General features: G+C 39.9%; 1 protein-coding gene and 2 pseudogenes across 1 annotated transcript; 2 read left to right on the top strand and 1 right to left on the bottom strand.

Annotated features, from left to right (window-relative positions):
* Positions 1-13,509: 13,509 nt before the first annotated feature.
* On the top strand, positions 13,510-13,878 carry LOC102863258 (annotated as a pseudogene).
* A 9,727-nt stretch (positions 13,879-23,605) lies between these two features.
* On the bottom strand, positions 23,606-58,095 carry LOC102862845 (HEAT repeat-containing protein 6-like). Its single transcript, XM_006890893.1, is given in 21 exon segments — positions 23,606-23,947; positions 23,950-24,468; positions 24,546-24,750; positions 26,180-26,276; positions 28,195-28,319; positions 30,149-30,271; positions 32,619-32,753; positions 34,319-34,405; positions 34,853-34,975; positions 35,742-36,097; positions 37,764-37,863; positions 38,216-38,422; positions 44,001-44,178; positions 44,896-45,188; positions 47,925-48,062; positions 49,947-50,048; positions 52,097-52,211; positions 53,025-53,140; positions 53,387-53,527; positions 55,696-55,803; positions 57,877-58,095. Coding segments are annotated over 21 exon segments (3,594 nt in total). The 3' UTR covers positions 23,606-23,840.
* A 4,785-nt stretch (positions 58,096-62,880) lies between these two features.
* Positions 62,881-63,433, top strand: LOC102870007 (annotated as a pseudogene).
* The last annotated feature ends 8,656 nt before the right edge of the window (positions 63,434-72,089 follow it).

Here is a 72,089-nt window from a genome sequence, read left to right as displayed (position 1 = left end):
GTACCAATCCACCTTGATGAGAGTCTTCCTCTCTTTTGCTGACCTTCCACCTTTCCAAGCATGATACCCCTTATCCAAGGAATAGCTACTCCTAGCAACATGTCCCAAATATGAGAGACAAAACTTTGTCACCCTTGCTTCCAAGGAACCTTCTGATTGCACCTTTTCCAAGATACAACTGTTTGTCCTTTTGGAGTCTATGGGATATTCAGGACTCCTCTCCAGCATCACAACTTAAAGGCATCAATTATTCTTCTATCACACCCTCTAGTAGAAAGGAAATCATAAGGATAAGAGCTGAAATTAATAGGAAAGAAAACAGAAAAACAACTGAAACCTTCAAAAAGACCAGGAGCTGATTCTTCAAAAGGGTCAATAAAATATACAAACCATTAGCAAACTTAACAAAAGAAAAGAAAGAAAACAAACAAATAACTCAAATAAGAAATAAAAGAGGTAACATCACAACAGAACCAGCTGAAACTTTAAAATAACAGAATATTATGAAGAGCTGTATGCTAATAAATTCGAACACCTAGAGGAAATAGACAAATTCCTATAAATCCACACCGTACCCAAACTGACACAGACAGAAATAGAACATTTGAACAGATCTATCTATCACAAAGGAAGAAATTGAGTAGATCATAAAAAGATCCTGCCCAAAGCTGCTCCTCTTGCTTGGAGGGGGAAAAATAATAGTCCTGACCCAGAAAAAATATACTAAATATTCAGAGAGGAATTGTCACACATTCTACTTAAAATATTTTTCAAAAATAAAAAAGAAGGGATACTCTAAGAATCATTCTATGAAGCAAGCTTAACCCTAAATCCCAAATCAGGCAACAGAAGCAAAAGTCCTTATCAAAATACTGGCCAATCAAATTCAACAGTATATTTAAAAAATAATTCCTCACAACCAAGTGAGATTCATAACAGGCATGCAAAGAGGGTTCAACATAGGAAAAACTATCAACGTAACTCATCATATTAACAAAGCAAAGAACAAGATCTACATACTCCGTGGCTGTACTCTCTCCTCTTTCTTTTTCTCCACCATTGTTTTTCATGTGACCCTTCACTCTATCTTCTCATAAAACTTTCAGGATCAAGAAACAAAAGCCGAAACATCCCACTCCTTAGTGGATTAGAATGAAAACTAGCAATAAAGTCAGGTACAACTCCAAGAGGAAACATTAGAGAGGAGCAAGCTGAGTCTCTAAGGAGTTGCACACATGACAGCTGCACAGATAATGAACTTCTGTTCATTAGCATCAGACTATGTCAAGTTGACTGACATGATATCATATCAAGTTTAAAATTATGTCACAATCTGATCACTTTCATGGAATGCGTGTGGTTTTAATGCATTATGTTTTCAATAAATATATAAATCTATAGTGTAAAAAAAAGAACCCTATGCTCTTATCAATTGATATGGAAAAAGCCTTTGGCAAAATCCAACATGCTTTCCTGACTAAAGCACTCAACAAAATAGAAATACAGGGGGATTTCCTCAATACAGTGAAAAGTATATACACAAAACCAAGAGCAAATATCATTCTCAAGGGAGAGAGACTAAAGGCATTCCTTTTGTGAACAGGAATTAGGCCCTGTCACCACTTCTGTTCAGTACTATATTGGAAATACTTGCTAGGACAATAGGACAAGAAGACAAGGAAATATGAGACATCCGAATTGATAGAGGTATTAAAACCATCACTATATGCAGATAATATGATAGGGTACACATAAAACCCAAAAGACTGAACAAAAGACCTATTAGACCTAGTAGACCAATTTAGTAGAGTGGCAGGGTACAAGATCATACAAAAACAGTTGGAGTTTTCTACAGCAACAAAGAAAGCACAGAAATGGAAACTAGAAAAGCAATACAATTTATAATAGCCAACCACAAGATAAACACAAAAGATCTTTATAAGGAAAAGTACAGAATACAACCACAAGAAAGAATAAGAGACCTAACTAAATGGAAATATATTCCCTGTTTAAAAACAGGAAGATTCAATATTGTGAAAATGGTAGTCCTACCAAAAGCAATCTACATGTTCAAAACAATCCCAATACAGATACTAAACTCATTCTTCAAGGAGCTTAAAAAGGCATTCTATTAGGCATTTTATTAGGAAAGGAATGAGACCTCATCAAATAAGAAAAGGTCTTTTGAAAAAGAAAAATGAAGCAGGAGGCATCACAATCTCTGATCTCAAAATCTACTACACAGCTGTAATAGCCAAAACAGCATGGTATTGGTACAATGACAGAAAAATAGATTGAGAATAGAATAGAATCAAGAACCCAGAAACCAGCCCATCTATCTATGGTCAGCTGAAATTTGACAGGGAAACAAAACCTATTAAATGGGGAAATGACAATATCTTCAACAAACTGTGTTAGCCAAAATGGACATCTGCCTGCAGAAAACAAAACCAACACCAGCAGGGGGAGGGGGGAATAATCACGGGGCTGTACAGTCTGATGGGGGAGGGGAGGTGATGGAAATTGGAAGAATCTGGTCTGGAAAAGAATGTTTTTGAATTTTGTAAATAAACTAGTATAATAAAAACAAACAAACAGGGAGCTCTGGTGGCCTAGTGGCAAGAAGCTGTACTGCAATCCCAGAGGTACACGGTTCAAGTCCACCAGATGCTTTGCCAGAGAAGGAGGGACAATTTCCTCCTGTACCAGTCAGATCTGATTTGACGGTACATGCACAAAAAATAATAATAAAACAAAAATTAAAAAAAAATAAAAACAAACAAACCCCACCAATACCAGCATCTCACATCATACACAGAAGTCAACTCAAGATGGATCAGAGACCTAAAAATAAAACCCCAAACCATAAAGATCATAAAAGTCAAAATGGGAACAAAATTGGAAACACTTACGTGGCATAGCCATAAATATGCTTGCAAATATAACTAAAAATGCTGAGCTAGGAGAAGATAAAATCAACAAATAGGATCTTCTAAAAATCAAGTCCCTGTGTGCATCAAAAATTATTCCCATTAGGGTGAAATGAGAGTTCACAGATTGGGGGAAAAAAACCTTTGGCAATGCCATTTTAGACAAGGGTATCTATAACTAAAGTTTATAAAATACTACAAAAGCCTGTACAAGAAAAGGACTGATAAATCAATAACAAAATGTACAAAAGACATGAAAAAAACTGTTTCCAAAGGCAGACATTTGGATGGATGATTAACACACAAAAAAATGTTCAAAATCACTGGCAATTAGATGTAAATCAAAACAATAATAAGAAAACATTTCGCCTCAGTTGCAAAATTTAACAGCACAACAAGCAATAAATGTTGGAGAGGATTTAGAGAGACTGCAACTCTCATGTTCTGCTGGTAGGGCTATAAACTGGTACAACCACTGTGGAAGGCAATTTGGCATTCCCTATAAAAAACTGAACATAGAAATCTCATATGACCCAGTAATTCCACTGAAGGGAAGGTACCCCAAGGAAACCAGAGCTGAGACATAAACAGATATGTACACCTATGTTCATAGCTTATTATTCACAGTAGCAAGAAAAGTGGAACAACCTAAACACATATCAAAAAACTAATGAATAATTAAACTGTGGTTTATTTACACAATGGAATAATATACAGCACTAAAGAACAACAAAGTAGTTGTAAAGCGTGATGCAATATTAGAGAGTCTAGTGAGCACTGTTGTTCAAATGCCAGAGAGCATTATGTTGAATGAAATAACTCAATCACAAAAGGACAAATACCACATAAGACTACCACATAATACTACTGTGACAATAGGAGGGTAACTGAGCAGGTGGAAGAAGGGAAAGAACAGAAATGTAATAGGCAGACAAAGAACACTACCAGGACCAAGAAAAGGGAGAATCAGCCAGGGAAGAACTGAGTTAATACAGCTATTGTGATTAGCCAAGAAGAAATATAGATATCTATATATTTTAAATGGAAAGGAGAGAAGGAGGGTGGAAGGAGAAAGAAATCATGAGGAAGCGGAGATTAGTGGGAAGACTGGGGGGTGAAGAATTAGGTAAGGTTCAATGGAGACTTGATGAGATGGGTAGATTAAAGTAAAAGATTAGTAGCAATTAGGGAGCTCTGGAGGCCTAGTGGCATGAACCTGCACTGCAATCCCAGAGGTATGTGGTTCAAATCCACCAGATGCTCTGCTGGAGAAGGAGGGACAATCTCTTTCTGTATGAGTCAGAGTCTATTTAACGGTACACACACATCATCATCATCATCATCATCATCATCATCATCATCATCATCATCATCAAGATTAGTAGTAATTATATAAAACACCATGTACAGAAATAATTGTGTAAAACACATTGCACATGAACGAAACAATGTATATGAATAATTTCGTACAAGTGAGTGATGGTACAAATAAATAGTAATTTTTTAAAAAAGACAAAAGAAAGAGCTGGTTTTCCCTGGACCCACCCTAAAGTGGTGTTGTCATCAGATTCTGTTCTAACACAGGCTCCTGCTTAGAACTCTGCAGAGAGGACTTTGACTGTGAGGCAGGGGAGCGGTGTATCCACAGTGGGTGTAGCCACTTCTGTGATGTGTACTAAGGTAAGAACCATAAATTCTTCTCAGGTTTCTCAAACCTTGTCCAACCCAGGGAGTTTGCACACTGTCCCTAATGGAACTCCTCAGAAATGGGTGAAACAGAAGCCCACCAGTCTCCCCTGCAGTCTTTCCTTCTTTACACATCCTTCTCAAGAAAAGAACTGGTCCCTCACTGGATGGTGGTTTTCAAGACTTTAGAATAATTTCATATGCATAGTGGCAAGAAGGCACACGGTTTGAGGCGACCAGCTGCTCTGCAGGAAAAGGATGGGCGTCTCCTGCTGTGTGATTAACTGCCTCTGAAAACCCGCTGGAGGGTCAGCTAGGGGTCAGTTCCGACTCAACAGTATACAACAACAATAACAACAGTCAACCCTGGAGGATAATCAGACTATGAATATATAAAATCAAAAGGACAACATTTGCCCATGGATAAATACCAGAAGGCAAGATAGGATAGGAAAAAGAGCAAATAGAAATGGGGACCAGGGAGAAAGTGGAAAGCGTGCTGCTCCATTGTGAGAATTTCAATCAACATCATATAACAAAAAAAGTGTGTGAGTGACTGAATGGAAAACCAATTTTACCTTTAAACTTGCACTTAAAAAGCTCAGAAAGAAACCTGAGAGTCCTCTACTAAAAAATTACATGTTTAACATTTTCATGCTTATTTTAAACAAGTTTATCTTTTTAAATGAAGTAATCCACGAACCACAATGGCTAGCTTTTATATAAATATTGAAACAATGAGTCATGTGTGACTTATAACAACCCTATGTAAAACAGCCCTAAACCATGCTCTGTCCTGTGCCAGTCATCCAGTCACACTGAATCAATCCATCTCATCGAGGGTCTTCCTTTCTTGCTCCACCTGTCCTTCTCCAAGGACTGGTCCCTCCTTGAAACATGTCCAAAGTATGTCAGAAAAAGCTTCAGAATCTTTGCCTTTAAGGAACAGCCTGGTCTAACCCTCTCTAGGATGAACCTGTTTGTTCTCCTAGCAGTCCATGGTATATTCAATACTCTTCTCCAGCACCACAGCTCAAAGGCATAAATTCCCCTTCTATCATCCCTAGTTATTGTCCAGCTTTCTGATGCATAGCAAGTAACTGCAAAGACTATGGCCTGGATCAGGTGCACCTTAGTCTTCAGACTGACACTGTTGCTCTTCAGTACTTTAGAGAGGTCTTTGACAGTAGACTTTCCTAATGCAATTCATTTTTTAATTTCCTGGCTGCTGGTACCAAGAGTGTTGATTGTGGAGTCAAACAAACTAAAACTGTTAACAATCTCAATCTCTTCACCATCTATCATGAAGCTGCCTATCAGGCCAGTTGTGAGACTCTTTGTTTTCTTGATGTTGAGCTTCAATCCATATTGACCTTCTGCAGCAAGGGCTTCAGGTCCTCCTCAGTTTCAGCAAGCAGGGGTGTGTCATCTGCCTAACACAGTTTGGTGATGAGTATTCCTCCAATCCTGGTGCCACATTTCTCCTCATCCTTATACAGCCCAGACCCCCGGATAATCTGTTCTGCATATAGATCGAAAAGGTATGGAGATAGGACACATCCCTGGTGTCAAAACCTTCAGGGTAACTGTGAGATGGAATTACTTGAAGGCAATGAGTTTGCTGGCTATTTTTAAGTAATCAGAGCCCAAATAGCCAATGTTATATCATTTTCATATAATTATAATATATAAGTTGGGCCAAGAAATCTGAAGGACAACCACCTGGCCAACTCACTGGAAGAGATCTGTATTTGTTCTCATTCCAAAGAAAAGTGACCTGATGCAAGTAAGATTCTGCTGAAAATGATCCAAAAATGACTGGAACAGCACAACAACAGACAGCACAGGACAACAACAACATAGAGACCGTGACCCTGCAGGACAGAGGAGAGCTGCCCCGTAGAGTTTCTGAGGCTGTTAATCTTTAAGGAAGCAGAGTCTTTCATTCATCTTTCTCCTGCAGAATGGCTGATGATTTGAACTACTATTTTGGTTAGAAGTCAAATTCGTTAATCATTGAGACATCTAAACTCTAATTCATTGCTGTCAAGCTCTAACTGACTCACAGCTGACCCTCCAGCAGGTTTTCAGAGGCAGTAAGTCCTACAGGAGATTGCCCATTTTTCTCCCATGGAGGAGCTAGTGAATTCAAACTGTCTTTAGGCTGGTAGCACAACTCCTGTTAGGCCATCAGTTGTTCTTGTGTACCTTCAAGTCTGAGTTGACCCAAAGCTAACCCTCCAGCAGGTTTTCAAAGGCAGTTAATTGCATAAGAGGAGATTGTCCATCTTTTCCTGTGAAGCAGCTGGTGGATTTGAACCGTATACCTTTGGGATTGCAGGTTCCTAAAATAGCTAGCAAACAACTTTAAATATCAATAATCATATTGCTATACTATAATCTTCCACAGCCTTATAGAAACCCATCATATTTAGAAAACCACCATATTACATGTTTTATTTTATTTTATTATTTTGTGTGTGTGTACCATCAAATCTGATCTGACCAGTACAGGAGGAGGTTACTCCTCCTTCTCCACCAGATGCTCTGCTGGAGAAAACCACCATATAACATGTTTTACTCAGCAATCTCTATTAACATACATTTAACACATTTCTTTAGTCTTAACTTACACTACCCAAACCCTATATAACTATACTTATTATGACCTCCATGTAATAGACATGGAAATTGGGAATTGGGGAAATGAAGGAAGAATTCCATGTCAAGCTGCCAAGCTTAGGCACTGAAGCATAGAGGTTAGTAGCTCAGACCCTGAACTCAAGTCCACTGGTCTTCAAAATTAGCCCCACTACCCAGCTGTGCAGAGGAGCTAGTCAGTGCTGCAGATTCCTCATCTATATTATAGAACACACAGACATGGGGGGAAAAAAGAGGTTCAAAACCACTTGGCACAATTCCTGGCACATGTCACAACTATGATTGCATTGGGGACTAAATGAATGGGCATGGCTTTATTCATTTCCTAGAACTAAATTCTAATTAGTACAGTTACTAATCAAATGACATGCTCATTTTCAGGCCTTCAGTAACACACTGCCAGGCTGATTTACATAAACCCCTTTCCTGTAAACACTCTTTCAGGGACCTCACATGATGATTTCTTTATTTTCAGTAGTTACTAAATGAAAGGGGGGGGGAGCATGATAAAAACAAAAATTATTGTTTCCAAATTAAGCTGTATTAAACACAACATCAACACATATTTTTTTTTTCTTTCAAGAATCCAAATGTACTCAGAACACATTATTTATCCAATCTGCCCACAACCTTTGGGCTGTGTATGGCCTTCTAGCTGCTTGCACTTGCTGAATCCTAGAACTGTGAACTGTTGCTGTTGTGTAATGTCGAGTGGGTACCAACCCATAGCTGACCCTCCTGTGGGTTTTCAGATCCATAATCACATGAGAGAATATTGCCCATGCTTCTCCCATGGAGCAGCCGGTGAATTCGAACCATGTGCCTTTGGCATTACATTGCAGTTTCTTGCCACTAGGCCATCAGTGCTTCACAATTAGGAACTACTGCCTCTCAATCGTCTTTTGTGGTTCCAGGTCTCAGAAGCAACAGGTCTTTATATATACACATATCTGTACACGCAAACACACACATATAACACACGCATGCTCATATCTATTTTGTCTGTTTCTCAGATTATGAATTATGTGTTCATTGCATCCTAGAGTCCCTACCTTTGAAGATGTGGCTATTTGGAGTTCCTTGCCCAGGAAGATATGAAAATAGGGTTCCTGGGTGAAGTCTGTGAAGGCATGGTGGGGAAGAGAAGTCACTTCCTTTAATAAACAGCATCATTAAAATAACCCAGACGTCTGAGTCCTCTTTTAGTCAGGGGTGGTGAGGAGAAGAAGGATGAGTGGGGATGAGATAGATGCCATTTGCAACTTGCTGAGCACAAAGGGTATGTTAAATTCTCCACAAGCATAATCTAATTCACCCTCACAATGATCCTGTGACTGCTTATTGTGACCTCCACTTAATGTTGTTGTTATGTGCCGTCGAGTTGCTTGCAACTCATAGTAACCCTTTGTACAATAGCTCTAAACTCTGCTCTGTCCTGTGCCAATCTCACTGCCTCTGACACACCCATCCTGATTACCCCAGTCACTGAATCAATCCACCTCATAGAGGGCCTTCCCCTCCTGCGCTGTCCCTCCACCTTCCCAAGCATGATGTCCCTCTCCAAGGACTGGTCTCTCCTTACGACATGTCTAAAGTATGTTAGAGCCTCAGAATCTTTGCCTCCAAGGAGCCACCTGGTTTAACCCTTTCCAGGATGAACCTGTTTGTTTTGGTTTCCTAGCAGTCCATGATACCCTCAAAACTCTTCTCCAGCACCACAGCTCAAAGGCATCAATTCTCCTTCTATCCTCCTTGGTCATTGTCCAACTCTCTGATGCATAACAAGTGATAGCAAAGACCATGGCCTGTATCAGATGCACCTTAGTCTCCAGAGAAATACCATTGCTCTTCAGTACTTTGGAGAGTTCCCTAACAGCAGACTTTCCCATATCAATACACCTTTTCATTTCCTTTGTTTGACTCCACTTAATAGACAAGGAAATTGAGACTTGGGGAAATTAAAGAAGGGTCAGGGCCTGGATTATAATTCAGTGTTTATCTCCAAGGTTTTGGCACAATAGGAGTTCAAATCCCGAATCCAATTCCCCTGACCTTCAAACGTAGTCCCACCTCAAAGCTGTGTATGATGTGACTAAACTCTCTCTGCTTCTGCTTCCTTATCTGTATACTTCATGGAGATAGAAGAATAAAATGAGTTTCATTCATGCCAAGCACTTGGCATAATGCTTGGCACATTCAATAAATGTTAACCACAATCAAGAGATGAACTGATGACTGTTGTTAGTCCTAATGTGTACTTCTAGAACATCAAGGTTTAATCTGGATACCTCTCTTCTAGTTTACTTTATTACAATATTTGGTAGAGAAAAATCAAACCATTTCTGGACTACCTTCTTCACACTCACAGACCTTTGATTCAGCTGACCTGGGATTCCAGCCAGATTTTGACCAATTTACTGTCCATGTGGTTCTTCACAAACCGTTTCAACTCTTTGGTAACATTTCTTTACAAGTGAAAAGGAGAAAAACCATAGTATTTACCAGGGACCTTGGGTGGCCCAGTGTTAATAAGCTGCGCTGCAATATCAAAGACTCCCAGTTCGAATCCACCAGATGCTCAGCTGGAGAAGGAGAGGAAATCTCCTCCTGTGCCCACCGGATCCACGTCAATGGTCTACACCAAGAAAACAAACAAACAAATAAAAACCCCCAAATAATCATAGTTATCTACCTCATTTAGACACTAAGATTTCTAGAGCTTTACAGGTCACAGAACATTTTAACAAACATGTTATTTGATTTTTTTTCCACATCAATCTACAGAGGACAAAGAAGAGGCCCTCAGTAAAAAAACCATAAAGACCATTTATTTATTCAGTTAACAAAGAAATATTGTGGGGCACTCACCATGTTCTAGGAGCTGTGCTCACTATGGGGATACAAAGGAAGCAGAAATATGGGGGTCTGTGCCTCCACAGAGCTCACATTCTAGAACAGGACAAGAAGCAAACAGGTTAACTAACCACAGACTGTGAAGTTTTGAAGGGAATAAAGCTGTGATTATAGGCCAAGCTGACTTGCAGGATAATGCAGACTGGGATAAAAACGAAAAAATGACTTTTTACCTGTGTTCCAAAATATAAGAAAACTGAAATTCCACAATGAGTTGTCAGTTCATTTTACACAAAGTTTAAAAAGGAAGTAGCTGGGAATTGCTTGTTGTTGTGATTGTTGGGTGCCAGCTAGTTGACTACTATTCACAGCAACTCTATGAACAATAAACCTGAACTTGCCCAATCCTGGACCATCTTTGCCATCTCTAAGTGCTCAAGTCCACTGATACGGTCACTGTGTCAATCCATCCTGCTGTGGGTCTTTCTTTCTCCGATCCTCCCTCCACTCTTCCCAGCATGATATATTTTTGCAAAGACCGGCTGGTCCTTCTTGACAACATGCCAAAAGTATGTGAGATGAAGTTTTACCATCCTTGCCTCTAAGGAGCAGCCTGTACTTCCTCCAAGACATACTTGTTTGTTCTTTTGTCCAGTGGCAAGAAGCTGCACTGCAATCCTGAAGGCACATCGTCATTGGAGGCCACCAGCCGCTCTGTGGGAGAAGGATGGGCAGTCTCCTCCCTTACGTTTAACTGCCTCTGAAAACCCGCTGAAGGGTCAGCTATGGGTTCAGTCCCGACTCTATGGAACACAACAAAAACAGTACCCTTTAAGGCCCCACGCTTACTGTAAAAATGTTGAAATTTGACAGTAGGGAAGATAGATGGTATATTAAATTATTTCCTGTGAGAAAGTTTTCCTAAGCTATAAGTTTTCATAGTTTGAGATAACAGGAAAGGGTTGTATTAAGCTGAATAATGATCTCCAAAGACTTCCAGGTCATTATCTTTGGAACCTGTCAATGGAACTTTTTAATGGCAATCGGAATTTGAAGATGTGATTAAGGATCTTGAGATATTATCCTGAACTGTCCAGGTGACCCTTAAAAATAATTATAAGTGTCCTTTTAAGAGAGAAGCAGAGAAAGATTTCATAATAGAGGAAAAACAGGGAGAGAAAGAATCAACTTTCTTAAAGAATTTTTTTCAATTCTAGGTAGGCCTTAAAAGTAATCACAAGTGTCCTTACAAAAAAGAAGCAGAGGGAGATTTGACAACAGATTAGAAGAAGACAGTGTGAGGATGGAAGCAGAGGTGGTTTTTTCAGATAGTCCTGAGGATTAAGCAATCAATCATCCCTTACAATGATGGCCAATTCAATGGCATTTATTTGAATCAATTCTCCTTCTTTTTCCATTCATTCCCAAATAAAATCACACATCAAATTCATCCCAGTCTCTGCTTTACAAGAACTCAGGCTAAGACACCCACTCACTGGGGCTCAGTTTTTAATCTTCTCTGAGAAAATGCACAGACATGAATATATATAATACACAGACACACTGCTTCCCTGCCAAATGCCAAGTCAGGTACTCTCTCCTGTGTAATCAAGACTGTGGGGAGACCATACATGACAAAGTCCACCCTTCTCTTTGAGCTAAATGATGTTTTCAACTTACATATTGAAGAGATTTGGCTGCTATGCAATGCATTCGTGTTTTCTCAGAAGGAGATCATGTTTCTAGAAGGAGCTGAAATTGTAATTTTTCTGATGAGCATTCTAGTTTGTTCATACATTTAAAAATTCAAGTCCAGTTTAATATTGCTTTGCTGGCCTTGACTGCCCTGGACCAAGCTTTTTGAAACCCCTGGTTCAACGAGCACCCCTTCAGCTACTAATCGAGTTGCTGTTTACACTGCCCAGGGATAGATCATCCTTCCCCATCACAAGCCAGTCAATTCTGACTCACAGCAAATGCCCACTGAGCCTTCAGTGGGCTTCCAAGCCTATAACTCTTCAACAGAGCATCTGTCAAGGTTTCTCCTGAGGAACAACTGGTATTTTTTAACTATTTGCCAGTTAGCAGCTCTTACATCACATTTTGTCACTGTTGTTAGGTACTGTTGCACCAATTGTGACACATGTTTTTGTTGTTTCCAGGTCGAGTCATCTATGACTCATAGTGATCCCATTAAGAGATCTGAACCTTGCCCTATCCTGAGCATTCTCACCATCTCTAACATATTCACATTGTTCGAATCATTGGGTCAATCCATTTTGTTGAGGATCTTCCTCTTTTTCACCGACCCTCCATGTGGTTTTACCCCAAGGAGTGGATCCTCTTGACAACATGCCCTAGGTATACGAGACAACATAGTATCTTTGCCCCTAAAGAGGCAAATCTTGCTTATACTTCCTACAAGACAGAGTTATTTGGGGTTTTTTTGGCAGTCCATGGGGTATTCAGTACTCTTCTCCAACACCACAATACAGAGGCATCAATTCTTCTGTCATCCTATTCATTGCTCATATGCATAGGAAGCTATTGAAAAGACTGAGGCTTGATCAGGTGCATCTTAAGTCTCTTAAATGACACCATTACTCCTTAATATTTTGGAGACATCCTTGACAGAAGACTTTCCCAATGCAACACCTCTTTTGATTCCCTGACTGGTGGTACCAAGGGTGTTGACTGTGGATCCAAATAATATTAAATCATTTCAATATTTTCTCCTTCTATCATGATGTTTGGAAGGAGGAGTGGCATCCACTTTCATAATAGCTTGCCTCTGGAAACCCTATGAACCTGAAGAGAGGATGAAAGGCACCCAAGCGTCGAGGACTCTCCTTCATAGGGTCGCTATGAGTCCCCTGAGACTCGACAGCACTTAACAACATCATGACGTTGCCTATTGGCCTAGTGGTAAAGATCTTTGTTTTCTTGATGTTGAGATGTAATCCATATTGAAAGCTATGGTCTCTGATCTTCTACAATTGTTTTAAGTCTTCTTTACTTTCAGCAAGCAAGGTTGTGTGCTTTGCATAATGCAGGATGTATATGAGTCTTCCTCCAATCCTGGTACCATATCCTTCATAAAGTCCAGCTCCTGGAATGATTTGTTCAGCATACAGATTGAAAAGGTATGGAGAAAAGATATAGCCCCGATGCATGCCTTTCTTGATTTCATGTAGTATTCCCGTTCTCTTCAAACAACAGCTTGTCTAAATACAGCTTTGGTATAAATGCAATTAAGTGTTCTGGAATTGCCATTCTCTTCAATGTTAGTCACAGTTGATTATTATCCATGCAATCAAATGCTTCTGCAGTCAGTAAAACACAAATAGGGAGAAGACCAAGGGCACTCCTCTTGTACGCCATGCCTTTCATTGATGTGAAGAAAAGGCTGAACATTAACCTAGACGGATGGTTGACAATCCAAAGTGCAGAGGGCTGAACATTAACCTAGACGGATGGTTGACAATCCAAAGTGCAGAGCAGCCTTACAGGCTTTCAGCCCGATGCCATGCTTTTGAAAAAGAGTGGATAGAATGTGCCCATGGGATTGGTGGTATCCAGGCAGAAAAAGAATGCAAGATTGAGTATGATGATTTCAGAGAATGTTTGCTTCATCAGAAAACGATTAAACGGATGGCTGACATTCGGAAGCAGAGGGACAAGCTGATAAAAGGAAGGAAAGTACACACCTCCACCCCACCACTTGGGCAAGGGAGAGCCCCGGCCCTGAGCCGAGCACCTGCAGATCTTCACTGGAAAGATTCTTAAATGAAAACTTTGTGAAAGTGTCTAAAATAAAAATCTATTATTCCTTTCAAAAAAAAAAACACAACCAAAAAACCCCACAAATAGACACTTTCAACCAAGATCCATCTGACTTCAGCAATGACAACACTAGTGCCACAGCCAATTCGAAACACAGTTTATACTCTGGCAGTTATCTCTACATACTGTTCTAGTGATATTTAGATGACCTTCCGCAATATTAGCTCACATGTGATATTAACAAAATTGTTTGATAATTTTTACATTCTGTTGGGTCACTTTTCTTGGGAATGAGAACAAATATGGATATCTTCCAGTTAGTTGGCTAGGTAAATGTCTTCCAAATCTCCTGGTACAGACTGGTGAGCATGTCCCAGGATGCATCTGCTAGTTGCAACATGTCAGTTAGTATCCCATCAATTCCTGAGGCCTTATTTGTTGCCAATGCCTTCAACACAGATTGGACTTGTTCCTTCATCACCACTGGTTCTTGGTTGTATGATACTTTCTGAAATATTTCAGTGTCTACTCAATTCTTTTTGGTACAGTGACTTTGTGTATTTCCTCCCTCTTCTTATAATGCTTCCTGGATCGTTCAAGATTTTACCCATAGTTGTAACGTGAATTGTTTTCTGAATTTGTTTTCTAGTTCTTTCAGCTTACAAAATGCTGAAAAGCAGCCAAGATTTAAAAAAATGTTCTGAGTGAATTCTTCCTTATTTATTCTCTAATTCCAGCTCTCTGTACATTGTAATTTTTTGTCTTCTTGAGCTTCCCTTTGAAATTTTCTGTTCATCTCATTTATTTTGAAATCTTTTCCTTTTGTTTTGGTTTCATCATACTGGTGTACAATATTCATTCTTTTCTGACATCCAATTTGGTTTCTTCTTTCCCCTGTCTCTGTAATGACTTTTGTTTTCTTCAAAGATGATGTCTTTGATACCATCCCATAGCTCATCTGATCTTCAGTCCTTCATGTTCAAAGCCTCAAATCTTGAGATGGTTATTAAACTCAGGTAGGATACACTCAAGATCATATTTTGGTTCTTGCAGATTTGTTTTAATTTACTTCAGCTCCAATTTGAATTTACATATGAGTAGCTGATGGTTTGTTCCACAGCAGCACCTAGTCTGCTTATGTTGAGCTTTTCCAATGATTCTTTGCACAGAATGTAGTAAATCTGGTTTCTGTGCGGACCATCAGGTGAGGTCCACATGTAAAGTTGTCCTTTGTGTGGTTTTTTTGGGGTGTGTGTGTGTGTGTGTGGTTTTAAAAAAAGGTAATTGGGGACATGTGTGCCGGGGAGCTACTTGTTGATGCCACGCTTGAGCGGGGAGCTGCTGGCTGATGCCATGTACAAGCTGGAGAGCTGCTGATACATGCACCAGGGAGCAACATGTTGGGGAAAGCAGGAAAGCTGGAATCTGAGTGAGTGTGAGCCTGGAACTTCAGTCCCGTCGTTGCCAGCCCACACCCGGAACACTGGTCCCGAAGCTGCCAGCCTGTGCCCAGAATGCCCCTCCTGACACACACTGGGAGTGATGCTAGAACTTGAATGAGGTACTCTGTGTGTGTGTGTGTGTGTGTGTGTGTGTGTGTGTGCGTGCGTGTGTGACTGCTGTTTGGCTGGTTCGTGTGGGACCCCTTAGGCACAATCAGAAGGGAGTGAGAAAGCTGGAGCTCATTCTTGAAGGGATAACCAAGGCTTCCTGGTTTTCTAATCATGTCTCTGCACTCCACCTTGCATCTCCTCACAACCAGTTCACCAACTGCCTTTAGCCCAGAGCACCCTGGGCTACCCTAGCTGCAGCAGTTGTCTGACAGAGGAGGCTGCTTCCACAGGTTTTTTTCTCTATCCAACTGAGGGAAACCCAGGCAGGGTAGCTGCTCCACCCTCTTCTGGAGTGGTGACTTCAGATCAAGAACCTGCTATTGCCTCAACATGAAGAACTCTACCACAGCAATGACACATAGGAAGCAGGCTACTCACCCCCTACACAAGCCCAAAGCAAGATGTCATCCCAAAAAAGTGAAATAGTATCAATGGATTTCCTGAAGCCAGTAAGTTTGATGAAACTTTCTGACAAAGAATTGAAAAGAACAATGGTTGAGTATTTTCAATGGGTGGAAAAATAAACTTGAAGAATTACAGGACACCACAAGCAAAAACTAGGAGGAGCCTAAAAAAAAAAAAAATCTAAAACAATGCAGATAAAACAAATGAGGCATTAGAGGCTCTAAAAAAACCAAGAAACCACAATCTAAATATGAAGACCAATGTTTCAGATGCTGTCAACATGATGGAGTGTCACATCAAGAGATGGAACACAGAACCAGTGAAATAGATGATAGGGTTGTCACCACTGATCTGCTAGAACAAAAAGCAGAATCAAAAAGGAAGGAAAAAGAAGAAAACCTAAGAATAATGTGGGACACCATCAAGAGAAATAACATGCATATAATCAGAATCTCAGAACAGGAGGAAGCAAGTAAAGGCACCGAAAAAATTGTGGAAGAATTTCTAGAAGAAAATTTCCCAGGCATAAAGAAGAATGAGAGAATGCGTATTCAAGAAGCTGAAAGAACACCATATAGAATAGACCCCAAAAGCAACACACCAAGACATATCATAGTCAAATTTGCCAGATCAAAGATAAGAATTCTGAAAGCAGCAAGGGAGAAACAGAGTAACCTATAAGGAAGAACGAGTAAGATTAAGTGCTAGTTTCTCAGCAGAAACCATTTGAGCAAGAAGACATTGGATGGAACGGCACATATCAAACATTCAAAGAACACAACTGTCAACCAAGAATACTGTACCCAGCAAAACTGTCCATCAAATATGAAGGAGAGATCAAGATATTCCCATAAAAAAAACAGAACCTAAAGGAGTTAGTAAAAAAAAAAGACCAGCATTGCAGGAAACCCCGAGAGACGTCTATCTTACAGAGGTGCCACAGAAAGCAGGATGGGCCAAAGTAACTAACAACACCAGAAAGAATGCAACAAAATGATAGCAATAAAACCTTGCCTCTCAATAATCACACTGAATTTAAATGGGTTAAATGTACCACTGATGAGAAAAAGAGTAGCAGATTGGATTAAAAAAAACCCCAAAATTCATCAATATGTTTATAAGAAACACACATGAAAAATGAAGATAAAGGAAGACTAAAAATAAAAGGGCAGGGAAAAGATATACCAAGCAAATGGCAACCATAAAAAAAGCAGGAGTGGTGATATTAATATCCAATAAAATAGATTTCAATGCAAAAACCATCATAAAGGATAAAGAAGATCACTATATAATGATTAAGGGGTCAATAGAACAGGAAGATAGAATAATAAATATCTATGCACGAAATGAAAGACTTGCAAAATATATAAAACAAACATTAACAAAACTGAAACAAGAAATAGACGACACTACCATAGTAGTTGGTGACTTCAATACACCGCTCTCAAGAAAAGACAGAACTTCCAGAAAGAAACTCAACAAAGATGCTGAAGAATTAAACCACACAATAAACCAACTCAATCTCATAGATATTTATAGGCTAACGCATCCCAAAAAAGCACTGTATACCTTCTTCACCAATGTGTAGGGAACATTCTCCAGAAGAGGTCACATTTTAGGACACAAGGCAAGCATCAATAAATTCAAAAGCACAAAGCATCTTCTCAGACCACAATGCTATAAAATTAGAAATTAGTAACAAGAGGATAAAGAAAAACCCATACATTTGGAAGCTTGAACATGAGAGGGTACTAGAAGAAATAAAAAAGGAAATGAAAAAGTTTCTTGAAACAAATGACAATCAAAACACAACTTACCAAAACCTCTGGAAAACAGCCATAGCAGTAATTAGAGGTTAATTTATAGCAGTAAGCAAGTACATTAAAAGAAAGGAAAAAATAACCATTGACTCTTTAACCCAACATCTCCAACACATTGAAAAAGAACAGCAAGAAAACCCCTGAAATTATAAAAATTCAGGCAGAAATAAATGAAACAGAAAAACAATTGAAACCATCAACAAAACAAGGAATTGGTTTTTAGAAAAGATCAATAAAATCGACAAATCACTAACAAAACTAAAAAAGAAAAGAAGGAAAAGAAACAAATAATCCAAATAAGGGATGAAGCAGGCAATGTCGCAATGGAACCAACTATACTAAAAGGGTTAACAATGGAGTATTATGAAAAACTATACTCAAACAAATATGAAATCCTAGAGGAAATGGACAAATACTTAGAAATTCACAACCTACCTAAACTGACATAAACCAAAATTGAACACCTGAAACAGACCCATTACAAAAGAAGAAATTGAAAAGGCAATGAAACAACTTGCAGCCAAAAAAAAAAAAAAGAAAAAAAAAAGCCCTGGACCAGATGGTTTGTGTCTTGTTTTTCTTTATTAGTGTGTGTGTGTGTGTGTGTGTGTGTGTGTGTGTACCACCAAATTGGATCTGACTGGTACAGGAGGAGATTGCCTTCCTTCTCCAGTAGAGCATCTGGTAGATTTGAACCGCGTACCTCTAGGATTGCAGTGGAACTTCTTGCCATGAGGCCACCAGAGCTCCCTTGGACCAGATGGTTTTACAAGTGAATTTTATCAAACATTCAAACATTCAGAGAAGAACTGCCACCAATTCTACATAAACTATTTCAGAAAATAGAAAAAGATGAAATTCTCCCAGACTCATTCTATGAAGGAAATATATCCTTGATATCAAAGCCAGGTTGTTGTTGTTGTTATGTGCCATCGAGTCATTTGTGACTCATAGCGACCCTATGTACAACAGCCCTAAACCGTGCTCTATCCCGTGCCGATCTCATTGCCTCTGACACACCCATCCCAAGTACCCCAGTCACTGAATCAATCCACCTCATAGAGGGTCTTCCCCTCCTGCGCTGTCCCTCTACTCTACCCAGCATGATGTCCCTCTCTAAAGACCTGTCTCTCCTTACAACATGTCCAAAGTATGTCAGACAAAGCCCCAGAATCCTTGCCTCCAAGGAGCAGCCTGGTTTAATCCTCTCTACAATGAATCTGTTTGTTTTCTTGGCAGTCCATGGTACATTCAATACTCTTCTCCAGCACCACAGCTCAAAGGCGTCAATTCTCCTTCTATCCTCCCTAGTCATTGTCCAACTCTCTGATGCATAACAAGTGATTGCAAAAACCATGGCCTGTATCAGGCGGACCTTAGTCTCCAGAGAGACACTGTTGCTCTTGAGTATTTTGGAGAGGTCCCTAACCACAGACTTTCCCATCGTGATACGCCAGGTAGACACCACCAAAATAGAAAACTATAGGCCAATATCTCTCATAAACATATATGTAAAAAATCCTGAATCCAGTAACAGATAAAAAAAATAATTCATGGAAATCAGCCCATCTACCTATGGTCAACTGATTTTTGACAAGGAGATGAAATCAGTTAAGTGGGGAAGCGACAGCCTTTTTAACAAATGGTGCTGGCAAAATTGGAAAACCATCTGCAGAAAACTCAAGCAAGATCCTCACCTCACTCTATACACAAAAACGAATTCAAAGTGGATTATGGACCTAGGACTAAACAAAGGACTATAAACTTTATTAAAGAAAAGCTTAGAAGAACTCTAGAAGTTCTAATCCACAACATAAACAGTCTTCCAAGCATCCTGGAAAATCTACAGCCAGGACAGGATAAAGTAGATGAATGGGACCTTCTAAAAATCAAATCCCTATGCACGTCCAAAAACTTCTCCAATAGGGTAAAAAGGGAAGCCACAGATTGGGAAAAAATATTTGGTAATGACATGTCTGACAAGGAACTTATATCTAGAATTTATAAAATACTCGAGCACCACAACAAGATAAAAGTAAATGACCCAATTGAAAAATGGGCACAGAATATGAACAGACACTTCACCAAAGAAGACATTCAGATGGCCAACAAGCACATGAAGAAATTTTCAAAATCCCTAGCTCTGAGAGAGATGCACATTAAAACAACTATGAGATATCATCTCACCCCAGTCAGAGTAGCAAAATTTAACAGAACAGCAAACATCAAATGCTGGCAAGCTTGTGGAGAAACTGGAACCCTTATTCACTGTTGATGGGAGTGTAAAATGGTGCAACCACTCTGGAAGGCTGTATGGTGCTTTCTCAAAAAGTTGCAAATAGAAATACTATTTGACCCAAAAATTCCACAACTGGGAATTTACCCTGAAGAAAACATAAATGCCACCCAAGCAGATATATGCCCACCCATATTTATTGTGTCTTCGTAATAGCAAAGAGCTGGAAACAACCCTAGTGCCAATCAACAAATGAATGGATAGAGAAGCTCTGGTATATTCACACAATGGAATACTATGCAGCATTGAAAAGGAACTAATGAAATATGCAAAATGGATGACCGTGGAGAACATCATGTTGAGTGAAATATCTCAGTCACAAAAGGACAAATATTGCATAGGGCCACTGTTAAAAAACGGGACTGACATCGGGGTTGAGAGAAGACAGAAAAGGAGGGGAGGAATGATATATATTGCATTGAAACAGATGAGGGAGATAACTGTTTAAAAGGGACATATGAATGGATATTCTTGTCATTACAGAAGTCCAGAATGAAGGCTGCATAGTGGAGTGGACTTTGGGGGAAGGATTGCATAACAATAAAAGAGTTTTTTCATTTCAAGGAGAAGAGTGAATTGGGAGGGAGGGGATGGGTAGGGAGAAAAGTGCAACAATGACTGGAAATCCTTAAGTCTGTAAACTTTCATTAAAATTAATTAAAAAAAAAAAAAGGGCAACACCACAAACTCTCCTTCCTGGGTGTGTCTGCATGTTGCAATTGTACAAATAAATGCTCACTCCAAATCAGCAGTAAAAGAAATTGTCATAAAAGATTATTATAGTGCATGACCACTATGGTAGAAAGCTAAGGGAATGTTTATACACAGAATTTATTTTGATTCCTGGGAAAAGAAGGGGAATAAAATTAACATACAGAAAAGCTGAGAAATTCAAAGAAGTCACTGGTCTGCACTCAGAACAGACCCTTCAGAGGCTCTTTAATGTTGTAAATCATACAAGAAGATTGTTCGTCCTTCTCCTGCAGAGCTGCTGATGGTTTCAGACCACCAGCGTTGGAATCTTTGGGTTAGCAGAGTTCTTTGAGTTGGGTGAAGGGAAAGGAAATACATGATATATTGATCAGATATTGCAATCAATGAATTAATCTATTTTAATTCATTTTAAAAAATGAGCTCTGGTGGCTCACTGCTAAGGAGCTGTGCTGCCAGTCCAAACCCTCACAGTTCAAATCCACCAGTTGCTCCATGGGAGAAGGATGCATAATCTCTTCCCAGGGATTTACAGCCTCTGAAAATCCACAAAGGGTCAGCTAGGGGTTGGCTCTGACTCAACAGTACATAACTTTAAAATTAACATTATAAACTGCACAAATGATTGACATTTTAATTACAATGTTCTAAAATAAAATGTGTATAAACATTGGCATGAAAAAATTTCCCACAAACTAAAGAAACACAAAATCAGAATGACTTTCTATTCTCTGTCTCCACCTGCTGGCCATTCTATCACTCTGCTATAATATACCTACACAATTTGGATTGCCAATGTAGTTTATACTTAATATTTATACAGCTTAGTGTACTTGCAAATAGGATATGAGAACCAAGAAGTATACAGTTCAAATTTTAAGCAAAGTATAAATATCCGCTTGCAAATAACATGAAGGCTTAAGAATCATAAAATGCTTTTTATAGCTCACAAATATTAAGATCACAGTAATGTAAAGAAGGTAAAGATAGTTAATTTTTAGTTCAGTGCTTTTCACCCAAGCAATTGGAGACATGCCTCTCTGTGAGTCATCCTAAGTCTCTTGGCCTACGTGTAGAACATGAAAAAAGGTATACTTAACATTATAATGAAATTCTGTATTTGGAATATGGCCAAGTCTTTCTCATTTTTTTTTTAAAGCACCAAATAATGGAGTCCCAAGTGTTATAAAGTAAAAGGTTAAATTCATTGGCACTGGAATCAGTGTTGTTCAAGTACATCTCTGCACCTACTAACTGTACTGTGTGCGTCACTTAAATTCTTTTGTTATCCCATCTATAAAATGGAGATATAAATAACTATGCGCATGATGAAGAATAATTAACTGAGAAGCTAGGTGAAATGTTTTGCAAAGGAAAAACAGCCAAGAAATATTGATTAGGCACATATCTCACTCATGTATAGTGACTCTTGGTGGGGGGGGATGTTGGTTTTCATTCAATAAAAAAACGTACCTGGTCTCACTGTTATCTGGCACTTCCTTCCTGCACTCCTAGTCCTTGTCAACCACCAATTTATTCTCATCATTATAGTTTTGCCTTTCCATGTCATATAAATGGAAGCATACATTATGTAATCACTTTAAGACTGGTGACTTTCATTTTACATAATGCCTTTGAGAATCATCCATGTTGTTATGTGTATCAATAATTAATGCACTATTCATTCCACTAAATTGATATACATGTCTGTTCATCCATTTCCTTACTGAAGAAAATTTCAATTGGTTATCTCATTGTGGGAAGCCATGAGGCGGCTTCTAGATAAAGTGAGTACTTGGGAAGTTCAGTGCACTATTTACCAATGTGTAAGGTGCAGTGTTTCACAACTGTTTCACACAGAAGCCTCCACACTGGAGACTGAAGGCCCAACTGACTTTTATATACTAAGGCCTGCCCACCATGTCCTGACTGATTGAAATAAGAGGCTTCCAGTCCACAGCTGATTGTTAACTAAATCCAGAAGACCAATCTCGAGGGCACTTAACAACAAACAACAAGGAGCAGTGGGTAAAGTAGCTTGGTTGCTAGCAGAAAGACTGGCAGTTCAAAGGCACCATGTGCTCTGTGGGGGAAAGATGAGGCAGTCAGCTTCTATAAACATTTACAGTCTTGGAAACCCAGCGGGGCAGTTCTACTGTGGCCTCTCGGTTTACTGTGAGTCCAAATCCACCTGATGGTAGTGAGTTTAGTTTGAAGGAACCTTCAGAACTTCAGCAACCTGTCACGTTGAACCATTATAAATTGACAGACTAACAGTTTTCCTAACAGTGTTCTATAAAAGGCACCTTGAAGAAAACAGGAGATTGCATGCATACTAATAGTTTTCATTAGTTTATTATAAAAGGGAAAAAAAATTCAGAGACAAAATAAATAGGTACTGCTGAGTCTACTACAACTCAGGGCAACCTTACATACAACAGAATGAAACACTGTCCAGTTCCATACGAGTCTCATGATTACTGGCATGTGTGAGTCCACTGTTAGGACTACTGTCCTGATCCTGTCACTGATGGTGTCTCCTACCCTTTTTGGCCTTCTACATTACCAAACATGCTGTCCTCTTCCTGCGACTGACCCTTCTTGATGATGTGTTCAAATCAAGTGGGTCACACAGTGCTCTGTTGTGATCCAAAGGTTTTCATAAGCTAATTTTTGGAAGCAGGTCACCAGGCTTTTATTGCTCGTTTGTCTTCATCTGGAAACTCTGCTGAAAGCTGTCCATCATGGATGATGCCACTAGTGTTTGCAATACTGGTGACATAGCTACCAGTATCACAGCCACATGCAGCCATCACAACATGACACATTGGTAAGCCTTAATATCTATTTTTTTCTGAGGCTAAACACCCTTCAAACACAGCATCCCTGGTCTGCATGCACTATACAAGCTGGCTCCTTAGCTGGTGGTGAAACAGGTCAGAGATTCCAACAACCCAGATCATGACTATGCAAGAAAGTAGCTGAGCCCTTTGAGAAACCCTTAAGTAACTGCTAAGTCATTCTAAATAATTAGTAGGTAGATTGCTTTTGCCCCTACGATGCAACCCCACATATCAGCTGCTCAAATGTGTGTCTCCCTGGTGTCAACCTGGTTCCATTTGTAAAATATGATGGATGTCCAATGACCTGCTACTCCAAAGGGTGCCACTTGTGATCCAGCTGGCCTAAATAGTCAGTCAGGATATCGTCTAAGAAGCCCCTGATAGCTCTTTTGGCTGTGTCACCAGTTGGTGCCTGGATGCTGCCTATATGCTCCAGGGCCGCTCTGACCATCTGGCCTCTCTCTTGTGGGCTGTGGGGTGGTCCGGTGTCATCACCTTCAGCTCCTGACTTTAAAAACTGCAGGATAAAGGAACGGATCATGTCCCTGTTCTGTTCAAGGGCTTCTTTGATGCAGGGCAAATCTGAGGTGCTGGCCAAACTCAAGAGATGAATCAGTGCCTGGCAGATTTGGGTCCGGAGGCTGGCACAATACTTGAACTCCAAAAAGTCTGTGGTGTCTTCGCTCTTTCGTAAGGCGGTGACCAGTGCGTTCCAGATCTGAGTGTACTGCTCAGTGGACCCATACTGCTCTCTCTTGCCTGGGATGGAGAGAGCGGTGGCAGATTTGATGCGTACTTTGAAGTTCTTACATGAGGTTACAACGGATGTCAGGGCATCGTAGGCCTGGGAGGTCCATGGGGCTGTTCCTAGAAATGATCAAGCCATTAAAACAAGTGAAGGCTCAAAAGTCAGTGGGTGGCTGGGGCAGAAGGAACTCTCTTACCTAATGGAAGAGCAGGATTTTTAAATACGTTTCCCATTGCATAACAAGCATTCCATCGGACTTTCATGGCAGCTTCAGCTAGAACAGTAGAAATGAGGGCCTGGATAGACTCTTCGATGATTTCGGTAAACTTGGGTTTTTCTATATGAGATGGCTGTAGAAAATGAAGCAAATTCCCAAGGGCCCGGACAGCATTGCTTTTTACCTAGAATAAAATGTATTATTATTAGAACCTCATTTGCCAAAGTGTTGTTTCAGAAAATAAAATTTCAGCTTAAAGTTCTAGATTTCTGAAAATAGAGAATCAAACAAAAATGCAAACTATAAAATTGAAAGAGCTCCACTCTCTCCAAGTTCTTGGAATTTTGCAAAGTCCTGTCTGATGGTGCAGCCTGATGTGTCATTCTTCAAAAGATCCTCTCCCTGGTTTTCTTGCAAGTGCTTCACAAACTTCAGTGAGCACCTGCCCATCTGCCTCATGGACAAAGTCACACAGCAAGATTAGGAAAATATGCCAGGCTTCATGATTCTGGTCTATTAAATTTTCTGCTAGACTAGATGTTCTTTACTCTTATAGCCTATTAACTCTTTAACTCTTAAATATTAACTATTTAACTCATGGGAGTTAAAAAAAAGACCAATCAATTATCCAAGGCCCTCATCCCAGAAATTCTGACAAAAAATTAAGTCTGATATGGGTTTCTCAGGTGACTCATCAGGTTTTTCAGTGATTGATATGGGTCATTACAGACTGGCATGGTTGATTCAAAAGAGGTCTTCTTCCAGAGAAGAGAGAGAGATTTCTTACCAAATGGAAAAGCATGATTTTTTAGAGCAATTTTTTAAAAATTTTATTCTGATTTATATACAATGTTTAAATATATTGCTTTTCATAAAAAAAATCCTTCCCATTTCCTTCACCTCACCCACCCATCAAACTGTGCAACCCTATGATTAACACCCTATCCTCCCCATCCTCCCCCTTCTATTTCCACTCTTCATCCCACCTTGGATCCTCATACTAATTCTACAGTAATGGTTTTATACAGTATTTGTCCTTGTGGGACTGAGTTAGTTCACTCAGCATAAGAAAAGCATGATTTTTAAATACATACACATCAGGTTGCTTCAATGTAAGCCATCTTAGATTCCAGTGAGGGATGTAAAACTATTTCCAAATTGTAGATGAGAAAAACGGACTTCAGAAAAGTTAAATAATGCAATAAAGGTCTCTGGCCTGGATGTGAATCCATGTCTGCCTCACCTAAAGGGCAGGTCTATTATTAACACTCATTTATAAAACACAGGGGTTACTCAAAACTAAAAGATCATCTATCAGACTTGATCATTTTATATAAAAAAATGGAAAACATTAAAATATTCATCTTAATAGTCCAACACAAATATATTACCGTATAGTATTACAACAGGTATTGCTTATCTTCATGGAGCACCTGACAACAAAGAAACCGTCTAGGTGTGGAGTAGCCCCGTTAAACCCCCAAAGAGCGTACATACTTGACCCCTCTGGGATTTAATAGGCCAGTTTGTGGAGTGAAACATCACATACTGGGATAAAACTCTAAGACACCAATCATCTAAATGAGAAGTGCTGGGCTGTGTTGTAAGCCTACCTTATCTTTATCCTTGGACGCCTCTATTGCTGATCGCAGCATTTTTAAGAGCAGGAGACCAGAGAACTCCTCCTGGAAACTTGGGTCTGGTGTTTCCCTATTACACCAAAGCAGACAATACAGGTACAAGGAAAAATATTTAAGTACATACACATAAAAAATATATTTACTTAGTAGAAGTATAAAAAAAAACCAAACCTTCGACAAATCTGTTCAGATCATACACAGATTTAGTTTCTATCTTTTTGACCCAGTTGTTACTGTTGTTGTTGACTGCCAATGAGTCAAGTACAACTCATAGCGACGCTATGAACAAAAGACCTAAAGCCTATCATAGTTTCTCAAAGTTCAGAGTTTCCAGAGGCATGTTGTTTAGGAAGTAAATGCCACTATATATAAAAAAGTGATCTCAAAACGGAGATTTTCTACACGACAATGTTCAGTGCATAGAAAAGCCTAAAGCCAAAACCAAATTAAAGCAACAGGATGATTAAATAATCATTAATAGGGACAGAGTATGGTTGTTGTTAATTGCCTGCGAGTTGAGCACAATTCATAGCAACCCTATGAAGGCCTAAAGCCCCTCTACAACTAGAAACATCTGTCAAAATTCATAGTTTCTGGAGGCATGTTATTTAGGAAGTGGATGCCACTTCTGCTTCCAAAAGGGACAGACTACACAACGTTAAGTATCAATTAAAAATTCATAAAATCCAAGACGTTTATACAATGTACATGTTAAGAGTTAAATAATCAAAAGTCACTTGTGTATTACCATTAGTGGCCTCTAGGGAGGGGACCTAAGGGTCAGGACATGAGAAAGGCTTCACAATGATAATCTTTTGGCATTTATGAAAATGGTTTTAAACCAAAAAACAAACTGTATTTAAAGAAGCAGGACCACCAGTACTACCAAGGTTTTGGATTTCTACTTTCATATTCCCGCATTTTCACGGACAGCGAGGAAAGCACGGATCAGGTGGGGTTTCATTCTGTTGTACACACAGTCATATGAATATGAGCTGACTTGAAGGCATCTGACAGCAATATACTGGAGGCCCTGCATGGCACATACTATTGAATGCTCAACTACTAACCAGAAGGTTGGTGGTTGAGATCCACACAGAGGAGCCTTGGAAGACAGATGTGGCAATCTGCCACTGCAAGTTCACAACTCTCTGCAACAATAAAGAGCAGCTCTCTTCTGCACATATGGGGTCACCGTGACCTGATGTGATGAAAACTGAGAACTACCACTTAATATATTCCTAGTCTTGAACAGACCATGGACTGCCAGGAAAACAAATAGGTCTGTCTTAGAGACGGTGAAACCAAGTTTCTCCTTGCCGGCTAGGATTTTGAAGCTCCGTATCACATAATGTGTGCATGGGGCCAGGAGGGATCAGTCCTTAGAAAAGGACATCATAAAAAAAAAAAAAGAAAAGAAAAGGACATCATGCTTGGAAGGGTGGAGGGACAGCACAAGAAAGGAAGACCTCGGATGAGATGAATTAGTACAGTGACTAGGGCAGTGGGGGGTTGGTGTGTCAGAATCAGTGACACTGGCTCAGGACAGGCCAGACTTCAGAGCTGTTGTACAAATAGTCACTACAGGTCATAGGCAACTTGATGGTACATAACAAAAAATATATAAAAATGTAGCTTGTTAATAGGGAGCTCTGGTGGCCTAGTGGTAAGAAACTGCATTGCAATCCCAAAGGCATGCAGTTCAAATCTACCATCTGCTCTGTGGGAGAAGGATGGGCAATCTCCTCCTGTGCAATTAACTGCCTCTGAAAACCCACTGAAGGCTAAGCTATAGGTCAGTTCCGACTCGATGATACTCAACAACACAAACTTGTTAATATTATTACTAAAAGGGATACTAAACAAAGTAGGATGATTAACTATAAAGAAGTAGAATTACTATCAGTCCTTTTCTATAAAAAGCCAAAATATCTTTCAGGGACTATGCCTGAGAAGTCATCCTTAGGAAGATAAGCTGGGCCACCTACATGTTGACAATCAGAGTGTCCGTCAAGTTTCCCAGGGACCAGGCTGCTTTGACTCGGACATTCAAGGACTTGTCTTGAAGTGACATCAGTATTGCATTTGCAGTATCTGCAACAAACAGGACATCCTAGAAGATAAACAAAACAATACATAGTTGCTTTAGGAACTCACACTGGTATTTCTCAAATTAAAAAAAAAAAAACAAAACCAACAAACTTTTCAGGTAAAGCTATATAACCCTTTACAATGCATTTCTATTTGGAACTCAAAATAACTCACTGTTCTTCTTACATTTAATCACAATTTAGACATTCACTAAAATTCCAAAGGCACCTCTCCTACAATTTGGGAATTTTGCCCTTGTGAACATACTGTAACTTAGTTCATGGTAAAGAAAAGTATGAATTCAGACCCTAAAGGGTGGGGCTAGATCAAGTCCTCTTATTTCCATTTCTCAATCCTCACTGCCAGTAAGCCATGCAGCATTCTCTCTTCAACTCAACCCCCTCACAGCTGGGTCAGAGTTCACAATTCAAAGGACATCATCCTTCAGATTGTCAAATAGGAAGACACTAGCTGTTAAGTCTGAGGAATTCACAAAACAACCTTACTTTCTGGCCTGCCATTTCTAAGGCTTCTTTGGGTCCAGTAAGTCAATGAAATTATTCAAGAGAAATCAAGGGAAAATACACCACACTTACAGCATCAGATTAACTATAGCCAAAAATGACAGAAATTGGGAGATGCATAGGAGGAAGTCTGGGAGGGCTGCGGAGCATCTATGACCAAAAGGGATGGGCTACCTTTCTCAAGAGCAGAGATTTTCACCAACCAGGAAGTTCAACTGAGCCTTAGCACTCGGGGCTTTTTTTATAGGCCTCACAGTGTGATCATGATAGGTTACATCATGCCTCCTGAGGCTGGACGAATCAGGCTACTTCTTGGTCTGTTCAGCTTCTGCTCATTAGCCTCAGCTGTGATCTCGCCTTCAAGGACCAAAAACAGAAGCCAAATTCCTTTCCATACATCACACATGGCCTGGGATAGATAATCTGTGTTTGGCCTGATTTCTTCCTCAGGAAACAACGTTGTATCAGTGAAATGCATTCTTTTTTTTTAATAACTTTTTAAAATTTATTTTATTATTTTTTGTGCGTGTACCGTAAAATTGGATCTGACTGGTACAGGAGGAGACTGCCCCTCCTTCTTCAGCAGAGCATCTGGTGGACTCAAACCATGAACTTTTGGGATTGTAGTGCAGCTTCTTGCCACTAGGCCACCAGAGCTCCCTGAAATGCATTCTTAAAACACATCATAGTCATTATGGGTCAGATAAATGTGAAGAAAGAATTAAAAAAAGTTTAAAAGGGATATGTGATTAGGTATTTTTGTCATGACAGGAGTCTAGAGTGAAGGCTATATGGTGGAGTGGACCTGGGGGAGGGTTTGTAAAACAATGAAAGAATTTGTCTTTTACTTTTCTAAGAGGGTAGTATACTAGGGGGGAGGGTTGGGAGGGGAGAAAAGTACAACAATGAATGAACGGAAATCCAAAGTGTCTGTAAATTTTTATTGAAATTAATAATAAATTTAAATAAAATTTAAAAAATTAAAGAAGAAATCTAAAAAAAATTTAAAAAAGAAATTCAGTTATTTATGTAAAGCTATATCAATACTCCAAATTCATACTATCACATGTCAATGTCTTATTTCATTTTCATTTAATCTTTCAATTATGTTAAGCATTTATTAGCACCAGGGATCTGAGAGCATGCCCAGTAGTTAAAGAATATATGAATTACAGACATAAGTATTCTTTTACAAGCAATTAAGGAAACCAGATTACAAAGCAACTGTGTTTGCTTTATTGTCCATTCACGAGCCCAAAATCCATCAGAAAAGCAGTGTTATGGGTCATTAAAGAGACAGAGAAGGGCTAAGCTGGCTCATTCTGACCTGTCTGAGACAAGGAAAAAGCACGTAGACTCCAAGGGCCCGTGAGGTTGCAGCTTTCACCAAACGGTTCTTACTGTCATTCAGTCCGAGCAATATTGTGATGCACAGGATCTGCCGGTCATTCTGCAAAGATGAAGGTTGGCAAAGGAAAAGTGAGACGTGATCTAACTAATAGGCAGTGTCTTCAACATATGACTGACAGATCTGCATCTGAGTCGCTATTCAGGAGCTGACCATAACTGTGACCTTGAGGCTATTGCTGTTAAAGTACAAAGGTCCAACTCACACTCTATTACCTGAACACCCACTTTGCATAAGGACACATATGCAGCATCCATTATCAGATATTACAACTTCTATTTCATCAAAGGGAATGCTGGTGGTCTAGTGGTAAGGAGCTGGGCTGCCAACAATGCAGTTCGAATCCACCAGCTGCTCCATTGGAAAAAGATGTGAGATCTCCTCCCACGTGATTTACTGCCTCTGACAACCCGCTGGAAGGCCAACTATGGGTTGATTCCAACTTGATGAAACATACAACAAAAACAAAAATCCCATTACTACTGCTTTCTTTAGGAAAGCTCATTTAAATGTTAAGAAAAACAGGCAGATCTCACTGAAGAGTGAAAAAAACCAAGTGGTTTGAGTATCATCTGTGTTGGGTACCAAGCTAACTCTTTTCACATGTTGTTGTTAGGGGCCATAGAGTTGGGTATGACTCACAGTGACCCTATGAACAACAGATCTGAACCTTGTCCTATCCTGTGCTCACCTCACAATCCCTAACACATTTGAGCCCACTGCTGTAGTCACTGTGTTAATCCACCTGGTCAAAGGTCTTCCTCTCTTTCGCTGTCCAAACATCTTCCCAAGCATGATGTCCCTTCCAGTGAATAACCTCTCCTACCAACAAGCCCAAGTACATGAGATGAAATTTTATCGTCTTTGCCTCCAAGGAGCATTCTGGCTGTATCTTCTCCAAGACATGTTTGTTCTTTTGGTAGTCCACAGGACGTTCAATACTCTACTCCAAGACCACAGCTCAAAGGCATCAATTTTTCTTCTGTCATCCACATCTACTGTCCAGTGCTCAGCAGCATAGCAAGTAACAGAAAAGACCATGGTCTAAATCAGGCACACTTTAGTCCTCAAAGTAAAATCACTGCTCCTCAATAATTTGAAAAAGTCCCTGACTGCAGATTTTCCCAGTACAATACGTCTCCTTATCTCCTGACTACTGGGTACCAAGTGTATTGACTGTGGAACCAAATAGGATGAAGTCAGACAGTTTCAATCTTTTTTCCATTTACCATGATGTTGCTTATAGGTCCAGTGGTGAGAATTTTTATTTTCTTGATGTTGAGATGCAATCTATATTGAGGGTTATATTCTTTGATCTTCTGCAGCAAGCGCTTCAAGTCCTCATTTACAGTGAGCATGGTTGTATCATCTGCATAACCGTATTTCAATGCCATTTTCACATACTTTGTATCATTTCTTACACTGTCATTTCACAGGCAATGAGACTAAGTTTCAGAACCTAAGAACCAAATCAAAATCAAGAACTGTAAGTTAAACCTAAGCCTTTCCAACTTTCATATCTGAAATCTTTCTGAAACTTTTCTAACTTAAGAACACCAAGTGCTCCTCGACCTTCTATCCTCTCCCTTCGGGAGCACAGGGCAAAAACTGTCTGGTTTCATAAAGGTTTTACTCAAAGTTTCTCCGTCTGCTGTTCTCCACCTACCTCATTTCATTCTCTAATAGAATAGGAATGTCTCTTCTTGTGCGTGGCCTCAGGTGACCTCCCAAAATGGTTTGCTACTCACTTGATCTGGAAAATTCCACAAAATCATGCAAACCAAAGGGCTCAAATCTCCAAGTCCATTTTAAGAATGCTCGGGAAACTGCCCAGGCCATCAAGGGTATGTATATCTGGAAAGCCACCAAGTATTTGAAAGATGTCACTTTATAAAAGCAGTACAACGCCATTCCAACATTACAGCAGTGGAGTTGGCAGGTGGTGTGCCCAGGTCCAAAAAGAGTACTGAGTTTTGCTGCATATGCTTAAAAATGCAGAGAGTAAAGCTGAACTTAAGGGTTTAGATGTCGAGTCTCTGGTTCCTGAGCACATCCAGGTGAACCAAGCTCCCGATGTGCACTGCCGCACATACAGAGCTCATGGTCGGATTGACCCCTACATGACCTCCCCCTGCCACATGAGATGATCCTTACTGAAAAGAACACACTGGTCCTAAACCAGAAGATGAAGTTTCCCAGAAGAAACTGAAGTAACAAAAGGACATGGCTCAGGAGTAAATGATTCAGCATCAAATAAAAGTCAAATAACTTTAAAAAATACAATAACCACCTTTTCCTCTGAAACAATGCTGAAGATCAGTTAAAATGGGAAAGTATCAAACTCCGAAGCTCAGAAATATAATTGATAAAAAATGCTGTTGGAAGTTACCGGCAGAACACTGAAGGCCTCTGGCAAGATGGAAGACAGCGCGTCACAGGCACTCGCTTGCAGGGTCGGGTGCTCGGAGTTCTGGAGGGCTCTGGGCAAAGGGCCGTTGAGCATCATCATCCAGAATGTCACCACCTGGAAGAGAAGCACTGCTCAAACTAAGTCCCAGACACAACAGGTGGACAAACATGACACAAAGCCATAAGAAGTGACCACAGTAATGAAAGGCTTGGTTTGGGGAAAGTTTTCATTGGTTCTTCTTTCAAAGTTATGAGAAGACCTTTACAAAAAACAAGTAGGTGAATTTTTTCATTTTATTGATTTAGGAATTACACCATAATAGATAAAGTTGAGCAGAAAGAATAGTGACAATAATACTGAGGAAAACCTTGTGGAGGGATTCCACTCTGCTATACATGGCGTTTCCACTTGGCTAACAACAACAAGAGGTCCTGGGGTCATTTGTTACTCAGCAACAGAGAACTCATGTTACAATGAATACATTTTTTTTAACTTCATAGACTTGAAAAAGAAAAACCAACCAAACAAAAACACAATCTGAAAGGTTTACTTTCTAACTAGAAAAGGGAGATGTTTGGATTCAAATCTATGAAGAGTTTAGTATTCAAATGGCTTTCCTAGCCACTGAATTTTCCTTTGTCATATAGATGGGTAGGACTATGGGAATAGGGTGTGTTAGCCTATTCATAAGGAGATAGGCTGGTCTTGTCATCGTGCAGATCCAGCAGCAAGAACTTCACCACCAGAAAAGAGTTTATAGGAGAGTGCAACTCATCCTTTAGGACCAGAGCAAAAGCCACAGCAGTTGACGCAGGGAACCAGATACCCAACATGAGATAGAACTGACCTCGGCAATGCTATCCTCTCCCCCTACTCCCACCCTCCCAGAACCAGAGCTAAGAGCCTTTGCCCAGGTTTGTTAAGACAATTGGAGGACTGAGGAAGGGTGGCAATATTCATAGGACTGAGAGCTTTGTAACACTGGCCTAAAGTCACAAGGCTTACAGCTGAGGTACCTGTGAGCACATTTTAGAAACTGTCTTTACTGCATTCTGCTATTAACCTGGGTAACAACCTTTTGACTTCCCCATTATGGTTCTGTGTGGTCTTTGAGCTATTGCACCAGATTTTGGATCCAGTAAAGCAGTAAGATTAGTGTTGAGATGAGTGGAAAGTGGCACAGGAGTGTGGGCGACATGCCTGACCTCATGGGAATTGGCTCTGTGTTGCTGATGCTGTTGACAGAATAGTTCCCCTGTAAAGGTGGTCAAGGTCAGATATGGCAATCTCTACATGGCCCTTGCTCTTTTGACAAAATCCTAGACTGTTTGATAGCAGAACTCAAATCTCAGCCTTATCAATGGTCACATCTCAGCTTGAACGGCAGTCTATCGAGGGGAGGGACTAGGGCGAGAGATGTTGGTAGTGGTATTAAGAATATATAGAGCAAAACAACCCAATTCAACAGTTATTACATGTACAATTCAGTGACACCTTATTTTTCTGAGTTGTTAGTCCCCCATTCACATAAAGTCATTGTTCCCTAAGCTTCTTATCTATTCTTTCAAGATGCTACTGTCAGTTTGATGCCATCTATTCCACTTTATCACTGAACTTCAAAAGAAAGCTATAAAAGAGCCACTAAGAACAGAGAAACATTCAAAATCACATTTACTTACCAAAGAGACTGGCACTCTCTGATCAGGTGCTGTGGCAGAGTCTGGTTTATACTGTTGTATTATTCCTGTACCCAATTCTTCCAGAAGCTGCCAAGATAAAAAAAAAAGGGATTATCTAGACAAAGAATTAGAATTATACAAGTCACTGTTAACTTCAGTTTGGAGACCACCACAAATCAAAGGGAGACAAAATTTTCCCGGGAGCAAAATTACCTGAGAGAGAGAAAGAGAAATGGGGGGGGGGGGGGAAGTAGGAGGGGAAGGGGGGGAGAGAGAAGAGAGAGGAAAAAGAGGAGAAAGGGGAAAGAGAGAGAGAGAAAGATTGATTTATCACCCATATTCTGGGTTTACATACAGAGCCAAAGATGGAGGAAGGTCTGATTGCCTTACCAGAAGTATTATCAGTAAAGGTACCTGTATTCAAACATTCTTTAGGAAACCTGAGAAGTGATGGACACACAGCAGAAGGAAGAAACAGAAGATGAAAATCAGCAACAGTAACACAACCACACTGCTTTTAATGAACTTCACTACCTTTGCTCCATGAAGCTGAATGGATGGATCTGCTTCTCCCATGCACTTGCAAATCACCTCTCCAAGCTCCACCAAGTAGGTCTGAGCCATTGAAAAGTAACCCCTTGCCAGATGCGCCAGTACCTGCAACACAAAGGTGGCAAGGGATTAACCCCATGACTTGAATCCAGAAAAGTATTTCAGAAACGATTCATTCCTAACAAGAGCTAAAATATCATGCTGAATGAGATGAAGGATGACCAAATAAATGGTTTATTTCATAAATAAAATCATACAATTTTATGGTGTCTTAGAATTTACTTAGTTTTTCATTAGTATCATCCCATTTGAGTCTCTGAACAATTTTTGTGGTAGATTTTGTACTTTTCAAGTCGAAGAAATGAAGGCGGAAAAGGTTAAAAAATGTGTTTAATGTTGCACAGATTATTAGTAGTCAAATTCAGGATGAAATCCACATCTTAGATCACGTTTGTATAGAGGAAAAGCAAGTATTTTTATCTTGGATTGTTTACTTCTTTTGAGCAAGCAATAATTTCGCTTTCCTTCAGCAGCACAAGAACAGGGACAAATTTACAGAAAACTAAACATTTAATTTTCAGAAAAAAAATTTAATACAGTTTTTTTCAGAATAATTACATACTCTGTTCACCCATCTATCAAATACTTCTCGAGGTGACTAAAATAACAAGCAACAAGAAAAAAAAAGGAAAAATCTTGACGTTTTACAACTAAGTAACTCTCAAAACAAAACAATAAAACCAAACCACCCATATCTAAAATATAACTCTCTGTAAGACTTGTTACATATGGCTGGACTTTACATTATTTTCATTTATACACTCTTCATTATTTGTACTTCAAAGATGAGGAAATGAAACCTTCTCCCTACCTGTAAGGCCTCCAGTCGCATGGGGGACGGTTCATAGAGCCCAGCTGCTGCACAGCCAGCCTCGCAACCTGAGCAGGAATCCTCCTTGGGCAGTACAACAATGGAAATGCAAAGGCGAATGAGCCAGCAGGGCTCAGACGAGCCCCTGGGGGAGTGCATGGTGGTCTCTTCTACAGAGGGTCCCCACGGAGCTTTCTTCCACAAATCAGGAGGGCTCAGATGAGGAGTTGCTGAATTGCTATTACTGAGTCCAGAAGAACAAGGCTGCTGTAAAAGCAGCTGAACTTCAGGTAAAGGTGCATGAGTAGAAACTATAGCTCCTAAGAGTGTAAGACTTGATACACGAACATTAACATCTGATAATGGAAAACAGTAAGAACCCATTAGTTATCTTCATTATGGATCGTAATTGTCATTACTGAGCAGTTTAGAATTATAGGACTTTGTTTAATTTGAATCTAACTACAATTCTAGAACTACCTCTCAGGTTTGTTTTTTTTTTAAAAAATACACAGGGGAGAAGTAAAAGGTAAAATAATAATGTGGAAAAAAAAAATTCTACCAATCCAGGCTGTTAAGATTTTCTGTTCAGACAAATGGCTTGGACTCTTTCAAAACTCCTTATCATTGGAGAAAAAAAAATGGTAGGTGTACTACTCTAAATATTTAAGAAACTAACGTGCCATTACTACTAAAGGCAGTTCATGAAACATAAATGAATCTTTAAATTTTAAAAGAAATCGAGGCTTTTTGGGACATGTGGAGAAATTTAAATGTGGACTACTAGGTAGTATGAAATCACTGTTTACTTCATTAGATGTGAAAATACTGTTTTCAAATGATTGTCCTCATTCTGAGATGTGTGCTAAGGTATTTAAGAGTGAAACAGCCTGTCTTTAATTTTCTTTCAGTGTAGGGAGAAATAGTCATATATACACATACATGTAACACGTATAGGAAGAAAGAGAATGCAAATATGTTAATTTTTAAAGAATAAAATGTTAATAACTGTTAAGTCTAGGTACAGATACACAAGTGTTGACTGTACTATTCCTTCGACTTTTCTGTGGATTGAACATTTTAACAAGTAAGTTATTGGAGAACAAAGCTAGACATGTGGAAAGGAGCTCTGAGACACAGTGACTTCTCTCAGAAAGAGAAAGCTAAGCAGTGGGCCGAGCAGAAGACTTGGGAGGTTTTAATCTTACTTCCATCTCTAATGTGATCAGAGATCCTGAGCAAGTTTTACTTTTCTGGGTTTTATTTTACACCTTAATGAAAGGAATGGACTAGACTCAATTTATAATTATCTCATTTGAGGATCAGAAAGTCCTATGAGGGAGGTATAAATCTTCCTACAGGAGGAACTCAAGGCTCAGAGGGCCATGACTATAAAGCAGTAGTCATGGAGTAGCCTAGAAACCCTTCTCAGAGTGACTCCAGCTAGCTCCAGTGCTCTTTCCATGATGTTACCAAAACATACATACTTCCTTCTAATTCTACAACTCTGACTGAGGAACTTAAACTCTGATGAGGACTGATCCTAAAGCTTATAAACAAAAAGGGGGAGAATATCCAAAGGGCAAGTGTTCATAATACACCTAGAAAAGGTGTTAGGAGCAAGTTAGGAAATAACAGAAAATAAGACATGTAGTTGGTAGAGAATTTGAAGTTCTCTGATTTTATCTGAGCTTTAGAGGAGATACTGTTAAATTAGTTAAGTTTTACACTCCAGTTTCTTTTCTCAAAATGAGGATGATATCTATTCATCCATCCACCCATCCATCATCTCCCTACATGACTAAAGCATTTAATTCTCTACTTCCCTTTCTTCCAGTGAAGACCATTAGGTCTCCAAGGGTCAAAAGTGTTGTAGTAACAGTTGGTTTCCTCCACGGTTGTAAAGAAAGACAGGTATGTCTTAGAGATTTAAAAACTAGGTAAACATCAGTTCACACGCCTATCTCTCTTTAAGCCTGTTTATAAAAATGGAAATGCTCTGGCTCCCTGGCTAATACCAACCTTTGTGGCGGATATAAGGCTTTATCTGGTTCCAGACTTTGGTCAAAAGGCTGAGTTTCAGACGATTGTAAGGTGCATTTGATACTAAATTTGCAAGGCACTGCAAAACACAAAAGGACCATGAATAGATCTGGCTAAGTCAGTCTAGAAAAATTGTAAAGAACTGAATTTTAAATCTTCTTATACTTATTTCAGTATCTGTCCTTTTTTATTGGAAGGAAGAGAAAAGAACTCTTGAATTCTTATTAACACAATAGTTTAAAGATAAAGAATTACTTTTTAAGAAGTCATTTATTTATATGATCACAGAAGTAGGTAAGGATTTCTAAACAGGAAATCTTTGGTGAAAGTACTATTTATAGTCTTGTGTTAATGTTGGACAATGTAAAACATTATAAAAAATTAAAATGGAGAAATCCATTGGGAGTCCACAGATGCCTTGGTATATTTACCTTAATTATCTGAGTAAGAGTTTGTGAAGACGATTCTGCTACCAAAGCTAACAAAAGACACCTGTGCAGCTCTTTAATGCTGGATGCGATCATCACAGAGAAGGGAGTAAAAGCCCTTCTGTGGTCACTGGTATCTTCAGCAACAGACAGAAACTGCTTTGAGCCTTCCAAGATGGCTGACAAAACCTGCAGAGCACAGGCGCGGGTCTGAAATTTAAAGGGGATTCACATCTATTAGTTACAAAGCAGGAGTCACAAGTGTATGAGACTTAAAAAAATGTTTTAAGTACAAGATCATTTTAGGGAACTCTGATAGCCTAGTGATACGAAGCTGCACTGCGATCCTGAAGGCATGCACTTCGAATCCACCAGGTACTGTATAGGAGGATGGGCAGAGTGCAATTAACTGCCTCTGACAACCCATGAATCAGCTATGGATCTGTTCCAACTTGACGGTACACAACAAGATCATTTTAAGTAAAAACTTAAAGATGAGATTATCTATTAAGCCTAAAAGTACACATGCACTACCATAGTTTGCATATAATATCACGCTGGAAATCATGTGCCCATGCTCTTAATACACATAGGAAACTTGTGGCCTAGGGGATTCCACAGTTTACAAAAACCATATATTGCATACATTACCTGGGCAAAAATACTATAGACATTTGTGGTCCTGACCTAAAAACAACAGACAACCAACAACTTAAAATTACACTGCTGCCTGACCTGTTCATAGTCTGCTACGAACGTCTAATAAACCTCAGTTTCTTTCTCTTGCTAAAAAAAAAAAAAAATCACATTGCTGTCAGGATTCCTCAGGGCAGGAAGTAAGCCTTAGCTATGCCCTTGGTAGTTTTAGGTGCTGTCAGTCGAGTACAACTCATAGTGACTCTATGAACAGCAGATCTGAACCCTGTCCTACTCCTGTGCCATCCTCACGCTTTCTGACACACTAGTCATAGTCACTGTGTCAACCCACCTGGTAGAGGGTCTTCCTCTCCTTCACCGACCCTCCAAGGAACAGCCCCTCCTAACAACATGCCCAAAGTATGTGAGGTGAAGCCTCATCATTCTTGCCGCTAAAGAGCACTCTGGCTGCACCCTTTCCAAGACATATCTGTTTGTTCTTTTGTCCGTCCATGGGATATTCAGTTCTCTTCGCCAACACCACAGCTCAAGACATCAATTCTTCTTCTATTATCCCTATTCATTGTAGAGCTCACAGATGAACAGCAAGTGATCTGAAAAACCATGGCCTGAATCAAACACACCTTGGTCCTCAAACTGACATCAGTACTTCTCAATAATTTAAGTCTCTTGATTTTCTGACTGCTGGTACCAAGGGTGTTAACTGTGAATCCAAGTAAAATGAAGTTGACAGTTTCTATCTTTTTCCTATCTATCATGATGTTGCCTACTGGTTTAGTGGTAAGAATCTTTGTTTTCTTGACAATAAGATGCATCCACATTGAAGGCTGCATTCCGTGCTCTTCTGCAACAAGTACTTCAAGTCCTCCTCACTTTCAGCAAGCATAATGCAGGTTATTGATGAGACTCCCTCCAATCTAGATGCCACGTTCCTCTTACTTGAGTCCAGCTTCTTGAATGATCTGCTCAGCATAGAGATTAAATAAGTATGTATGGAGGGAGAATACAACCCTGGCACACTCCTTCATGTGCAACCATGCAGTGATTCCCTGTTCTGTTTGCACAATAGCCTCTTGGTCCAGGTCCAGGTATCACATGAGCACAATTAACTGCACTGGGATGCCTATTCTTCTCAATGTCAGCTACAGCTTGTTATGATCCACACAGTCAAACATCTTTACACAGTCAATAAAGCACAAACAGACATTCTTCAGGAATTGCCCATGTTCAGCCAGGATCCATCTGACATCGGTGATGATATCCCATTCTGGCAGTTCCCTATATATGTTCTATTGCAGCTGTTTTTGAATGATCTTCAGCACTATTTTGCTTACATGTGATATTAATGATACTGTTTGACAGTTTCCACATTCTGTTGGATCACTTTTCCTGGGAATAGAAATAAATATGGACCTCTCCCAATGCACTGGACAAACATCTATCCTCCAAATTTCCTGGCATTGAATGGCGAGAGCATCCAAGGCTTCATCTATTAAAACACTTTGACTCCTGGTGCCTAATTTTTTGCCTATGCCTTCAATGTAGTTTCCACTTCCCCCTTCATTACCATTGGCTTCTGTTCATATGGTAATTCCTAAAATTTTTCAGTGTCAATAAGTTTTTTTTGGTACAGTGATCCTGTGTATTCCTTCCATCTTCTTTTGATGCTTTCTGGGTCGTCCAATATATTGTCCTTAGCATCTTTTCAATATTGCAACTTGACGTTTAAACTTGCTTTCCAGTTCTCTTAGCTTGAGAAATGCAGAGCAAGTTCTTCCCTTTTTATTCTCCAATTTCAGCTCTCCTCACATTACATTGAAATACTTCACTTTGCTTAAGCTTCACTTTGAAATCTAGCTACACCATAGTAAAACAAATTAAAAAAAAGCCCCTTCTAATTTAGAGTATGAGAACAATCTATTTATGTTTCTGGCTTATTAAAACATAAGGTCAACTGAAGAATTAAACAGTGTGTGAGACAGGGAAAAAAATATACCCAAATGTTATTGGTGTCTTCTTTCAAAGTCTTTTATGGACATCTTCTACCACAGTACTTTCTTCTAACATATGTCTTGATGTACAATTAGTCACACTTGGGAGATTTTGCAGAAGTCAAACTTGTTGTGGACAATAATCACCACACTTACTTTCTTCATATCCTTCTAAATTACTATCTGAGCTCTGGTGCTTGCCTTCTAATCAAAAGGCTGGTGGTCTGAACCCACCAGCTGCTTGAGGAGAAAGAAAGTGGCAGTCTACTTTCCTAAAGAATTACAGCCTTGGGGATCCCCTGGACAGTTCTACTGTGTCCTATGACTTCTCAACTCAGTGGCAGTAAGCTGTTTTGTTTTTTAAACCATTATCTGGTGAAAATCTGTTAAGTTCAATCATACTACATTATGATTGATGGAACATTATTATTAAATGGAATTTATTACATTATTAAATGGCATTATTACATTATTAAATGGAACTGGCTGATCAGAACCATTTCTTTCATTCTTTTTAATGCAAAGAATGATGCCTGGGTTTTGGTGCATTATGTGCTGGGCTGCTAAGTGAAAGGTTGGTGGTTCAAATCCACTAACCACTCGTATGGAAAAAGATAGGCAGTCTACTGCTATAGTGGAGCTCTAGTGAGAAGGACATCATGCTTGGAAAGGTGGAGAGACAGTGCAAGAGAGAAAGACCCTGAATGAGATATATTGTCTCAGTGACTGGGGCAATGGAAGTAGGTGTGTCAGAGGCAATGAAATTGGCTCAAGATAGAGCAAGGTTCAGAGCTGTTGTTCACCGGGTCGCTATGAGTCAGAGTTGACTCAAATGCACATAACAACAACAGTGGCCTATTGATAACTGCAATCTCAAAAGCACATGGTTTGAATCCACCAGTTACTATGAGGGAGAAGGATGGATAATCTCTTCCTGTGTGATTTACTGTCTCTGAAAATCCCCTGGTGGGTCACCTATGAGTCGGATCTAACTTGACGGCACACAACAACTACTCCTATTAAGATGTATGGCCTTGGAAACCCAATAGAGGACTGCCATGAGTTGGAATTGACTCAATGGCATGACTTTGGGATTTGTTTTGTTTTTTGGTTAAGACCCTCATGTTGCATTTAAATTTTATCTAGGACATTTCCAAAAGGAAGTTCTTTATCTTTTTTTCTCATCACATTCTTTTGTTCTTATCACATTCCTCCTATTCAACAAAGTAAACAGTAAAACTTTTTAAAAGGTCCTCAAGTCAAAGAGATGGATAAGATCGCCTTGTAAAATATAGTTTCTCACAGCACTTTTAACACAACTTAAACATTTAAAGAATGTAAAAATAAAAAAAAAAAAATTACTTCCTTGCAGCTTTAACCCTTCTGTAGTCATATCCTAAACCCATAATGTCCCACATGCCCTTAGCCTAGATCATATCAGTATCGTGGTTAACCAGGGATGCTACTATGCCAAGGTACTCATTTCATGGTCACTGCTGATAGTGGCCCCAAGCTAGTGGGTCTTCAACTAAACTATAATAATTTTCCTTCCCAATACTAAATGCGCCATTACTAATTTCATTATCTTCACTCATCTTCTATTTTTCTTCCAGGTTCTCATTTCATACTGTCTCAGTCTGATATATTTCTCCTGGTTCAATTACTTGTTGTTAGGTGCCATAGAGTACAACTCACAATGACTCTATCAACAATAAATCTGAACCCTGCCCTATCCTACGCCAGCCTCATTATCCTTGATACATCTGAGCCCAACTGCCACAGTTATTTTATCAATCCATCCCATTCAATCCATAGAAGGTGTTCCTCTCTTTTGCTGACCCTCCATTTTTCGTAAGTCAGCATTTAAAATACCCTATAAGGCCTTCCAGTAATCAAAAACGCAAACTCACTGCTGTCGAGTTCATACTGATTTATTTTTATTTACCTTGTGAAAGCATCTGACGGGTTACATGAAAGTTTTCTTTTGTAATTAGCTATTCAAAGAGATGATCACAGGAAGTCCCAATGCACTAGAAAGTTCCAACATTCCCTCCTCTGTCCTCCCCAAAAGAAGGGAAAATCACAAAACCAAAAAAGGAATACTCCTGGCCTAATGGTAATGAGTTGCACTGCCAATGCAAAGGTACATGGTTCAAATCCAGTAGGTGCTTCATGAAAGAAAGATGGACAGTCAAGTCCCATGCAATTTACTGTCTCAGGAAACCCTGTAGAGAGTCAGTTATGAGTTGATTCCGACTTGATGGTCTAGAGCATCATCATCAACACTGGCATAATTAACCCTAATGATTAGGCAGTTACTTATCCAAAGACTTCAAATGCCATTCAGCATAAATTTTTAACGTTCATGAGTATATCTCACTGCTGCTGAGTCTGTTCTGAATCCTTATGATGCCTACAGGACAGAACTGCCTGGCAGAATATCTGAGGCTATAAATCTTCATGGGAGCTGACTACTTTCTCTTTCTCCTTCACAGCAGCTGTGGGGTTCAAAGTGTTGACCTTCCAGAATGCTTAACCTACTTCACATGTCTTTCATTATTATAAATGGTGCCCTAAATAGTAGCAGACCTTTACTTGATTAAGAGCTTTCAGAGAGGCCATAACATGCAAAGAAACAAACACAGAACATCTTACTGTAGCTATTCACAACCTGCCAAACCATTCTCTGTTTTCTCTTTGAAAAAAAGTTTCTCTCATAAAAAGATGTTAATCTTTGCTACATGTCATCTGAGGAAATGAAAATTCAAAGAGAAAAGCCACAGTCGTGATAGGATTGTATATGTAATTGTTTATCCTGTGCTGTTATAAATTATAACATTATAATTATAAATTATAAGCATTTTTGTAAGCCTTATTCTTAATATTCATTTCATTTCATAATACTCCATTGCTTATGTAATTTCTGATGTTTTTTACTATAAACAACACATGAATCAACATTTCTGTAAGAGGAGGAGAAGCACAGATGCTCAGTTATACCTCAGTGTTATACCTAAGGTGGTTAGTGTGGGTTAATACTGATAAGAGCTGTATTGAGAGAACATGCAGCAGAGGAAAAATCCCAAAGATTTAGAAATTTTTTTCTCCTTTACTATTATAAAGCTTTAAAGCTCTCTTACCTTTGGAGATGGGTCTTTTAATGTAAGAGTCATCAAGGACACAGACTGTGGGCTTCCAAGTTCAGGTGTATCAGGAACAAAGGCAGACCAGTAGCCATAAAGAACTTTTTTTTCCATTGATTTTATAGTAGAAAGAAAACAAGCTAATGCTCCTTGGCGAACTTTGGCTTGGTAAGACCTTTAATACACAAGAGAAGGGAGAGAAAAATCATTTAAAAAAAGTATACATGTAATACATTTATCCCAGTCAATTTAAATTTAATACTAACTAAGCCATCAAGGTGTTAAGATGTTAAAATACAGTTTTTCAACATGAGAAAAACACATAACAGCAATTTCTTATATAAGAGGTTAATAAAGCTAAAAATCACAAAACACATTAGATAGCAAGAAAGCAACATCTTAGTTGTAAAACTAGTGTGGATTATAAAACTCTACAGAACACCCATCTACAGGAGGCACTGTGTTAAACTGGCAAATGGAAGCAAAGGTCCTCAACTTAATGGCACCTAACAACAGCAACAACAACCTCTAGCAATGGTTAATGGCAGAGATGGACAGGTAGAGAGAAAACTACAGCATGTTATGATTAATACTAAGTTGTGTGTTTGTGGGGTGTGGACTGAAAGGGTTCTCAAAGACAATCAGTGAGCTCATACTGAAGACTAACAGTGGTTAAGAGGGCAGAAAGAAAAAGTGAAGGAAAGAATACTCTAGATAGAGAAGAATATACAAAGGCAAAGTAAGGGAGTAAGGCATATTCAGAGCAACACTAAGGGCTTTATCGTCGAATGTGAATCTTCCTGAAAATCATGTGCAGCAGTCAGATTGTAAAGCAAAGTCACAGACTTATATGTAGATTAGAAAATACAAAAATATTACCAAAAACTACTACCTCATTTTACTCTGCATGCCTCCTTCAGCATCAGAATAGTCTGATTCACTACTGCTGACTCTTTTCCAACTGGAAGAACTGAATGGTGAGAAGACGTGATCTTTTCCTGCGGCTCCACTTGCATCTAATGGCAAACTCTGGGCACCCAGAGAAGAGGGACACTGAGTACGCCCTCTATGAAGGTTCGCTCTGCCTGTGGCTGGTGCTGCCTCTACGTCACCACTGGAGTCTTCTTCCTCTTCCTCTCCTTGTTGGACTTTCTTGGATTTTACTTTTGCTTTTTTCTTTTTGTTCTGATTTCAGGAGCAAGTGAAAACATACATGATAGCTATTTCAAAATAGCTTTTAAAGTAATCACTGGTATTTCGTTTCATAAATACTGAATATCTTTCCAATGGCAGTTTGAAGAAAGAAGAGGAGAAAAGAAAGAAAGTGGCACTTACTTAATACCCTATGAAGCAAGCACTATGCTAAGTGCTCACACATCCTACTGAACTGGAAGAAATAAAATATATGAGACAGAGCAAAATATGTGACCCATGTTCTAGCTTTGTCTCTGTGGGCCCGGGCAAATTCATTTAGTCTTCTGAGTTTTACCTTCCTCCTCTGTAAGCACAGGCTTATGACATCTATCCTGCACAGCAGATTTAAGTTTTCAGCCTTTTTCAAGAAGGGATCCAAAAAAAGGAGTTGAGGATTATTAATTCTTAGGTCTAATAACAGTTTAATTCTCCAAAACAAGATATACAATACTGCAAGAGATGCCTACGAGAGAAGTTAATCCTTTAGGCACAATGTATATTTTAGGGCACAAAGTCTTTACAGAAATTAAGTAAAAGCCAGTTTCTTTCTTTTCTCCTACTTCCTGCTTTCTGACATATAAATATTACTGCAATCTGTGCCCTCCTCCAGATTACCAAAGTCTCAGGCCTTGGGAAAGAAAGGTATATATCGCATCTACTTTGGTTATTTCTTATGTTAAGATTCTTCAATGAATCTTCAGCACTTAAAACATAAAAACCTCAATTTCTCAGGATATCATACAAGGCTGTCACAATTTGGTCTCTGATACATACTGGCTTCTCAGTGGCACAGTGGTTAAGAGCTCAGACCCTAATTGAAAGGTCAGGAGTTCAAACGACCAGCTACTCCAAAGAATAAAGATGTAACACAGCATGTTTCTGTAAAGATTTACAGTCTTGGAAACCCTGTGAAGCAGTTCCCCTCTGCCCTACAGGGTCACTATGAATTGGAATTAACTAAACTGCAATGAGTCTTTTTTCTACACTAGCACCACCCTAACACCCCATGCATCTGAAACTCTAGCTTTACTGGATAACTAACGGGCTGAGTGCACTCTTTCTCTGAATGAAACACTCTTGTTTTCTTCTCTAGACTAGTCACTATTATAGATTATATACTTTAGTCTCATTTAGTCTCACTCCTTCATGGGGCTGGATGCTCAGAATGTGTTCTGAGCATATTCTGTGAATATTCTGATGAAGGAAATCTTAACACTGAATTATAACTACTCTTCCCTTATTGATAATGCTATCCAACACTTCATACTTAGGAAAACAGGGGGGTAAATGAGCTATCCAACTATTCTGTGCATTAACAACCTGTGCCTAGCAGTCTGCCAAGGTGTGAAGTAATGTGATGGTTGTGTGTCAATTCGACCAAAGCATGATTCTCAGTGGCTTGGTAGCTATGGAATCATACATTAGACAGTAATGTAAAGCAGTTCTCTTTATTTTGTGATCTAATATAGTTATTCTCCATTTTTTCATAATGCAAGGCGGGATCAGTCCTTAGAGAGGAGAGTCATGCTTGGGAGGGTGGAGGGACAGCGCAGGAAGACCCTCGATAAGATGGATTGATTCAGTCTCTGGGGTAATGAAGATAGGTGTGTCGGAAACAATAGATTGGCAAAGGTTAGAGCAGGGTTTAAGGCTATTGTACATAGGGTCGCTATGAGTTGCAGGCTACTTGATGGCACATCACAACAAATTTTTCATAACCTGGTCTTCGGAACTTCAGTAAGTTGAGAGCTGAGGAGTGGGTATAGAGTTGTTTACATATCCATCACCCCTCTCCCCTGATAAACTTCTAACCTGCTTGAGCTCTAACTTTAATTCTTAGTACCACATCTAGTATATATAGTAAGTGCTTATTAGTACCATGTCTAGCATATAGCTTATGTTGACCAAGTGAATGCATTTCTAATTATAAGCATTTTATTAGATATTCTATTTTTGTATGTAATATTGTGACCACTTATCTGAATGGTTTAGGCTCTCTAACACATGAAAGAGAGAGAGAACAGCTATGGAAAGGCTGGGAAATTGAGTGAATACAGAGCGTATAAAAGCTATGGTAGCCAAGTGGTTAAAGAATTCAGCTGATAACTAAAAGGTCAATGGTTCAAACCTACTAACCCCTGCATAAGATAAAGATCTAGCAGTATGCTTCCACAAACTTTTACAGCCTTGGAAGTCCCATGGGGCAGTTCTATTCTGGACTACAGGGTTATTTTGAGTTGAAATCGACTTGAAGGCAGAGGGTCTGGTTTTGTTGTTGGATAGAGATTGGAAGAAAAAGTGAGCTGACCAGCAGGTGAGCTTCCTATGATGTTAAGATAAGCTGACAAATTATGTCCTAAAGGTTTGCAGTTTCTGTAAATAAAATTTTATGGGAATATACCCATGTCCATTCATCTACAAATTGCTTTCAGTTGCTTTTGCACTACAACAGTGGAGCGAGCAGTTGTGAAAGAGACCTAAAATATTTATTATCTAGCCCTTTACAGAAAAGGTTTCCTGGTCCTTTATAGCCTACACTTTTTAGAAGTAAATGCGTTAACTGGTACTTTCGAGACTCTGATGAATTTAAACTTATGATGCTAAACAGCCTACTCTGAAATCAAATTCCGAGTGTGCCTTTGGGGTTGTAATGATGCAAATCATAGGAAGCATGCATAGCAATCAACTGAAAACAAACAGCCCATAGCTTCAATAGCAGTAACATACCACATTTGGCCGGGATGTGCAGGATTCTGACTGCTGTGGTGTGGCAGGCGGTCGCCCATCATACTGGGGAAGCAGAGTGGGGTATAATACTGTAGGCATCTCTATGTTTAGTCCAGGGAGCCCATGAAACATGGATTTCTAATAATGATGATTAAGAAAGCAACACACATACAAATTCAAGGTCAAAATAATTCATTATGGTCTGGGTTATTTACACAAACCAATTCACATTTAGAAACTTATTAATGAAGCAAGTACAGGGCAGAGCACAGGCACTATGAAGATTTGAGGTTTAAAGGAGAGCTTAACCTTCACTGGCCTCCAATAAGGTTTGACCACATTAAATTAGATTAGACTTAGAAATCAGTTTATTTATTCCTCATTATTGTTGTTAATTTAGAAAATTCACCAATTTTACCTATCTCTATATGGCTGGTAACTGAAAGGTCAACAGTTCAAATCCACCAGCTGCTCTCAGGGAGAAAGATAGGCAATCTCCTGTTAAGATTTGCAATGGGTTTAGATATACATAAACCTTCTTAATATATCATTTTATTTATATCACTTAACCAAAGACAGTCCAGGATCGGGCAGTTTCATTCTGCTGTACATAAGGTGGCTATGAGTCAGAGCCGACTTAACAACACTGAACAATTACAATCCTATATGAGGAGCCCAAAAGGTCAATCATTCAAATCCATCCACTACTCTAGCTGAGAAAGCATCCTCTCATAGTGTTTTACGGCCTTGGAAGCCCAATGAGAGGGTTGCCAAGAGGCAGAACTGACTTGACGGCAGTGGGTTTGGCTGGTTTGTTTTCTCCACATCTAATTCTTTAACTATCTATTGATTTTGGCATAGGGGAGATGGGCCAGGGAAAGCATAAAAATCCTGGTTTTTATTTAAGTTAAAGTTAAACCTGAGGTCAACAGGAAACATCCTACTCTCTCCTGGCTGACCTGAAGACAGCTGGGCTCTCCGAGAAGCTGTCTTATTCCTCACTACCTCAATCTCAGGAGTTAGAAAGGATGACAGTCTGCTGACCGGACTGCCTTCTGTTAGGAGAGAAAACCAAGAAGCCAGTATGTACTTTTTTTTTTGGTATGTACTTTTTAAAAATACAAACAGGTTCAAGCTGGTTTAAGATCATCTAAAAAGAAAACAGAATAAATAAGACAGGTCTTGGACAAAGTGTAGCCAGAGTGTTCCTCGGAGGCAAGAGCAGAGAAGCTGCATTGGGTATGTTGGTAGGAGGGGTTATTCCTTGCAGAGGGACATTTTTCTTGGAAAGGTGGAGCGTCAGTGAGAAAGACGACCCTCAATGAGATGGACTGACTGAGTGATGGTAGCAATAGGCCTGAATGTCAGAGATGACAAGGAGGGCACAGGAGAAGAGTGGGTTCAGACTTACTCTTCATGAGAGTGGTGTGAGTTGAACTCAACTTGATGGCATGTAACATCACCACCACCACCACCATCACCAAAAAGTACCCACAGATCATACTTCAAAATCTACCTCTAAGTTAAGTTTCAGAGATAAAATTTTTGTACATTTTCTACATTCTTTTTTTTAAATGGAATTATTTTTATTTTATTTTACTACTTTTTGTGTGTACTGTCAAATTAGATCTGACTGGTAGAGGAAGAGATTGCCTCTCCTTCTCCAGCAGAACATCTGGTGGATTAAAACCGCATCTCTGGGATTGCAGTGCAGCTTCTTACCACTAGGCCACCAGAGCGCCCTATATTTTTTTAAATAAGTAAAAGAAATAATAATAAATTAAAATAAATAACATAAATCTTGTATATTAAATCTTATAATTCATAAAATTCTTGTACATTATACTCTTTTCTATGCTTAACTTTAAGTATGCTCAAAAACTGAACATTTTCTTACTCTTTCTTAAAATATACTACTTGGAAGCTAACCTGAGGTTGATGATGTAAAGCTGTGCCTGGGGTTTAAGCAGGACAGATACCAACCAGAACAAGAGTGTGAGGTTTAAATAAGCAATGTCTTACCTTTAGCACAGCCAGAAGAGCTCCAAGGTCTTCAGGCTCTGTCAGTTTCATCTTCCCACCATTTAAAAGTGACTGTATACCTTTTAATGCATTTTGTAACAACTAGGAGGGAAAAAAAGGAGACCAACTTAAAGGCAAAATAAAATCAGATTTTCTAGAGATCAACTCTAACATCATTTAGGGTAAAGAAGAAGAAAAAAATCTTTAACATGTTTCATTGTTATTGGTACCTTCATAAATCTGAACTTTGTTTTGGAGTTTGGCATGAAAATTTTAACATCGGCACAATCTACACTCCACACTCTTTGTAACAGACACTATTAAACACAAGATGGTCTTCACTGTATTCCATCATAACTCAAATAGGTCAAAAGTCAGGGACTACCTAAACTAGTAATTTTCTGGAAAGCAAGAATACTTTTATTGAACTTCTTTAACATGTTATAAACCAAAGCATACAAAGCAACAACAACAACAACAACAAAAGGTGAGCTTCAATAAAAAAAGAGAGCAGACATCACATTGGGATTAGAAGCCAGGAATGCTCTGTGATATAGCACATTAAAAGTTCCGGCAAATCAATGTATTCTGGAGCTGAGGATAAATCGGGAGGAACAATCCTGATTATGTGATTCCTGGATTCCATAATCTCACTTCTTGTAATTTGTCCACAAGAAATATACCCCCTCACCAGACCTATAGCTTCCTTTCAAATAGCGAAATAGAGGGGAAAATTCAATTTCCACTAACTGTAAGAGAAGTTATTTCATTGCTAAGTATGAGAGTCAACAATAATAACAGCATTCTTCTGAGCATTTTACATGCATCTTAATTTCATATACTCCTCATATGTGATTTAGTCTCAATACCATTTCAGGGATGAGGAAATGGAGGTTCGGAAAAGTTAAGCAATCTGTCCAAGATCTCCCAACTACAGCAGTTACAAAGTATTAGGTAGACCAACAAGCACTAAAAAGATACCCAAAACACATTTGGTTTAAAACAAAAGAGTAAGTTGTAAAATGGTATGTTTACTATTGTCCATTAAAAAACATGAAGTATGTATAACATAGAAAACCACCTTTGAGCAAATCAAATTGTTCCCAGTAGTTATATTTGAATAGGAGCCTATAATGAAAGTTCATAATCCTATTGTTGTTGTTAGGTTCTGTCGAGTCAAGTATGACCCACAGGGATCCTATGAACAGATCTGAACTCTGTCCTATATTCTATGTCATCTTCACAATCTCTGACATACTCGAGCCCATTGTAGCAGCCACTCTATCAATCCATCTGGTTGAGGGTTTTCTCTTTCATTGGTCCTTCACCTTCCCAAGCATGATATACTCCAAGGAATAGCCTCTCCTAGCAATACGCCTAAAGCATGTGAAACGTAGTTTTATAATCTGTGCCTCCAAGGAGTACTCTGGCTACACCTGCTCTAAGACATATTTGTTTGTGCTTTTGGCAGTCCTTGGAATATTCAGTACTCTACTCCAACACCACGGCATTAAGACATCAGTTCTTCTCTGATCTTTATTTATTTTCCAGCTCTCAGATGTGACTGAAAAGTAAGTAGCAAGTGACTGAAAAGACCATGGCCTAAATCAGGAACACCTTGGTCCTCAAAGTGGCATTATTGCTCTTCAATTATCTGGAGAGGTCTAATAATCTTAGATTTGTATTATTTTAAATCTGTCACCTTGAATTCAAAACATGTTCATAAATAGCCATACGTACATTATATTTTCTTTAAAGAAAAATATTATTGAAATTCACTCATTTTCTTTCCATTTTGATGGGAGCTGTTAGCTTGCAATTACACTGTTTTCATACTTAGTAATAAAAAAAGGGATACTCCTTTGTAAAACAGTCATTGTTGCATGTCCTCAAGTTAGGCCTCTAGCAGGTTCTCAGAGGCTGTAAACTGCATGGAAGGAAACTGTCCATCTTTCTCCCTCGGAGTAGCTAGTGAAATCGAACAGCATGCCTTTGAGTTGGTAGCAAAACTCCCTAACATTCAGCTCCCTTTTCAAACCTAGATTTATAGAAACAAATACTCCTCTGAAGTCTTTAATACCAGCATCTGATCTACTGCTGCTTCCAAATGTATCTGTAATATTCACAAGATTGGTGGTATTCACACCTACCATACAAAATGTGATATCGTCCATGTCAGGTGACTTTAGAGACTGTAAAGTGGTCAAGAACGCCTGGAAGCAGGTATTTTGGTAGTGTTCCTCTAAGCATGGTTGACCTGGCACACTGTAACAGACAGAATAAACCACAGTTGTCCAATTTCTTCTTAACAAGAAAGGTAAACACTAGTCCTACATAAGTGAGGTAAATATACCCTTGGATGGAACTGTATCATAAACCGTACACTTTAGATAATTACTCTCTGCTGTGGGACAGGAAAAAGGGTGGAATTAGTATGAAGGAGGAGAAATGGTTTTCATAGAGGAAGGCAACAGAAATTCATAGTGGAAAAAGTAAGCATTCTCATTCTGCTTTTCATTTTCAAAGAGAGAATCAAAGAGGCAGGTCCTGTCAAGCTAGAATCTCACTGCTCAACCTGTCTTCTTACCACTGGACAACAGTAGCCTGGGAAAGATAAGACATTGTAAATGAGATCAAATTTGTGCTATTCATTTTCTAGTGCATCAATCTAGAACTGGGTAGGAATTGGTTCCATTTTCTTAAAAGGGAAGAAACTGGCCTTGACAGATATATCTTAACCACAGCTTAAGTTAATACAAGTATATCTTCTGAAACAAGTTAACCTGGCTAGCAGAAAACAAACCTTGCAAACAGCACAAATATTACCACCTTAACCCTGTTTCAGGGACAGTGATGGGCTATTTTTTTTCCATTTATTTATAAGATTTCTTTAAAAACAATACTAAAATTAAAAACAAACAATAAAAATATCTCAGTAAAAATGATAAGGGGAGAGCAGAGCAGAGATGAGCTGGTTCTTTTTTGAGGCTGACTCTATCATTGGAATGAAAGAGCTACCCTGAGCCAAAGAGAATCCCCTTATTATAAATATAGAAAAACCTGATTGGCCCCACGTACCTGAGACACAAGTTTGCCATACAATGCACTGCAGCCCTCCTCACTTCTAGGTCAGGCTGAGTGGGATCACTCAATTTCACCAAGAGTCCAGTCTTGCCGACCAAGTCTGGGAGGTACTAAAGCAAAGTAATGGCCAAAGTTGGTTTCAAAGAAAGGTTTCTTAGAAAATATTATTCATTAAACATTATTTCATCTACAGGGCAAGAAAGCACCAAGAGAGTGCTATGTAAAATCTTTCAAGGCTACAAGCTTACTCAAGGTTATACTTCTAATTGGCAGGAGAGAAACTCAAAAACAGGTCTGTGGTTCTTGAACCTGCACTCCTAAATTCCTGAAGATAAGATAGGTACTATTTAAATTACCTTTTGACATTTTGAGCCATTGCAGTAAACTAGAGCCGCCAGCGCTTGAAGAATTTCCATGTGTGTCCAGGCACTGCATTGCTGAATAGCAGAGATAGTATATGCCAACAGGAAATCCAGGTTCTGTTCATCAACAATCACCTGCCAAGACAGGGGAAAATATATGTATGAACTAACTTTTTTTATTTTTTTTAAATGTTTTTAAATGGTTGGGTTTTGTTGTTGTTGTTTTTTAGGGTTTCATATCATTCATTGTTGCACTTTTCTTCCTGCCCACCCTGCTCTTCCCTAGTTTTTAATTTTTTTTAATTTTAGCGTAAAAAAAAATATAGGAGGATACAAGGGGGTGAGGGCTGGGAGCAGAAGAGTGAGGATGGGCAGGGATGAAATCACAGGGCTGCACAATTTGGTGGGTGGAGGGAGTGGTGAAGGAAATGATAAAGATCCAGTGGGGGCCAGAACATAGTCCAATGGTGATTAATTTTTTTTTAACAAAGAAATTGTCTTATTCACTTGTGAGTTTCTCATTTGGGAATGGGTCACAGACTCTGGCTTCTTTATGCTGAACAGAAGTGTTGAGATGAAGGGGGAAGGGGAGCCCATTTTAACTCCTTACTGGTGGTCCTGGGTTGAAGTTGTATGTCTTCTTGTTCAGTTAGAAGATATTTTCCTAATGTTTACTGCCCTCTGGACTACAAAGTGTTTCTCAAGGTTAATCCAGTGGGGATGGGTGGCTGAACCCTAAGGCTCCTTCACTTCCTTAGCTGACAGTTATATTTCCCTTTTGTCTCTGGAACTGGGCTCAGGGGTCAGGTCTGGAGCAAGACTCAAGGTTAGCCATGTTTTTTCAAGAATCTTTGTCCTCTTGATGTGGGCTTCAATCCATATTGAAGACCAGTAGTCAACAGTTTGGCTGTTTAGGTATCTATAAACTGTGGGCTGTGGAGGACCATGGTGGCAAGTTTCAATGAGGCTTGCCACACCTCCAGCTCCTCATGCTGCATCTCTTGCCACCACCATCTTGGTTCTATGAACTAACTTCTAAAAAAGAGTTCTGGTGATATAAAAAAGAGTTCTGTAGGAAGTTGTGCCAGTAACTCTAAAATCACACCTGTGTAGTGGTTTAAAACACCACCAGTTCCAGGGGAGAAAGATGGCCAATCTCCTTCCAAGCGATTTACAGCCTTGGAAATCTAGCTGGAAGGTCACTTATCAATTGGTTCTGACAACAGTCTTAGCCTTTTAAAAGGCATGTAAGTTCACTTAAGGCAAAGCTATTTAGGAAAGAGAATATGTCCTACTTTGTGTCAACTCTAAAGGTCTTTATCTGTGTTTTTTGCACTTAATTGCATCCATATACTTTGTCTTCATCCCTGTACTATTCTAAAAAGATGTTCAACTTATTTAGCAAAGTGGAAAAAATTCTAGGAAAAGTCAAAGCTTTAAGAGCAGACTTTCAGTAACTTACTAATAGGGTTTTTACCCTTGTGCTTATTTTCTTCCAAAAAAAAATTTTTTTTAATGTAGAATAAAAGTAAACCACAAAAATGGTAGCTTTAGAAAAGAGAAAAATTATTGGTGGAAGGTAGGGGTGGGTGGATTCACTTCAACTCATACTTAGATATGTTTTAATCAAATAAATTTCCTATGAAAAATCCCAAGATGAGTAAGAAATGGGGTTTAGATGATACTGGTTTATTGAACCCAACAAAAAGGGTTACTTCTAATGAACAAATTTATAGAATTGTCCAGAAGTTTTTTTAACCTACAATTACATATTTGTTTTAATATCACTCTAAATAAGGCATTTGCTTTTTCTATAGTTTCTCAAAGGAGCAATGGTGATATATTGGAAAATATTATTCATTAAATAGATTTCATTTTCATCTATAGGCAAGAAAGCACCAAGAGAGTGCTATGTAAATCTTTCAAGGCTACAAGCTTACTCAAGGTTATACTTCTAATTGGCAGGAGAGAAACTCAAAAATAGGTCTGTGGTTCTTGAACCTGTACTCCTCAATTCCCAAAGACAGATAGATACTATTTCAATTACCTTTTGACATTTTGAGCCATTGCAGAAAAGACTGTACTGCTAATCAAAAGTTTGGTGCTTTCTTATCTACAAGCTTCTCTGCAGGAGAAAGATGGGCAGTCTCTCCCCCTGCAAACATGAAGGAGGGTTGCGGAGCCTGAAACAGCTTACCAGTGGTGGATGGCCTACAATACTCACCACAGACAGAGTATTTCAAAAAGTATTTCTTTATTGTCACAATTTATGACCTGCATGCTAAAATTACACAGATGATTACCTGTAGTCTGTTAAGTAAATGATGAATAAGTTTAGACACTTTGCTGACAAGGTGATTCTGATGGAGAGGCACCAGTCGGCAAGCTTGGACTAGAAGAGCACTGACATCCTACCAAAAGAAAAAAGAAAAAAAAACGATGAAGAAATTAGAATATTATCCAGCAATCAAGTGGAAAAACTCCTAAAACATAGCAAATTGGAAAATAAAAGCAGATGCTCATACCCATGGTTGGGGAAGAGAGGTGTAAGGCAAGAAGTAGGACCGGCAGAAGAGAATATGCTTTAAAAAAAGGAATTCCTGGTAGTTTAGTGTATAACATATGAGGCTGCTAACCAAAAAGGTTGGCAGTGTGAATGGACCATCTGGGAGAACCTTGGGCAGTCTCTTCCTGTCAAGAGTTACAGCTTCAGAAACCCAATGAAGGGTCACCAAGAGTCAGAATCGACTCAACTCAGTGGCCATGAGTTGGGTTAAATAAAGAACGTGGCCTAAACAATTCTAGACTCTACAGACATAGCAATGTTGTTGTTAGGTGCCATCAAGTACGACTAATATGTAACAGATGTGCATCCAGTCCTACCCTGTGTCATCCTCACAATCTCCGACACACTCAAGCTCATTCCTGCAGTCACTGTGTCAACTGGTTGAGGGTTTTCCTTTCCTTCGCCTCCTTTCCAAGCATGACGTTCCTCTCCGAGGAATTACAACATGCCCAAAATAAGTGAGACGAAGCTTTATCATCTTTGCCTCCCAGGATCACTCCAAGGGTACCTTCTCCAACCCATACATGTTTTGTTCTTTTGGAAGTCCATGAGATATTCAATACTCTTCTCCAACACCACAACTCAAAGACTGTGGTGAAGTATTTGGCTGATGACTGAACTCACCAGCCACTTCCTGGGAGACAGATGTAGCAGTTTGCTTCCATAAAGACTTTGCTTGCAAACTGTACATGCAGGTTTACTCTTCTCTGCAGGGTCACTATGAGTCAGAATTGATGATTACTATCAACTTGGTTTGGGTTTTACAGCCATTTCAGATTGTTTTCAAAAGATACTTAATAATCTTGAGTTTCTACTGTCTCTGTCTGTTGTTAGGTGCCCACAGAGTTGACTGTGGCTTCCAGTGACCTTCTGAACAGATGTGAACCTTGCTATCCCGTGCCATCTTCCCAACAAACTCAAGTCCACGGTGGCAATCACCATATCAATCCATCTCCCTGAAGATCTTCCCCTTCTTCGCTTACCCTCTACCTTTCCAAGCATGATGTCCTTCTCCTAGGACTGCTGTTGTTATGTGCCCTGGACTCACTTGCAACCATCGCGACCCTATGTACAACAGCCCTAAACTCTGCTCTGTCCTGTGCCAATCTCATTGTCTCAAACACACTCATCCTGATTACCCCAGTCACCGAATCAATCCATCTCCTAGAGGGTCTTCCTCTCCTGCGCTGTCCCTCCACCCTCCCAAGTATGATGTCCTTCTCCAAAGACCGGTCTCTCCTCACAACATGTCCAAAGTATAACTAGTCCCTCCTAAAAACACGTCCAAACTATGTGAGATGAAGCTTCACCACCCTTTCCTTTAAGGAACACCTGGCTTGACTTTCTCTATGACAACACTGTAAAGAGGCGCCATGTATTTAATAAACAGGAGTACTGAATTGGGGGTATGAGGGAATTTGATACAGTGAGAGTTGTAAATGGAGGGGATGGTAGGGAGAACAGGACCGTGGTACCACAGGTGGGTGATCACGTCTTTCTTTTTTTTTTTACTTTTTTTTTTTATTATTTTTTATTATTTTGTGTGCGTGTACCGTCAAATCAGATCTGACTGGTACAAGAGGATATTGCGCCTCCTTCTCCGGCAGAGCATCTGGTGGATTCGAACCGTGTTTCTCTGGGATTGCAGTGCAGCTTCTTGCCACTAGGCCACCAGAGCTCCCCTTACGTCTTTCAAAGCTCGGGTTCTGAAAGGTGTGAGCGAGCCAAGCACTGCAGGATCTTCCAGATGAAGAAAAACAAGGAATGTCCTTCGATCGGGAAGACGCAAACAACCTTGGGAATAAGTAATGCGTAGGAGAAGAAGGGAAAGCCTAGAGCCGTAGGCAGGAGCTACCGGCGGGGGTCCCTAAAAGGTGGCAGCGGTACCAGCAGACACAGCACCAGCCTCCCGACCTACCTCCGAGTTCACGCCTTCGTCCTCGCTGTAGTTCTCGGAGATGAGCTGGTCGAAGAGCAAATGGATCTCGGTGCGGGCGAAGCTACTGTCGTCCGGGCGCAGCGCGCGGAGCCTGGCTGACAGACGGCGGAACCCACTCCCCACTTCAGGTGGGGGTTCCCGCGGCGCCTCCGGCGGCGCCCCACAAGGGAACGAGCCGACTACCTGCACCGCAGCCATAGTGCTGCCTCCGCCCCAGCTAGGGAAACACTTCCGGGTTACTCCTCTCCCATTCCCAGCCCCCCAGTTCCGGAATGCCTAATAAGGTCTGATCACTTTCTGAGAGTCCTCTGTGCTTGATGCACAGCCGTCCTATTAGAGAGATTGGCATGAAGCCTTCACTTTCTACATTCATGTCTTCTTGACTCTTGATCGACACGTGGAGAGTTTGATTTCCCAGAAGTTTTGCTCCGTGGCAAGGTTGCTATGAGGACTGCAGAGCCCTTTCCCTCCTCTCCCGGAATGGCTACTGAAAGAACCAATCACAGGAAGCAGCAGCTGTGCTTTTTTCACCTGTCAAAGATGCGAAACTATTCTACCCCTTTTCCCAGAAATAGTTATCTGAGACCTCAGCCCCCCTCCCTTTCTTGTAGAAAACATCTGTGAGCGTCCCCTACTCCAAATTCCACGTAAGAATATAAAACCCCTCTCTAACTTTCAGTGGGGGCTGGTTTCCTGCTTAAGAGCCAGCCCGGCAGTGTCTTCTCAATAAACTGTCTATCAGGGCCTGAACTGGGTCCTATCATTCCTCGGGCGACCTTTACAGTTGCAATTCCTGTTCTGAGTACTGACTTCAGACTGGGGAAAAACAAATAAATAAAGAAAAATCCCAAGCCAATTTTAAAAAGCCCCCTCATTTAGCATATAAAGTGGGTTGGAAGAATCCTAGGGATTTCAAGGCTGAGAGATGCAGAACTACTAATTCGAAAACATCATTGCCTCTTAGTCATAGTAACAGAACCCTGGTTTTACCTTGGCACAGATCATCCTCAATAAAATGTTGCCTTTTAGTAAAAAAAGACTATGGCTGTGTAATTACCATCTGGCTACCAAAATACAAGACAGCTTTGTTGAATATGTTTCAGCTGCTCTACTTTTTATCCTTTCTCCACATTTTCAATGTGAATCTTTGAATAAGGACACATAATCCCAGAAAAGTAATTTGAAAGTAGGGTCTAAATAAGGTTACCATGCAATGCTGAAAGGTGTGCATCAGGAGTGTGTCCTTTCTCCATGCCTGTTCAATTTGCATGCTAAATTAAACTTAATTGTATGCTAAATTAAATTAAACATATTTCAAAAACTGGACTATATGAAGAAGAATGTGGTATCAGGGTTGGAGGAAGACTCACCAACAACCTGCAATATGCAGTTAACACAATTTTGCTTCCTGAAAGTGAAAAGGACTGGAAGAGATAAAAAGACTTTTTATCTTTTCCAGCTTTGGAAATGGATATTCCAAAATTAAGAAAAAAATCCTTACCACTGGGCCAGTAGGCATCGTGGTAGAAAAAAAAAAGATTGAAGTTGTCAATTACTTCAGCCTACTTGGATCCACAATCAACCACCATGGTAATTTCCTCTTTCTGTTGTGCTGTTGAGTTGGAACTGACTCATAGTTAGTCCTCTAGCAGTGTTCAGTGGCTGTATATTGAAAAGTAGGAGATTGCCCATCTTTCTTCCGTGGTAATATCATTAGGTGCCCTTGAGTTGAATGCAACTCAGGTTGACCATATGAACAACAGATCGGAACCCTCTCCTATCCTGAGCCATTCTGATCATCTCTGACACACTTGAGCCCATTGCTATGGTCACTGCATCAATCCAGCTCACTGAGGGTCTTCCTTCACTGACAATGAATAAGGATGACAGAAGACTGGATGAATGCCTTTGAGCTGTGGTGTTGGACAAGCGTACTGATTATCCTATGGACTGCCTAAGGAACAAACAGATATGTGCTGGAGAAAGTGCAGCAAGAATACTTCCTGGAGGCAAAGAGGACAAAATGTCTCATATTTTGGGCATGTTGTCAGGAGAAGCTAATCCTTGGAAAAGGACATCATACTTGGAAAGGTGGAAGATTGGTGAAAGAAAGGAAGACCCCTAACCAGATGAATTGACACAGTGACTGCAGCAATGGGCTTGAGAATGTCAGAAATAATGAGATTGGTACAGGACAAGTTTGGATCTCCTGTTCGTACAGGTTTAGATCTCTTTTTCTTCAGGTCACTATGTCTTAATTGACTTGACAGCGCCTAACAATCACATTGCTTTTCAAGACTTTGGAGAGGTCCTGGACAGCAGACTTCCAAAGCTATACATCTCCTGACCGCAGGTACCATGAGTGTTGATTGTGAATCCAAGTAAGATGAAGTCATTGGCAGTTTCAATCCTTTGTCCATCTATCATGATGTTACCTATTGTCCTAATGGTGAGGATTTTTGTTTTCCTGATGGCAAGATGTAATCCAGATTAAAGATCTTGATCTTATGCAGCAAGCGCCTCCAGTCCTCCTTGCCTTCAGCCAGCAAGGTTGTGTCATCTGCATAACGCAGGCTGTTGATGAATCTTCCTCCAGTCATGCCACATTCTTCTTCATAAAGTCCAGTTTCTCAATGATTCACTCAACATGCAGATTGAATAGTTACAGAGAAAGGATACTGCCCTGCTGCAATGCTGGCAAAGGATGTAGAATAATAGGAACTCCCATTGTCTGGAGGAGAGGGGAAAGGTAGGAGATGCCCCGGGCCTTATAATTCCTTAAAGAAGCTTGATAATGTCTAAGGACCAGAACAGAGACCAGATTAAAGACAAGACCAGACAGTGGATCCTGATAAGGCTCTGGACCTGATCACAAAAGTCAAAAGTTAACAAAAAAAAGCCCAAGTTAATTAACAGCCCCAAATTCTGAGTCAAATGCCACCTTCCTTGAAACCTCTATAAAAGAGCCCACCCTTGACTGTCCTCACATCATTTTGACTGTCTCCATGTGTGATCTGTCACTTGGCATCCCTCTCAGACCACCCAATAAAGGCCTGTTCGTTTCTTGGGACCAGTTTCTTTTTTTTTCTCTCTTGTCCTCAACTTTTTTCTCTCTATCTAACAGGTAGGAATACAAAATGATCTATCCATTTTGGAAGACATCCTGACAGTTTCTTAAACAGCTATGTGGAAGCTGACCGTACAGACCAGCAATCATGTTTCTGGATATCTGTACAAATAAGTTGAAAACTTACATCCACATAAAAAACTGCACACATGTTTACAGCAACTTTATTATTAAGTGCTAAAGATTAGAAGCAACCAAGATATCCTTTAATAGAAGAATGTATAAATAAACCGAGGTACATCCATGCTCAAAAAACTCAAACTCACTGCCACTGGTTCATGAAACTAATTCATAGATGACCTTCCACTGGGTTTCTAAAGGGGTAAATCATATGAGAGGATATTGCCCATTTTTCTCCCTTGGAGAACATTGTGTATTCAAATTGACAGAGAAGTGAGGCCTTTGCTTTATCAGGAAAACTCCCAATTGACTATGTTTCCAGAGCTCCATACATCCATACAAAGAGTATTAGACAGTGATAAAATGAGCTCTCAAGGTGTGAAAACCCACAGAGGACACTCAACAGCAAGCAAAGGTACTCAAGAAAAGCTACAGACTGTATGACTTCAACTAGCTGACATTCTAGAAAAGGCAAAACTTTATGGATAATGAAAAGATGAGTGGTTCAGGGAAGTGGTGAGTGGGTGACTAGGGAGAGCATAGGAAGTTTTGGGGGCAGTGAAAATATTCTGTATGATACTGTTCTGTCTCCACTATTCTACAGGAGAATATGCATTTGTTCAAAATCTAGAGGAATGTACAATACCAAGAATAGACTTAAGAAATCAACATGAAATCATTAAATATTTTAATGTATCACAAGAATACAAGGTGTTAACAGGAGATAGGGTGTGCAAGAAGTGGGGGTGCTTAGGATATCTCTGTACTTTCTATACATTTTTCTGTAAATCTATAAACTGTTCTTTAAAAAGTCTAATGAAAATCAAGATGTATTAATAATTATTCATGACTGGACGGCAAAAGTTGGAAACAATGAGGAAAGAATGATCAGACTTGGTGACAGAAATGAGGCTGGAAATACAATGATCGAATATTGTCCATTCAACGATTTATTTTATAAAAAAAAACTTTTTAAAAAGAACACAAAAGGCAACTCTACACACAGACTTTACCTGGTAGACTTCTCAGGAATTTTACTGTATCTGTGAGAAGAGTCATTGAGAAGTTAATTTTAATTAGTCAATACCAGAGCAGCTGCTGACTGTGGAATAGACCATGAATTACTCATGTAAAAGTTCAAACTGATGCTGAAAAAAATGAAAACTAGTCAACAAGAACCAAAATACAACCTTGAGTCTATTCCACCTGAATTTAAGAATCATCTCAAGAACAGGTTTGAGGCATTGAACACCAATGATCGAAATCCAAAAGAACTGTGAGGTGACATCAAAGAGATCCTCTATATAGAGTGAAAGGACATTTCAAAGACAGAAAAGAAGGGAGCTCTGGTGGCCTAGTGGCAGGAAGCTGCACTGCGATCCCAGAGGTGCACAGTTCAAATCCACTAGATGTTCTGCTGGAGAAGGAGGGACAATCTCCTCCTGTACCAGTCAGATATGATTTGATAGTACACACACAAAAATAAAACAATAAAAATAATTTTTAAAAAGACAGAAAAGAAAGAAAAAACCAAAATGGATGTCAGAAGAGACTGAACATCGCACTGAAGTGTCGTGAAGCCAAAACAAAAGGAAGAGATACTGAAAGAAAAGAAGTAACTGAACAGAAGATTTCAAAGGGAAGCTTGAGAAGACATAGTAAAATATTATAATGAAGAACACCCACGGAGGGTCAGCTATGAGTCAGTTCTGACCTGACAGTAAAACAATAACTCATTGCCTTCAAGGAAGCTAGTGGTATTTCAGTTAAGATCCATTTTTATCAAGTATAAATCCAAACCATTCTGTGAAAAGTTGCTTTCCTGTGTAAAAAGTAATAACTGTGCCAGGGTTCTCGTCCTTTCAAGCAGTCATTCTTATCACCACAATGACTCCAACTCTGCAGTACTCCCTTTTGCTACTGACTTACACCTTCCATGACAAAAAAAAGATGTTCAGAATAAAATGAAGAGAAAAGAAATGGAAAAAAGCTAGTGTGTTCCTGGAACGGAGGATTCTGAGTTATGTATTCGTATCCTAGGAGGTGGTATTACAAAAGCATTCTACCAGGAAAGCTGTTCTAGAAAAATTCCAATGACAGTGCTGCTGAAACTTGTTTCTGAAGGAGACAATATCCCAGATGTCTTAAGACTTGTCGAGTATCTTAATGAATGGCTTCAGATCATCAAACCATCTATCAATGACTCTATATCATCTGCCTTACCATGGAAAATATCAGGTTCCTGGAAACGGCTGTTTTGGCAGTGGTCTTCCTTCTGCTCTTTTCTGACAGTTTTCGTTTGGGAACATGGCTCAAAACACTTACCAGCATCTGCTGATGAATCCTCTATAGAAAATTTATACTGAGAATGTATTACAAAGCAAGTATTTACTTTAAAAAAAAAACTAAAAGGATAAAGGATTAACAGAAGATCGTTCTGTCATATTTTACATACAACAAATGTAAAGTTTGTGAAAGAAAATGATTTTGTTTTAAAAGGAAATGAATGTAAATTTGTGTTTTATTGACTCTGCAGAGGCATTTGACTGTGTGGATCATAGCAAACTATGGCTAACAATGAGAAGAATGAGCACACTTTTTTGTGCTCCTGAGAAACCTATACCTACACCAAGAGGCTGTTGTGCAAACAGCAAGGGAACACTATAGTGTTTAAAATTAAGAAAGGTGTACTTCTGGGGTGTGTCCTTTCTCCATACCTACTCAATATACATGCTGAGCAAATTATTCGAAGAATTGGACTCTATGAAGAGGAATGTGGCGTCAGGATCATTGGAAGACTCATCAACAATCTGCGTTATTCAGATGACACAGCCTTACTTGCTGAAAGCGAGGAAGACTTGAAGTGCTTGCTGCAGAAATCAAAGACTACACACAGCTTTTAAGAAGGATTGCATCTCAACATTAAAAAAAATTTTTAATTTTCACCCCTGGACTGATAGGCAATATTGCAAATAGAAGGAGAAAAGATTTAAACTATTAACAACATCATCTTACTTGGATTCACAAACAATTCACTTGGTATTTGGAGTCAGGAGATCAGAAGATGTATTGGACTGGGAAAGTCTACAATTAAGGACTTCTCCAAATTACTGAAGAGCAATGATGTTAGTTTTAGGACTAAGGTGTCCCTGACTCATGTCTTGGACTATTCAATCACTTGCTATGCATCTGAAGAGCTGGATAATGACTAAGCATGACAGAAGAACTGATGCCTTTGAGCTGTAGTGTTGGAGAACAGTACTGAAAATCCCTTGGACTACCAAAAGAACAAATAGATATGTCTTGGAAAAGGTGCAGCCAGAGTGCTCCTTTCAGACAAAGATGATAAAGCTTCTTTCATCTCACATACTTTGAGCTTGTTGCTCACAGAGGCTATTTCTGGGAGAAGTACATCATGCTTGGAAAGGCAGAGGGATGGCAAAGGATAGGAAGACCCTCAACTAGGTGGATTGGCATAGTGACTGCAGCAATGGGCTCAAGGGTGCCAGAGATTGTGAGGATGGCACAGATAGAACAGGGTTCTGATCTGTTATTCATAAGGTTGCTATGAATTGTACTCAATTCAACACCACCTAACAACAACAGTCACTCACCTGGAACCTCTAGTATCTTAGCGGTAAGGAGAAGCACTGCTAACCCAAAGGCATGTGGTTCAAATCCACTAGCTTCTCTGAAAGAGAAAGATGGGCATTCTCCTCAGGTGCATTTTTCTGCCTCTGCAAACATGCTAGGGGGTAGCTATGGGTTGGTTCTGACTGGACAGAACATCTCAATGAGTCACGCTTTTAGGAAGCAATGATGGTCAAACCTTTCAAGATGCTTTGTTAACCTAAATGTCACACCTCTCTGGTGGTTTGGATCTACTAGCAGCTCAGAAGGAGAAAGATGGGCAGTCTCCCACCCTGCCATGTAAAGCCTCAGAAGTCCAATGGAGGGTTGGCACTGAGTTCGTTCTGACTGCAAGGCAGTGAGTGAGTGAGTGAGTGAGTTACCCTACAAAAAGTTGTATTTTGTCCATGCAGCTTTCTCTGACTTCCCTATGCTGGTGATTACGAGTTGTACAAGTGAAAAGAGGGGACTAAAGAAAAATGGGGCCGAACTACAGCCTCCACCAGTGGAGAAAGTCCACCAGGGGAGAAATCAGAAGCTTGATGTTGCCTGGCACCACCACTTCTGATGGCTCTGATGGGATCACAAAGAGGGTTTTGGACTGAGCAGAGAAAAATGTAGTAGAAAATTTTAATTTTTTTTTTTAAAGACCAGCTTTATTAGTCTGATAGAAACTGGTGTAATCCTCAAGACAATCCTTAGACACTCTTCAAATCTGAGGCTGAAACCATTTCAGCCAAACAACATGCAGGCCTATAAAGTGAACAAAAACATCCATGAGGAATGTGCTTCTCAGCACAATTAACCATGCAAGACTGAAAAGGCAGCATTGGCCCCAGGACAAAGTTCAGAAGGTGGTAAGGAACAAGAAAGATGGACAAACGAAAGCAGGGAACCTACGACGACGTGTGAAGAGTGAGTGCCGTTACCTGGAGAGGGTTGCAGCTGGTTTTGTCACAAGATTAAATGGAGATTAATTCTAGAATGGGAAACTAATCTGCTCTGTGATCATGATAGTCACAAGTAAGAGACTGGAGAAGTCAGTACAATAGTAAAGAGAAGAATGAGGATAAGGAAATGTTGAAAAATATATAATAAAAATGGAACCTGTTCAATATGGTTTTGGAATATGAGGAGGCCAGGAAGACCTCAAGAGAAAGGCTGTCCTGTCAAAGTGCAGAGAAAAATTAGGAAAGTCAGTGATGATGTCATTATATTTGTTGGACTCAGGCACAGGTGCTCCGTGGAGCCTTTTTTATGGGTGAAAACCAGGACAGGAGAAGTTTCATCTTGGCAGACACAGAGCTGTGAGACTGTGTCGGTGCCACAGTTAGAGTTATGTGCCCCCTTTCTGGAGTGCAATCTAAAGAATGCTGAGTCACTAGGGAAGAAAGAACTGCTATTATTGATGCTGGATGCCGAACCACAGTAACCTCTAGATCCACAGGTTGATCTGTAATGTGCTTCAGAGGACATAGAGGCTTCTGCAAGGTTGTAGAAGGCTTAGTCTCCATAATGAATGGTAAGCTCTAAATACAAAGGCTGGGATGCATTTTGCTTTGTAGGAGGTATCGTTTTTGGCAGAGCAATGGACTGTTCAATCTTTAAAGGGAATTGTGTGGAGTTACAGTAAGCTCCAGGTGTACAGGTCTAACTCGTGTCACTAGGTAAGCTTGAATGCTGAGCTTGATCTTGACCTGCAATTAAAAGTATTACAACACTATAGACTGGAAATTGAGTTATGACCTTCTCAGGCGATTCCAGAGGCTTCATTGCGGCTCTTGCTTAGTTGCAGAAGACTCAATTCAACCTCGACTTTGGGTTCTGGATAAGGTAAGCTTCAAGTTTGAAGTCTCAATTGTTACAATGGGCAAGTATAAGCTATGAAATTGATTTTGGTTGGAGGTAGAACTTACACCTCGGGACTTGTTAGAAGTTAAGCTACAATCCCTTTTGGAGTATCTAGACTATAAATTGGATTTACCTCTTTTGTTGGACTAGGATCCATTCTTGTATTTGCTTCTGAAGATATGGTAAGCTCTAAGGCCAAAAAGGTGAAGAGTTACTTGCCTTGTGAGAGGAACTGTGTTTTCTGCATGGTTGTAGAATGTACAACTTGTGCAGTGGGGTTTTACAGCTTTAACTGTGACTTTGGGCACATCTGAATACTGAACTTGATCTTGATCTGATGATTGAGTTGCCATCATGTCATCTCATGGCTCACTAACAGCTTAGCTACAACTTCTTTAAGAAGCTCTGAAAGCTGAGTTGAGGTCTTCTGTTTTGTTGGAGAAGGTTCAATCTCCATATTGGTTTATAGAGTCACAATAATTTCCAGGTCAACTGGTTGGCCTTCGGCAGGTTTGGCTGCTGAACTTGAACCTGGTCTGGATGTAGAAGTGTCACCTTGGGCCACTTTGAAGGAGGTGTGGTTTTCTCCAGGGCTGTAGAAAGTTCAACCTGTGTAGCAGGTACTGGTGTTATGATAAGCTTCCAGGTTCAAAAATTAATTGTAAGTCATTGAATTTCGATGTTGAGCTTAAAGCTGGTCTGGAAGTGGGATGTTCACTTCAGGACAATTTGAAAAAAGGCATTCTAGTCTACTGTGGGGTTTTGGAATGTTCAACCTCTTAAGTGTGCTCTAGAGTAACTGCAAGTTCCAGTTCCAAACTGATCTAGCTGTAATGTTTTCAAACTTGTTTAGCTTGAAATTAGTTTGGATATTGAATGGTCAATAAGGACAATTTGTGTCTAGGTTTTGGGTTTGTTCTTTCCTTGCTGTGTACTGTCGAATCAGATCCAACAGGCACAGGAGGAGATTGCCCCTCCTTCTCCAGCAGAGCATCTGATGCAGCTTGCCACTAGGTCACCAGAGCTCCCTGTAATAAGGACAATTTGAAGTAAGTACTGCAGACTTTTGTGAGGCTGTAGAATGAACGGGTTATGGAAATATCAAGGCCCAAAGATTGAGCTGTGACATTTAGGTAAATTTAAATGGTCAACCTGATATTGACTGATGGTGGGACTGTTACCTCATGAAGCATTGGAGGCTGAGCTACAACCCCCTCCCCCCCCTTAGGAGGCTCCAGAGGTAGAACTGAAGCTGCCTGTTGTGTTGTCAAAGATCCCACCACACTAGAAGGTTCTGAAGGCTATGCTAGAGCTCCCTGCTAGATTGAAGAGTCCATCTTATTAGAAGTCTCAGTCAGTTATTAAGGGGTTCCTAGCTGGACCTTTTAAAGGTTCAATCTCCTTAGAAGTCTGAGTCTGAAATGGGACTTGCTGAAAGTGAAGAAGAGTTCCACTTCCTTACAGGGCTCTGGAGATGAGAAAGAGGCTCTCTGCTTGAACAGAGATGAATACACATTTTTAAAGAGCTCTGGAGGTAGAACTGGGTCCTCCCCTTAAATTGGAGACAGTTCCATATCCTTAGGGGCTTTGAAGGTACTTATGTAACCACTGACTGCAATGAAAATAGTTCAACACTCACAGGCATCTATTGGGGTAGAACCACCACCTCAGGCTGGACTGGAGAGGGTTGAACTTCCTCTAAAAGCTAATATGGATCTGCCTGCTGAGTTGGAGAAGGTTCAACTTTAATAGGAGGCTCAGAAGACTGAACTGGGATCACCTGCGGAGCTGGAGAAGGTTGAAACACCTTCAGGATCTCTGGAGGCTGAAATAAGATTACCAGCTGAGCTGGCCAAGCCTCAAGCTCTGTAGGGGGTTCTGGAGGCTGAGATGGGACCTCCTACTGAGTTGGAGAAGGTTCTACAATCACAGGACAATGGCGAGGTGGAATAAGGCCACATTGCTGGCCGGAGAAAGTTTTGTACCTTGAGAGTTGAAAGAAGGACTTGTGATAGGTGTTAAAGAAATTGCTAATGATCGTTGACCTTCAGACTAATATAGATCAGAAACTAGATTCTTACTTTGATGTAGACAGGACATTTTTCAAATGTCGGTGGGATCTAGGGGCATAATGCAAGCCTAAGTCTCTGGTACCTTCAGAGAATTGGATAATATCTGGATTGGTTTCAGGGAGCGTGTTCCGTCTCTGCCCCCTGACTTGTGAAGGGGTGTCAGGGTCTGCAGTGATTCCGTTCCGTGATGAGTGAAGGGCGATGTTCAGGTCTCTTGGCTTCTGCGGGATCACGGATCCGCTGGCCCCGGTCCAGGGTGGTATCTGCAGACCGTGCGGCTTGGACCAGCAGCCACAGTGTCTGCAAGGCGAGCAAGCACGTGGGAACCGGGAGGCGCAGAAGGGACATGACTCTCACAGGATTCCGGGTCTGGGACCCAGTAGTGGAGCGCAGGCGCTGTGCTCTGCGCGGTGGTGCAACCATCGCTGCTGCCTTGTCATAGACGCACTGCATGTTGGTAGCTGCATCTTGGCAAAGGTAGTCTCTTCCTGCCCTGTGCCCTACCCTTTAGTCACCGCACCTTTGTTCACTCAATATCTTTATTTTGAGTCAGAATCCATTGGATGACCATGGAGGGTTTGGTTGGTTTGGGTTCTCTTTTGTTTTGGTTTTTAATAAGGTTCATCAGAGACCAGACCCAAACACTATAGCTAGGCCTATTCCTAAAATCATTGTGACAAACGTGACAGGCCTTCCAGTACCTTGAAAATATATGAGGACACACCTCATATATAATAATAATAATAATAATATTAAATATAATAATAATAATAAATAAATAAATATTTTAGGGCTTTTCTCCACCTATCATGATACTGCCTATTGTCCTGGTAGTGAGGATCTTTATTTTCTTGATGTTGAGACACAATCCACACTGAAGGCTGTAGTCCTTGACCTTGTGCAGCAAATAAGTCCTCCTCAGTTTCAGTGGGCAAGGTTGTGCCATCTACATAACAGAGGTCGCCGATGAGTTTTCCTCAAATTCTGATGCCCCAGCACGCATTAAAAAAGGCTGATTAAATATATTCTTACAGTGATATAATATGCGAGAGAAGAAATAAATACCGAAAATTTTATAGGAAAAGACCTCCCAAACAAGGCACAGGGCAGAAGACAGATGCTACCTTTTGTGGAATGAGTGGGACAATGGATACAAATAAAATAAGAAATCTTGAAAATCTGTACATGCATACTTGTTACAAGTAAAGATGGAAACTATGGAACAAAGTGCATGATATTAACAATCGTGGTTGTTGGGGAAGAAGGGATAAATAACAGAGTGCAGGATACAGAGGGGTGGGAAAGATTTGACGGTATATGTTGTAGATTTTTTTTAATTCCTCATAATATCACATGCAAGCAAGAATCAGCTGAAAATTTCCCAAAATTGACTGGAGTACATCACAGAAATTGCAAATTAAGCATCCTGGGTTTACAAGAGGCCATGGTACTAGGGATATTATAATTAATGTCAGTTGGATCTTGGCTTAAAGCAGAGAGTACCAGATGAATGTCTATCTGTGTTTCATTGACAATGCAAAGTCATTTGACTGTGTGGATCACAACAAACTGTGGCTGACTCTGAGAAGAATGGGACCAGGAGGCATCAGTCAGAACAGAGCAAGGAGACACTGCATGCTGCAAAATCGGGAAGGCTGTATGCCAGGGATGTGCCTGTCTCCATAGCTTTCCAATCTGTATGCAGACATGTCATCTGGGAGGCTGGGCTCTATGAGGAGGAATGTGGATCAGGATTGGAGGAAGACTCACCTATAACCCGCATTATGCAGATGACACAGCACTTCTAGATGGAACTGGGGAGGACCTGAAACACTTGCTGCAGAAGGTCAAGGACAGCAGCCTTCAATTTGGATTCAAGCTCAACATCAAGAAAACAAAGATATTCACCATAGGGCCGATTGGCAGCCTTATGATAGATGGTGAAGAGGTGGAGATTCTTAACAGCTTTAGTTTGCTTGGCTCCACAATCAACTCCCTCAGTGTCAGTGGCCAGAAAATCAAAAGACGAATTGCATCGGAATGTGGGCTGTCAGGAACCTCTCCAGAGTACTGAAGATCAACTACATCAGTCTGGAGAGTTAGGTGTGCCTGATCCAGGCCATAGTCTGTAATTTCTTGCCATGCATCAGAGAGCTTGACAATGACTTGAGATGACAGAAGGGAAATTGATGCCTTTGAGCTGTGGTGCTGGAGACGAGTATTGAATACATCATGGATTGCCAGGAGAACAAACACTTTCATCCTAGACAGGGTGGAACCAGTTTGCACCTTGGACTTAAGGATTCTGAGGCTTCATCTGACATATTTTGGGCCTGTTGCAAGGAAGGATCAATTCTTGGACAGGGCTATCATGCTTTGAAGGATGGAGGGACAGAGAAAGAGAGGAAGACCCTTGGTGAGATGGACTGATACAGTGACTGGGGTGATGAGTAAAGGTGTGTCAGAAACAGTAAAGTTGCCACAAGATAGAGCACGGTGCAGGGCTATTGGACACAGGGTCGCTGTGAGTTGCAAGTGACTCGATGGCACAAACAACATCATAATTTCTTGCTATTCAGTCTATTCCATCTCACAGTTACCCTGAGTCAGAGTAGAATTTTCAAAGGCAGGGTTTCCAAGCCTGTGACTTTTATGGAAACAGATGGTCCCATGTTTTTCCTGTGGAGAGGAAGGGGGGTTCAAATCACTGACCTTTTGTTAGCAGCTAAACATTTAAGTAACAAACCACCTGAATCCCATCCCCCTATAAGCGGGATTACCTATCAAAGACATTCGTTCGTTTACAAGGACTTAGAAGAAGGCTCAAACTCATAATCCAAACCATTTTACATATATTCCATGTTAAAATTTTGTTTCTTGGTATGAGGGAATCTGTCTCTATTCCAGATCTATAGAACCATCCTACAGAATTAAATCCTTTTTCAAGGACATTGGGCATTCCAAACATTTACCTTGTCTCAGATTGTCTATCTTAACTCTTTCCTCCTCTCTAGGTGAATATTCTCTAGTGTCCTAGTGGTTGTGCTTCTGACCCAAAGAAAGTGGTTCAAATCCACCAGGTTCTCCTTGGGAGAAGGACTGGCAGTCAATTCCAATGCAATTTATGTGATTTACAGCTTCTGAAACCTCACTTGTGGTTGTGTATTGTCTAGTCTGAACTGATTTATAGCTGATCCTAATCTTAACCCAACTGCTCACTGGCCAGGACCCCTTCTAACAGAAAGTATAGTATCATTGCTGATTAGGTACTCCCATATGCAACAGGAATAAATTGGTAGTTTTATCAGGGAGTTTTGGTGGCCTAGTGGCAAGAAGCTGTGCTGTAATCCCAAAGATACACAATTCAAGGCCACCCACTGCTCTGTGGAAGA

The sequence above is a fragment of the Elephantulus edwardii genome, unplaced genomic scaffold (assembly GCF_000299155.1).
Source record: "Elephantulus edwardii isolate Elephantulus edwardi_28Jun2011 unplaced genomic scaffold, EleEdw1.0 scaffold00094, whole genome shotgun sequence".
In the NCBI taxonomy this organism is placed as follows: Eukaryota; Metazoa; Chordata; class Mammalia; order Macroscelidea; family Macroscelididae; genus Elephantulus; species Elephantulus edwardii.
Note: the sequence above shows the minus strand (reverse complement) of the source record. Positions and strands in the feature narration are given on the sequence as shown.